Source organism: Populus alba, chromosome 4 (assembly GCF_005239225.2).
Source record: "Populus alba chromosome 4, ASM523922v2, whole genome shotgun sequence".
NCBI classification, from domain to species: Eukaryota; Viridiplantae; Streptophyta; class Magnoliopsida; order Malpighiales; family Salicaceae; genus Populus; species Populus alba.
In genome coordinates this window covers 19,266,239-19,338,327 of record NC_133287.1, presented here as the reverse complement: position 1 = coordinate 19,338,327, position 72,089 = coordinate 19,266,239, and the positions used below count along the sequence as shown (strand labels likewise).

Genomic DNA, 72,089 nt, shown 5'->3' with positions numbered 1-72,089 from the left:
CCTAACCGTTCTAACGTCCATACCAAAATTTCATTAATAATATTTAGGAATACGTTTTACGTATAAATTCGTAATCCCAAATGCTAAAAAACAAAAAGATTTTTTAGAATTTTTGAAATATTGGCCTAGTTCTCATGGCTTGAATAAAACTGGTTATTAAAGCCAAAATGCATGTTAATACATATATTGTTTTGAAAATTTTCTTTTGTTGTGTGAAAATATGATGTTATAATATTTATATATATATATTGGAGAGACTAGGCCGTATTTTAAAACAAAAACAATGTTTTTGGAAAATATATTATTTTTTTTGCTTTTGACGAAAATCAGGTATTTTAATACTGAGCTTGTATCCTTACGGTATAAAAATACAACCCAATATTAATCCGCTTTGATAAAAATATGCAGGAAAATCAACAATATGTTTAGAGAATTTTTAGAATTTTTTTAAAAAGCAAAAAACATTTTTTATTCTGAAAATCTTTGATATTTTGACGAAAACCGGGTATTTTTTAACACTGGTTTTGTATCTTTACGGTATAAAAATACAAACCAACATTGAACCACTTTGACAAAAATATGCAGCAAAATTAACAATATTTTTTAAGATTTTTCAAAATATTTTTTTTTATTATTATTATATTTTTTATATACATACATACATATATATACACACATATATATTATAACATATTATATAATATATAATATAAAAAACAATTCGGGCTGGGCCGGCCCAAATAAACGGGCCGGACTCAGCCCAACAAGGAAAGGTTGGGCCGAACTCGGCCCAACCGTAAATTCTTCTTCGGTCTGGGCCAGAAAACGGCCCAGACGTTCATGGGCTGGGCCAGCATCGGGCTGGCCCAGCCGTTAGCAGCCCGGGGGGGGAAGGGAGAATTATTTTTCTCCCCCCCCCGCCTCCTGCATGCAACATGCAGGAGGCAAGGCTGCCACGAAAGGAATGCAGGGAAGAAGTAACGGGTACCTGGCGTGGAGGCGGTCGTTGGTGGAACTGCGGTGGCGTGGCTCGCGCACGGCCACTCCGGGCGGTGCTGTGGCGGTTCGAATGGCGGCGGAGAGAAAAGATTTTCTTCCTCTTCCCCTCTTCTTTGTTTTCGGTTTTTCTTTTTTTTTTTTCCTTCCTTTCTCTTTGTTTTCTGTTTTCTTTTGTTTTTTCTGTTTATTCCTTTCTCTTTCCCTCTCTCTTGTTGGTTCTCTCTCTCTTCGGTCTCCTCTCTCTCTCTCCTCCCTTTTTTTTTGGGGTCTTTCCTTCTTTTTCTCCTTCTTTTATAGGCGGGCAAAGGAGCGGGGCTGCATGGGCAGCGTGGGGAGCAGAGCAAGGTGGGTTGAGCTGGGCAACGTGGGGGGCAGCGCCGGTCGGCTGGTCGGTGAGCGTGGTCGATCACGGCGTGGCCCTCCTGGCTTCGCGTCGTCCGAGGTGCATGGGCTTGGTATGTCAGCGCACGCGAGGAGAGAGGGGCACCGACTGATTAAACAAAGGTTTCGTCCATGCTGCTGCACGTTCGGGGAGGAAGAAGAAAGGGGAACAGTGCCGTTCAAAAACGGCACCGTTCGGTCTTTCTTTTTTTTTTTTTTTTTTTTTAATGTATGAAACGGCGTCGTTTCGGAGAAAACACGCCGTTTTCATTTAAAAATGGCGCCAGAACGCGCCCAATTTCGAATTTAGCCCTCAATCATCTTTGTTCATTTCAATTGAGTCCCTGCCAATTTCGGTCCTCGCCCCCCATAATTGGCCGCGTTTTTCACCTTGGTCCTTGGCCTCTGATTTATGCAATTAAGCCCTCAATTGATCAATAAACTTCCAATTTTCTTCAATTACGCCCCTGAATCAATTCAAAAACAGCCCCCTATATTTACCCGCTTTTTCCAAATTGGTCCCTGGTTTCGGATTTTCACAATTAAACCCCTAATTGGCCATTAAACTTCAATATTTATGCAATTAAGCCCCTGATTTGACCCAATAAATTCCTAAAAAATATATTTTGTCCCCAGAACTTAAATTTCTTCTAATTAAAGCCCAAATTGACTTAAAAATCGATTTTTCTTGCAATCAAATCCTCTATAAATTCAAATAAAAATCCAATTAAGTCCATAAACATCCAAATTTGGGCTTTTCTCCTCCAAAAATTCAAATTTTCCTTTTCAACAAGGCTCTCATCCTTCAAGAATATATTGTCAAAAATCCATCTTTGTATTTTTAACCTCCTTGACCGATTTTTCTGACCATTTGCTGAGCGCTTCTGCCTCCTGTTATTTTTCTAACCTCCTTCAGCTATTTAATTTATTTCAATTATGGGGACCCGAAAATGGGTTACAACAGATGCCCCCTCTTTATAATGCTTACGGAGCAAGGGTTTTGCGCAGTAAGTTTTATAAAGATAATCCAATTTGAACTATCGAAACTGATCTGGTCGAAGGTTGATCGATCTGAAACTCTTTCTTTACAGCAAACCTCTTCAGCCTAAAACATTGGGATCCCATCTGGCGATTCCCTGAAAATGAAAAAATATGAGGTCCCCTCCGGCGACCTCCTTTGACAACTATCAAAATACGAGATCCCTTCTGGCGATCTCCTTTAATCAACTTGGAACCCCATCTGGCGATTCCTATATGAAATATGAGATATGAGGTCCCATCTGGCGACCTCTAAATAGTGAAACACGAGATCCCTTCTGGCGATCTCAAACAACTTGGAATCCCATCTGGCGATTCCTTTTAACCAACATGAAATACGAGGTCCCATCTGGCGACCTCCAAATAGTGAAACACGAGATCCCTTCTGGCGATCTCCTTTAATCATCTTGGAATCCCATCTGGCGATTCCTTTTAACCAACATGAAATACAAGGTCCCATCTGGCGACCTTCAAATAGTGAAACACGAGATCCCTTCTAGCGATCTCCTTTAATCAACTTGGTATCCCATCTGGCGATTCCTTTTAACAAACATGAAATATAAGGTCCCATCTGGCAACCTCTATAATAGTGAAATACGAGATCCCTTCTGGTGATCTCAAACAACTTGGAATCCCATCTGGCGATTCCTTATTACCAACATGAACTATGAGGTCCCATCTGGCGACCTCCAAATAGCGAAACACGAGATCCCTTCTGGCGATCTCCTTTAATGAACTCGGAATCCCATCTGGCGATTCCTTTTAACAAACGTGAAATATGAGGTCCCATCTGGCAACCTCCACAATAGTGAAATACGAGATCCCTTCTGGCAATCTCAAACAGCTTGGAATCCCATCTGGCGATTCCTTATTACCAACATGAAATATGAGGTCCCATCTGGCGACCTCCAAATAGCGAAACACGAGATCCCTTCTGACGATCTCCTTTAATCAACTCGGAATCCCATCTGGCGATTCCTTTTAACAAACGCGAAATATGAGGTCCCATCTGGCGACCTCCACAATAGTGAAATACGAGATCCCTTCTGGCGATCTCAAACAGCTTGGAATCCCCTCTGGCGATTCCTTATTACCAAAGCTGATATATGTCGTTCTTCCTACGGGCAGGGTTTGGAAGCTATTATCTTCTCTTCTTGTTGTTCTAGAATCAACTCAATGATTCTTTCTTCGTCCGCAATCTTGTTGGAATGCACTAAGATCTCCTCCTGTAACGATAAAAAACAAACATGCAATGATTTATGATTAGATGCAATGCATGCATTCGTACCTGGTTTGAAACATAGGCCCCATCATCTTCTTCTAGTTCATGAAGCTCTTTCTTAACACGAGCTTGCTTTTGAAGCCGTATGCTGGATTCATCTCTAGTGTTGCCTCTTTTTATTGATCATATTCTTGGAGAAGAAGTCTTTGACTTTCTTCAAGTGGTTCTTTTCTCAAAATGTATGACTTGTCATTGCCTTTTTGTCATGCTTTTGTCAAATGCTTTATTTTCTCAAACCTACGGGCTCTCATCTTGCTTTGAAAAATATGTAAAACTTTTCATGAAATATCTTTTATTGCCCCCAGTGTGGAGTGTGATCCTAGTCCGGGTTTTTATAAAGGAGAAATTCATTCTGGCTCAAATGGGATCACCAACGATAAACTCTTTAGAAAGTGAAAGGAAAATGAATTTTTCTCATTTCAAAATGCACATTGTTAGAATTGATAAACTCTATTTTTATCTTGAAAGAAGTTTACAGGTGATTTATCAATTCATTACACTATCCAGAGGTATAGTTGTACTTCAGGGGTAGCTTTTCTTAAATTTCATCTTTGACCGATTTATGATACTTTCTTTGTAACCACTCATCTTTGTTTAAAAAGGTGCATAATCTCATCATTTATTTAAAGAAAAGGTGGGCTCAAAGACAAATACAAAATCTGGCTGACATCATGAGCCCTGATTGTCAACTAGAGAAAATAAAAGCAAATAAAAACAATGACAAAAGCATGCTAGGGCAAATAAAGTCGGTTAACTTCAGGAACTTCTTGGGTCACCCCATTCTGAAACTTCTCTACTCGCGTAAAAAGGTCTTGGTAGAGACTTCTTCTAGTGTGTGGACAATCAACCGTAGCAGCGCTTCATCTTCTCCCCCACGTGTGTTTCCTTGTCATCTCTTTCGATCTTACCTTCTTCATTATTGACAATTCTTGACCAAGGTTTTCCAGCCCTTTATCCACTACTACTTGCGTCATGACTAGGCGATGGTTTTGAATTGATGTTGGGTGGTTCTTCAAATGACACCCATCCTATCTTGATGAGCTCCAACAACCTTTTCTTGAAAGCATAGCACGTTTCAAGACCATGCCCGGGGATACCAGCATGGTACTCGCAAGCCAATTCAGGCTTGTACCAGATAGGGAATGGTGGTTGTAGTGGTAATGTGGGGATAAGAGCTATTTGTCCAATGCTTAGTAGCTTGGCATATATGTCCTTCAAAGGCATGGGTAACGGTGGTAGTTGTTCTAAAATGTATCTTGTGTTTGGTCTTTGATGGTTGTTGTGGTTGTTTGACTGGTTATTTTCTCGATTAGGGGAAAAAGGTTTGTTAAAGTTTATGTGGGCCACATGAGAGGTAGGTATTTGTGGGTTATATGAATCCGTTATCTTGCTATTAGACCCCCCTTCAAAGTTGTTAACGGGACCTTCCATTTTTCTTCCAATAAAACCCTTCGTCTGCAATGGCTCAACTATGCGTCCAGCTTTAATCCCTTGCTCTATTCTTTCCGCTATGCGTACAGCATCATAGAAATGCTGAGCTGAGCTACCCATTAAATGCTCATAGTAGGGTGCTTTGAATGTATTGGCGAACAAAGTCACCATCTCCGTTTCTATTAAAGGGGGTTGGACATGCATTGCCTCATCCCTCCACCTTTGCGCGTATGCCCTTACTGACTCTTGGCTTCTTTTCTCCATTGACATTACACTTGTTCGATCCGGAGCGATTTCCATGTTGAACTTGTACTGCATAAGGAAAGCTTCCACCAAGTCTCTCCAGCTCCTGATCCTGACATTATCTAACCTCATGTACCAGCTCAAAGCAGATCCCGTGAGGCTATCTTGAAAGAAATAGATAAGCAATTTATCATCACGGATTACCTCTGCCATTTTGTTGCAGTAAGATCGAAGATGAGTGTTTGGGCACTCTAAGCCGGTGTACTTAATGAAATCGGGTATCCTAAAATCCTTGGGCACCACAATGTTCGGTACCAGACATACTTCGGCTGCTCGCATAGGGTCAAACCAGTCATTACCCTCAACTGCCCTTAATCTTTCTTCCAAAGCAAATAGCTTGTCCTGGTCCATCAAACTGGGAAACCTATTATCCGGGGTTAAGTCAACAGTGATTGGAGGATGAGTTGGCTGGATAGGGGTGATAGGCACGAAATGTTGTTCATTGGCCGAGTTTGCCCCCGGGTTTTGAGATGCTTGAGAGACGTGAGCTGTTGGCGCTCCGTCAGGTGGTTGTGCTGATGTTCCCTCCCCATTCTTAGCTCTTAGAAGTTGCTCGAGTAGATCGGTCAGCCGAGAAACTTCTTTTTTCACGGATTCCAAATCGGTCTGGTAGTGTGACTCTAAGTGAGCTCTTTCTTCGTTTTCCATTCTTGATCTGGACCGGGTTTGGTGGACTCTGGATGTGGGACCTATGTTTCACGATCTGGCGTGCATAATAAAATGCGTGAATGAAAATGTGATGCACAACTGATGTGCGATGAGTATAACATTGCAAACAAAGATACAAGCTCTATTTAATAAGTGAGAGTGGGTAGTTTTTCTATCCGGTCTTCAAGGGTCTCATATCTGCCCAGTGACGTTCTTCGTAAAGACAGTATGGGGGCGTTGCAAGGAACAGTTAAGACACGTATGCCCACCATTACCAAGCAGGCACTCAGATATGAGTTGGGTGTTTCACGCATTTAAACCCTGACCAATAGTCTTAGGGTAAATCGCTAATTCCCCACTTAACTTAAAGCTTGTGTGTGCTTCTCAAAATAAAAGCAAGTAATGCATGAGACAATTTTATACAATGCATAAATCATACGCGTAAAATAAAAAACAAATATGCAAATAAACGGAAAGGCATATTAACAATAAACACACGAAAACAAAAACAAATCAGACAAAAACAAAGCTTAGTCTACAAGTTCCCCAGTGGAGTCGCCATTCTGTCGCACGTGTGCGGCATCGCGGCGAAAAAATTAGTAGTGTTTTTCCCATTTTCTTATCTACAATGTAAATCTATCTATATCTATGGGGATACAAGAAAATATTGTCTTTTGTGGGTGGAAAATGGAATGGGAGTCGCCACCTAGTATTTTGGTTACTAGGAACCCTAACTGGTCTCAAAGATCGGGTACGGGGACTGGTTGCGTAAAGGGAAGGTATTAGCACCCCAAATACGCCCTACCTAAGGTAAGCTGCATTGTTTTATTGTCTGATAAAATCTAAGGTATTTTCATGTTTTCCTAGTAGTTGGTCTGTCTATGGTTCAAGAAAAATCCTCCTCAGTAAGAAGGTCTTTATCTTATCGGGTAAAAATCCTAACCGTTCTAACGTCCATACCAAAATTTCATTAATAATATTTAGGAATATGTTTTACGTATAAATTCGTAATCCCAAATGCTAAAAAACAAAAAGATTTTTTAGAATTTTTGAAATATTGGCCTAGTTCTCATGGCTTGAATAAACTGGTTATTAAAGCCAAAATGCATGTTAATACATATATTGTTTTGAAAATTTTCTTTTGTTGTGTGAAAATATGATGTTATAATATTTATATATATATATTGGAGAGACTAGGCCGTATTTTAAAACAAAAACAATGTTTTTGGAAAATATTATTTTTTTTGCTTTTGACGAAAATCAGGTATTTTAATACTGAGCTTGTATCCTTACGGTAAAAAAATACAACCCAATATTAATCCGCTTTGATAAAAATATGCAGGAAAATCAACAATATGTTTAGAGAATTTTTAGAATTTTTTTGAAAGCAAAAAACATTTTTTATTCTGAAAATCTTTGATATTTTGACGAAAACCGGGTATTTTTAACACTGGTTTTGTATCTTTACGGTATAAAAATACAAACCAACATTGAACCACTTTGACAAAAATATGCAGCAAAATTAACAATATTTTTTAAGATTTTTCAAAATATTTTTTTTTTATTATTATTATATTTTTTATATACATACATACATATATATACACACATATATATTATAACATATTATATAATATATAATATAAAAAACAATTCGGGCTGGGCCGGCCCAAATAAACGGGCCGGACTCAGCCCAACAAGGAAAGGTTGGGCCGAACTCGGCCCAACCGTAAATTCTTCTTCGGTCTGGGCCAGAAACGGCCCAGACGTTCATGGGCTGGGCCAGCATCGGGCTGGCCCAGCGTTAGCAGCCCGGGGGGGGAAGGGAGAATTATTTTTCTCCCCCCCCCGCCTCCTGCATGCAACATGCAGGAGGCAAGGCTGCCACGAAAGGAATGCAGGGAAGAAGTAACGGGTACCTGGCGTGGAGGCGGTCGTTGGTGGAACTGCGGTGGCGTGGCTCGCGCACGGCGACTCCGGGCGGTGCTGTGGCGGTTCGAATGGCGGCGGAGAGAAAAGATTTTCTTCCTCTTCCCCTCTTCTTTGTTTTCGGTTTTTCTTTTTTTTTTTCCTTCCTTTCTCTTTGTTTTCTGTTTTCTTTTTGTTTTTCTGTTTATTCCTTTCTCTTTCCCTCTCTCTTGTTGGTTCTCTCTCTCTTCGGTCTCCTCTCTCTCTCCTCCCTTTTTTTTTGGGGTCTTTCCTTCTTTTTCTCCTTCTTTTATAGGCGGGCAAAGGAGCGGGGCTGCATGGGCAGCGTGGGGAGCAGAGCAAGGTGGGTTGAGCTGGGCAACGTGGGGGGCAGCGCCGGTCGGCTGGTCGGTGAGCGTGGTCGATCACGGCGTGGCCCTCCTGGCTTCGCGTCGTCCGAGGTGCATGGGCTTGGTATGTCAGCGCACGCGAGGAGAGAGGGGCACCGACTGATTAAACAAAGGTTTCGTCCATGCTGCTGCACGTTCGGGGAGGAAGAAGAAAGGGGAACAGTGCCGTTCAAAACGGCACCGTTCGGTCTTTCTTTTTTTTTTTTTTTTTTTTTTTAATGTATGAAACGGCGTCGTTTCGGAGAAAACACGCCGTTTCATTTAAAAATGGCGCCAGAACGCGCCCAATTTCGAATTTAGCCCTCAATCATCTTTGTTCATTTCAATTGAGTCCCTGCCAATTTCGGTCCTCGCCCCCCATAATTGGCCGCGTTTTTCACCTTGGTCCTTGGCCTCTGATTTATGCAATTAAGCCCTCAATTGATCAATAAACTTCCAATTTCTTCAATTACGCCCCTGAATCAATTCAAAACAGCCCCCTATATTTACCCGCTTTTTCCAAATTGGTCCTTGGTTTCGGATTTTCACAATTAAACCCCTAATTGGCCATTAAACTTCAATATTTATGCAATTAAGCCCCTGATTTGACCCAATAAATTCCTAAAAAATATATTTTGGCCCCAGAACTTAAATTTCTTCTAATTAAAGCCCAAATTGACTTAAAAATCGATTTTTCTTGCAATCAAATCCTCTATAAATTCAAATAAAAATCCAATTAAGTCCATAAACATCCAAATTTGGGCTTTTCTCCTCCAAAAATTCAAATTTTCCTTTTCAACAAGGCTCTCATCCTTCAAGAATATATTGTCAAAAATCCATCTTTGTATTTTTAACCTCCTTGACCGATTTTTCTGACCATTTGCTGAGCGCTTCTGCCTCCTGTTATTTTTCTAACCTCCTTCAGCTATTTAATTTATTTTAATTATGGGGACCCAAAAATGGGTTACAACACACACCATCCTGGATATTTGCATCATCAAATGCAGCCATCAAGTCCAAGTCACGACACCCATCTACATAGCATACTTTATAGATTGCAAGCCGGGATGATGGAACTCCACCTTGAGCAGCGCCTTGGCCCATGCTATACAGGCTTACTCCTTCAACCGTGAAGCCAGCTACTGTGGAGGCTGCATGATTGCCATGGCCTAGATAGGCATTTCTTTGTCAGTCCATTTGGCAATTTCATAATTATTTTTATTTTCTTAAGAAATAAAAAGGAAAAGGAGAAGAAGGTCACAAGGGAGATTTGACTAGGACATAAAACATTTTGGAATTGAAAAATTAAAAAAAAAATTGAGGATGGTCGACCTTGAATGGTGGATTATTTAATAATTCGTGATAATATAGGGACTAATTGATTAGTTTTGATAAGCTTGAGATACTACGTTATAATTATAGCAATAATGGAGGATTTGGAAGTAGCATCGGATAACCATTAACGTTGATTAAAACCCAGCACGAAAGAAACGTAAGATGGGCCTGCTCCTGGGCCTACGTCGTTGATTGATCCAGGACACTTAAATTATGGGCCGCACATGATGAGAATGGTAAGATAAATAAAGCCTTAAAGGTCAACTGGGATTTTTCCATGGATGCCTATTTCGTTATAATTGGGCTTGAAACCCATCACTTCTGTTTCCCAAGATGGGACAGGTTATATTACACGATAATTTTCTATTAATCCTGTTTATAATTTTTTACTAATATTCCCACTCCACAGTCCAGTCCTGTCTCTTAACTACAACACAAATAAAAAAGAATCTCATGCTTAGGAAAGATTGCTCGAGCACTTCAATTCGAAAAGAGAAAAAAAAAAAATACAATAATGGATTAAAAATTAAGGATAGGAGAATAATTAGAGTGAGGAGCAGCATGTTTCTTAATCTTTCTTGTTTTAAATGTTAATTACTTTCCACTGTCTCAAAAAATAATAATAAAAAAATAATCCTGCTCAAGTGGGAAAGTTACAAACACAGATTAAACATGGTTAGGCTAGTATTAGCCACGTTTTGTTGCCTTTAATTTGCCTAATTAATCACCATATATTTATTCCAACGTCGACGGCCGGGCGTGCATATTACAGCCTAGCAAGAGAAAACAACACAAAGTTTTCCACAGCAGGCAGGCATGCACCATTTTTAGGAATTAAGTCCAAAATTTCTCCTCTTTCTTCCCGACAAAAGACGTGTGAGCTAGGCTGGTTCTAAAGTTAAACTCGACTGAAAACACGAGTTCAAGAATATACAACTCTAGATCTATTTTTTGCACTCAGTTTTGTAATGGGAAAGCCATCCTGAGTCACAGCGATACATTCTACAGAGACATCAAATCTCGTATATGCTGAAAACACACATATAAGGTTTTTTGTTTCTTTTTTTTCTTTCAATGGTGTAGAAGAACATGTTCTACATGAATACATATTGTAAGAATGTAGTTGACAGAGCCATGATGTTCTAATTAGGTCGTGGTTTTCCTTTCAAACTGTTGTTAGAATCTGTCACTTCATCAGATTTTTCGAAGCTAGAAGTTGCCAGGCCACTGTAGATATACCACGTTTTACACGATAGATATCATATGGCAGGCAGACGACACGGAGAGCAGTGGAATAAATTGCAGGTCAGAGAAAATAGAAATCAAAGAAGCCGGTTTTCTTCCTGTTGCAATCACACTTTTTGAAAAGCGATCTATATATATATATATATAGTGATAAATTAAAGAAGAAGGATCGGCTTCTTTAATTTACGGCTGCAGCATTTGATCACAAGGGCTGCTGTCAAGATTCTATATATCTTATAAAACGGCTAGTGTAAAGTGAAACCTTGGAAAAAGCTTGGCTTTATGTTTGAAGTGTAAAAGGACAATTTTATTTATATCAGCTGTGGTTTGACATTCTTGCATTAAAATAAAATATAATGTTGTAATTAGAGTTGAACTAATAACTTGAATTTAGTGGTTGTTTTGACTGTCATCTCTTAATTGGTTAGATTATAATTTATATTATTTTTTAATATTTTTTTTTAAGAAAAAGTTTTTTGAACTTGAGACTCACACTAATTTATACTATTTTATAATTAATTTTTTTATTAAATAATTGAGAATGTGAGATTCAAACCCGTGACCGCTTGGTTATTAAGGATCTGATATCATGCTAAAAGAATTAATTAAACCCAAAAAACTTAAATTATTAAATGATGAGATCTTAAGATATAATTTATATTATTTTCTAATATACTTTTTAGAGTGAAAGTTCTTTAAATATTTTCTAAAAATTTAAGTTATTGAATTAAATTAATATTTTAATATTTTTTAAATAAAAATATTTTAAAAAAACACAAGCAAAAGCAGAAAATGAGGGGAACAATTTCATCAAATTGTGTTTGGTATTCTCCCGTCTTATGCCTGATTTCCACGTTTTACACATGGATGGAGCCGTGATATATTTTTTTCCAATTGATCCACCAGCTGTGTGCTAGAAATCATCTTTAACTTGTTTACAAATGAAAGAATCTAAGAACTTGCACGAAAGGGTAGCCTAGGCTTATCTTCCTTGTCGACCCTCGTGAGAGAAATGCTCACGATGCTAAGTTCAACTATTCCTTGCTTCTTTTCTGGACATTAATTTGGGTAGCATTTCTTTTCCTTTCCAAATAAAAAACAGAGCTAGCTACTTTGCACCAAACACCCCTGGCAGCCAAGGGGGTGGCAGGCCGGCCGGCGGTCACCGCTCCCCCAAAGATGAAAAATGTCTTTAAATTACTTTCATACGTGTTTCATAAAATTAAGTTGATTTTTTTCTTAACACTTTTTTTTTTGGAAGTCATCATTTTTTATTTGATTCAGTATTCATTAAAAATATAACAAAATCAATTTTTAAAAACAAAACCGAACTAAAATTGATTCAAACCGATTAATTTCAGTTCAATTGTTTTAGAATAAAAACCAGTTTGGCTTGGATTTTTTGGTTTGACTTTGTTTTATTTTTTTTGTTTGGGTTTAGTTTTTTAAATTTAAAGCTTATAAAACCAAAACTGAACCGAACCAATTATTTTTTTAATTTAATAAGTTTTTTCATGATTTTTTTTTTAATTTATCGGTTTGTTTTCTCATCTCTAGTCTTTTATATGAGTATTCTTGTCGCACCCATGGAAAATAAAAAATTCCAATGCTCCACAACTGTCACAACCTATCCCTCCTAGCATGGAACCTCCACTTTCTTGTTCCCAATGGCTCGATCATAGATTTTTTTTTTATTTTTTATTTTTTATAACGAAGAGCATATAGGTAATTTAGGCAATAACTTAATTATGACCTTCACTTAATAAAAATATTCTACAAATAAATAAGATATATTTATTAATTATATTTTATAAAAATTGTCCATCACTTAACAAATTAAAAAGCTCCAAAAATAAATAAAATATATTGTTAATGATGTGTTATGAAATGAAAATCACCCTCACTTAATAAAAGATTTCAAATACAAATAAAGATTATTCAAGGCTCCACTTGTCAAATATACATAAAAATAATAATAAAACTCCATTTATCATCTTAGGCAGGATGTTGGTACAGTATAATAGTTTTTGTATTATTACTTATAAAGATGAGTTTAGAATTCTGAAATAATTGAGACACCGATGTTGATTAATTTACTAAATTTGAATAAAATAATAAAAAATAAGGTGAAATTTAAATTTTAAGCAGTCCATATTATCATTCCGTAGACTCTTATTATACTATGATGTTAAAAAATAAAATTTTAGTTTATAAAACTAATAAAATAAAAAAGTAAAAAAAGGTTTCCAAGAATTGTTTTATCAATTAATTAAAACTTTTTAGCAAATATTTTAATATAATTGAGAAAAGTGATAAAAGCTGATTTGAAAATCAATTAACTTCATATATAAAAATTAAAAAATTTAAATTAATTTCTTGTTGAAGCAATAGCCAAAGCGGTGGATCCAAATTGAAAAACAACGGCACCAGTTGGCATAAAATTTAAAATAAATGGCTATGATTCTTTTAGATTGTTGAAGAGTTACCAGTCTTGTTTTCAAAAGTGGCAGTTGAATTAGGAGTGAGTAAAAAAATTAAAAAACTGATTAAATAAAAAAAATTTAAAATTTTTTTATTGAAAAAAACCAAATCATAAAAAAAAACAATTAAACTGATTAAAATTTAAAAAAAATTATCCGGTTTCAGTTGCATAAGTCTAAAACTGAAAAAAACCGAACTGAACTAAACCCAAACAAAAAAAAAAAAACCAAGACAGACCAGGAAAAAAATTAAGCCAAACAGAAAAAACCAAGCCAAACCGAAAAACCAAGTTAAACCGGTTTGAACCGGTTTTTATCTTAAAAATCAAATCTAATTGAAAATAATCACTCTTAAATTGAATTATTAAATGATTGCAATTAATTTAGGGTGTATTTGATCATTACTCTACTATAAATAATATTTTCTTACAGGACCAAAAGCATAATATGTTCTTCTCTTTTTTTTTTTTCTCTTCTTTGTTCATAATTTTTTCTTGAGTATTTTTTTAACAAAAACGCTAAAGTCGTTGATCTTGGTTTTATAGATTGAAAATATATTTATATTGACCCATAAATAAATTCAAAATGATGAGAGAAAGTAATTATTTAAAGTCAAGATTTATTTACACCAAAGTCTTTCATTCAACCTTGTATTTTCCTATATTAATTGGACCATCTTAACCTGGCCAGTCATCATGACAACTCAACATTGAGATCTTGCGTGAGGACACAGAGCCTCCCGCATGGATGGCCATGACTAGTTGTCGAGCGACATTCTTGATTCCAAGTTATTTCGGCTCCTGATGCATGAATGTATCTTTCGGTTCCTATGATTTACTTCGAACGCGATGTTGCCTATGACGACAGGATCACCGTTTACACGGCAATTGTTTGGAACGTGGTTCCATGCACCATGTGGAAGTGCTCGGGGTAATATTACAAGTATTTTTAATTTAAAAATAAAGTAAAATAATATTTTTTAATATTAATATATCAAAACAATTAAAAAAATAAAATTTTAAAAAATCAAAATTACTTTTTTTAAACACAAAAACAACCATACTCTAAATGTTCAATACAACATTACTAGCTATATATTATCTCCGATCTTATGCAGAAAAATCAGGACATGAACTCTTTTGATGAAACACGTGGATGATAGGAGTGAGAGGGAGATTTCTTAGCTTGGATAGCACGAATTGAAACGTGGTTAATATTGAGCTATAAAAAGTGGCCACTTGAAATTAGGCAGCTGCCGTTGTCTTGTACTGCTTTTCAACACAGATCGTGCAAGAAACTTAATTAGTGCCATTGCCAATAGTGGTTTTTTGTCCAATTCGATCGACTTTCTAAATAGGTTACTCATAAACTTACCATGATGGTTATTGGATATATCTTGTGTCTTGTGTTTGCATACTATCATTAGTTTTTGAAATTGTGGTGGTAGTTAAAGATAATGCTTTGTATAACTACAAGCTCCTTAGGATAATTATCCGAGAGGAATTGACATGGAAGCCTACCATCTCTCTCTCTCTCTATATATATATAACTTTGCTCGAGAACAATAAAAAAAAACATGAAACTCTTTCACTATAAATTTTTGTCATGATTCCAGAGCGGTGATTTTTCTTTTCCCTGCTTAATTCTTTCCCCTGTTTTTGTCATGGCTGACTTTGAGAGTCATGATGCAGCTGAAAGAACAAAGAAGATGCTTACCTTCTTACCTAATGTTACTGATGGTGGTATCAACACTACTCATAACTTGAGTTCTATGTTGCTGAATTTAATTGCCTTCTTTAGTCTGGGGCAATCATAATTGCTCTTGGAGGAAGATTAAATTGGGATTTATCAATGATACGATTGAATCTCCAGATGCGAGCTCATTGGAGTATGAAGCTTGGTTATTAAAAGATCAACTAGTTATGTCTTGAATCTTAAATTTGATGGAGCGCAATCATGCTGAAAATTTTAGCTACTCTGAGTCTTCTTTGAACCTTGGAATGTTGTCGTGATTTATGTATGGAAACCAAAACAACTTTGCTTGGATTTTTCAGATTCATCAAGACATTGCCAATATTAATCAAGATGGAAAACCTTTTGTCAGCTTACTGGGAAATTTAAAAAGACTATGGAGTGAATTGGAGATCTATCGACCTCATACAATAGATGCAATTACCGTATCTTTCAATTATTGGCTAGCCTTAATCCTGACTTTAAGGATTTAAGAAGCCACATTTTGATGAATACTGAACTCCCATCCTTCCAAAATACGTGTGCCACAATCCAACGTGAAGAAGTCCGTCAAAACATCATGTCTTGTACTATTGCTCCAGGTAATCCTAATGTTGGTGCTTACCTTACACACTATTGAATCTGATGTTCTTTATACATATAAATGATCTCATTATCACATGTAATATCAATGAATCTATTGCTTAGTTGAAAAAGAATCTCCAGCACCAATTTCCAATCAAGGATATGAGATATTTGAAGTACTTCTTTGGAATTGAAATGATAACTTCTAACAAAAGGTTGTTTCTAAACCAACAAAAATATATTGTAGATTTGCTTCAAGATTCTGGTTTGTTACACACTAAGCTTGCTACCACTCCATTAGATAACAAATTAAAGTTGGGATTCAGATGGAGAAGCTATTGATTCTCTTAGCTATTATTAGAAACTTGTTGGAAAACTTATCTATCTGACTATTACACGACTTGATATTGCATTTGTTGTTAGCCTTGTCAACAACACTTACAAGCTCCAACCATTTAACACTTAGGTATGGTGAAATGCATTCTGTAGTATTTGAAAGGATTTATTGATCGTGGCATAGTTATGAATAATAACGGGCATACGAATGTTATAGGATACTCTGATTGTGATTGGGCTGGTAATGCACTTGATTGTGGATCAACTACAACTTATTGTATGTTTGTTGGTGGTAACCTAATTTCATGGGGGGAAAAAAACAGTGAGTTGTAGCTCATTCTAGCGTAAAGGCTAAATATCGTGTTATGGCCTCAGCTGCATGTGAGCTTGTATGGCTCAAATGCCTCCTAATCGATCTCAATGTCCGTGTAGTATTCTCATGACTCTTTGCTGTGATAATTAAACAACCATGCACATTGTGTCTAATCCTGTTTTTCATGAACGCACGAAACATATTAAAGTTGATTGTCACTATATTTGTTAACAAGTCCAGTCAAAGCTTATTGCAACTTAATATGTGCGTACAAATGATCATATAAGAAGCATAACAAATGTGTTCATCAAAGTTCTGCAATCAACCCAATTTCACTGACTATTGAGTAAGCTTGGATCTATTAATTAATCCTTTGGATCTAGCTTGTGAGGGAGTATTGGAAAATATCTCGTGTCTGTGTGTTTGTAGACTATCATCAGTTCCTAAAAATTGTGGTGGTAGTTTAAAGATAATGTTGTGTATAATCACAAGCCAAAGCTGATATGTATTTCCTCTTGCTAATAAGATAACTATCTAAGAGGAATTGAAGCAGAAGCTTGCCAACTAATTCTTTATATATATATATATATATATATTGTGTGTGTGTGTGTGTGTGTGTGTGTGTGTGTGTGTGTGTGTGTGTGTAACTCCGTTTGAGAGCAATAAAAAAAACATGAAACTCTTTCACTTATAATTTCTTCAATGGTTTTTTTAAATTTACCAATTACATAAATGTAAGAACAAACCAATTTATTATAACCTTGATTGTATACTGATATGATCAAATGATTATTGTCTTTTTTAAAATGTAGAAGTGTCAAAGTAATAAATGATGTGATAAGATCAAAATCAATATATAGAGAGGTTAATTATATAAAACATACAAAACCACAAATAAGAAAAGAAATAGACTTGAAGAGAACTTTGAGATGTGATATTAATGTAAAGATTAAACAAAGATAAAAGAATTGTAAAGGTTAGAGGATCCATTCATGGTATTTTAAATAAGTATAGTTTAAATGCTTTTTATTACTCAACTAGAAACCACACGCATAAGAGATTCCAATCAGATGATTTATTATTGATGGCTCATTTTAATTTTTTAATATAATTATATTAATTATCTTATTTGAGTAGGGTCAATACTTATAAATATTGTCAAGTATTCATGGTGCTAACTTATGTCAATAATAAATTGAGTTCCTTTCATAGCATATGTGTTGTTATCTATATAGTAAGCTATGAAAGAATCAAGTATTTGTTGTGTCAAGAGTTGTACACTATGAATCTAGACTTATCACTTAATAAACAAAGTATTGAGATTGATTAAGATAACAAATATAAAATATGTTAATAGCAAATTGTCTTGAATATAAACATTAAAGTTCATATTGAACTTGTACTATACTTATCCTTATACCATTAGTATAAACTTTTAACATTGAAAAAAATAAACTTAACTAAACATGTTGAAGAAGAAAAACATAAATAAACAAGATAACATAGCTATGATATAAATAATTAAGTATAGTAAATGAGATGATTAAGATAAACAAGAGATTAAGGAAAATATAACATGAAATAAAACTTAAGCATTATAAAAATACAAATAAAGAAAGTAAGAGAAATATCTTGATTTGAAAATCAAGATGCCTAAATGTATAACAAATACCTCTTTTTATAGGCTAAAATGTAGAATTATTGCTTTAGTGGCTTGACAAAACATCATCAATAAAATCAAAATTTAAATAGATAATCTTCATGAAAGTTATGGGTATTTGTCTCAAATTTCCAACAAAAAAATAACAGACTCATTTGGATTGTTAGAACTCAAGATATGAGTTGAGCACTAAACAATGTCTAAGCTTGGACAAATTCAGACTTATCTTTTATTGCTAAGATTTAAACTTTAAAACAACAATATTGAATTTTGGACTCTTTATGAATGTTTTAGGCATATATCTTAGCTTTCCATTAAGTTAAACCACACTTAAATCCAAGATTTACAGCTCTAGTTATGATCTAAATATCCAATGGTATTATAGTTTGAATCGAATCAACCCAACTAGAGTTTTTTCTCTAAGCTTGGCTCTTTATTTGTCTCCTTAACCTCAATAGTTAAATACATTGATTAATCCTATGAGTTGTGAAATATATTCATTTTACAAAACTTACATTTAAAATAAGCACTTACCATAAATTAAATATATTTTTTATTATTAGATCTATTATTATAAAACATGCTTAAGTTAGAGAATTTAATAATATTTTAAGACAGTATTATGGTATAAAACTTTAATAAAAATGGACTTTTAAATGCTTATGATATACATACCTCTAAAATATCTTTTTAACAATAAAAACTGAAACCAACATATTGCTATATATACTTTGTATGTAATTTCAATTCTAACATGATTAATTATTTTTTAAATACATGATCAGTTAGCAGGATATTGCTCTTTTTCTTTTTCTTTTTTCATGTTAACTTATATGATTGATTAATTCTTCTTATTATTTTTTTAAAAAATAATATTTTCTATAACAGTAAATTCTGCCATCTCTTCTTTTTTGTTCTCCTTTCTAGAAGGAACAAGTTTCGCGCTCAAATAGAGTTAGTTCGGTTAACACTAAATACAAGTCACGTGCTCTTTTACTTTTGATGGTCGTGGTTGAAAATTAAATGCATTTTTAATTAATGTTAAATAAATAATATAGAACAGTTATTTTATTTTCAATTCAAAACAAGAAAATTGTTCTATGCCCGATGTTTCCCCCTAGCTCTATCTTCATAAGTTATTTGTTAATTCACCCTTTATAACCATTAAAAGCACCATACTTCAACAGAAAAGCACGAATGAATTTATCCTCTGAATATGAAATCTGATTTAAGGATAAGGTATTCCCTGAACCAGAGGCGGTCTAAGGGCATCACCGACGGGTCAAAAGGGCGGTTCAGAGAATAAAGGGAGATGAGATAACGCCAAGCAACTTCATGGGTTGCCATGGTTTCGCCTGAATATTTGAGTGAAGTGCTGAAGTTGACAGCACTTATTGGTGGCTACAGTTCTTTATAGTTTTCAGCGTAGGGCCCAGTACGAGTGAAAACAAGGCTTACGTTTATGGTGTCCATCAACTTTTATATATATATATATATATATATATATATATATATATATATATATATATATATATATGTCAGTCTCTTGGGACGTTATATACCGTAGGTTTGTTGAATTGTTATGTTGCTGGCGTATTTATAAAACGTGGAAAACAGGTGGAAAAACAAAGGTATATGTATTTGTCAGTGTCACATCATCTACAGAAACAGGAAAATGAGCTGCAGTTTTTGTGCGCTTTACTGCATAGCCTACGTCTATATCAAAATGTTCATATGGCTGCTGCTAATGCATGGCAGAGTGTCTATTATCCTAGGCCACCGTTGTCTGATTCCTTCTGGCCAAGCAATATATTCCATCTGTAAGCATAAAACAGAACATGATAATTATCCTTTCTTCCATTGCTATAACATGTCGAGGCTGTGACAATAATTTCAGAATTGGTCTGGTATTTCTGGGCATATAATAAATGAAATAGATCAAATCATTAATCAATGGTACGACATGATAAAAGATAAGTTCCATCGAAATGCTTTAATAATGCTAGCTATCCTATGGTATTTTATGAGATATTTGGATAGCGAGGAACAAACTTATCTTTAAGGATAAGATGCTGAATTGAAATGCACAATTTCAAGGAACAGTCTTATACTTTGGTTAAAGATTTGGAATAATAACTTTAGATATAAAGAGAATGATTTAATTAGAGACCCTGATAATCATGGACTAATGTTTTAATTTCTAATTTACCAAAGAATAAATTGATTCCATCAATAATATCTCAATTATTATACATATAAAAAAAATTGATGGTCTGTCTCATTTCTAGTAAACTAATCTAGGACTTAATTGATAAACCCGTTTCAAGTCAAGTGAGTAAAAATTAACTTTTAATTAATCTAGTTTGATTTTATTAATGATTCAAGATTTCATCAATAAATTTTTTCTATATATATTCTAAAAAAATCTAGATTGAGAAAAATATATTTTTTTAAAATAGATTTTCTAAACTCTCAAGCCACCAAACATTGCACCAAGTCGAATGTACTAACTATGAGTTACCCTCTTATTTCCATATAAGAGCAACATCAAGGCTATGCTTATTTTCTGGAAAATAGTTTTCAGGAAATCATTTTTTAAAATTTCCTGTGTTTGTTTGTCATTAGAAAAGTTGGTCAACGGAAAACACTTTCCGGTTAATTTCAGTGAAAGAAAAATTTGACTTGGTTTTCATGAAAGTGTTTTCCCTTTAGCTATGTTTGTTTTCTGGAAAGTGGTTTCCGGAAAATCACTTTCCAAACTTTCTTGTGTTTGTTTGTTTGTCAGTAGGAAAATTGGTCAATGGAAAACACTTTCCAGTAAAAAGAAAATTTAGCTTGCTTTTTCAGGAAAGTGTTTTCCTGAAAAATTTGGGGGGGAAACACTTTTCGAAAGTTGTGAAAAATTTAGAAATGTCATTATTTGCTGATTATATCAAATTTGATCCTCAAACTTTTGATTGCTATATATATTTTGTTTTGAATAGTTATTTTTCAATTTCATCTCTTAAAATTTATTTTTATATTAACTTTAGTCCTTATTTTTTATAATTGCTATTTGCTTTTTCCTTATCATATTTTTATTGAAATTTTTTATCTATCAAATTTGATCCTCATTCTTTTGATTGTTACTTATTTTATTTGAAACAATTTATGAAATGTTGATTATTATTATTTTAATTTCTTCATCTTTTATTTTTTTTTAATTTTTTAGATTTGATCTCTATTATTTTGATTATTATTTATTTTATTTGAGATAATTTATGAAATTATATTTTTTTTTCAATTTCATTCTCATTCAACTTTTTTAATTTGTAAGATTTGTTTCTTATTATTTAATAAATTTGAGAAAAATAAAATATTAATAAGTTATTTTCCAGCTCATTTTCCATAACACAACCAAACACTGGAAAATGTTTTCCAACTCATTTTTCATTACACTACCAAACATTGAAAAAATACTTTATCGAAATTCATTTTTTCTAGAATTTATTTTTCTAAAAAAATTACTTTCCAACAAACAAATAGAGCGTAAATATATTCGTTTTGGGATCGAATTTTCAAGAATGGTTTTGATAGCAAAATCGCGGCTCAAAATGTAAGATTTTGAAAGGATTTGCTAAGTACGTCTAAACCAACTTTGTTCATGTCTGGTGCAAGCTTACAATTATATATATAATGCGGTGTTCCCACGTCAAATTGATCGGCTACCCATCCTAAAATCACGGTGCCATCTATAGGTAATTAATTAAGTCACTAATGATAAGAAAATGGAAAAAGTGTTTGCTAACTACGAAAAGGGAAAAAAATTAATATTTATCTTCTTATGGGTAATAGCGTTAGGCGGTAAAATTACTAAGCAATTTGGGATTGTAGCCCGTCCACACCCATCTATAGCTGAATTTCCATTAATCTTACATAATATTTATTTGTATGTCTTTCCTAAAATATTGGTGGCCCAGCAAAAGAAATTAGCTAAAACATGATCATCACAGACAACTTAAGCACACTTTTTTTTCAAAAAAAAAAAAAAAAACTCAAAATAATTAAAGGAAAAAAGAAGTTTCGACCCCTTTCTGCTTGCTTGCTTGCAGGTGGTATTAAAGGAAAGGTCATAGACGTGGCTCTGATGGAAAATTGAAACCAAATAAAGGGTTTTTCTTTTTCCATTTTCTTATAAAAAATTGATTTGAAACTCGGTACAGATTAATTATAAGATAAACATGAAGTGAACAAAGCAGGTTTTGGCTTTTCCATCCACGGTCCACGACTCTTGAACATGTCCCAGGCATGCCGACCCTTGCTGGCCATGAAAAAGAATTAAAAAAAAATAAAAAAATATCCCTGCAAAAGGAATGCTCGTTGGGACACATTCATAGAGGTAGTAAGAACAAGCTGGAGTCAAATAAGACACAAAAAAAAATAGAAAAGAAACTAATTAAAGATTGCGATAAATTACAATCTGAGTTGATATCTGGGCCACCGCATGCATGCCTGGCAATGGCAAGAAGCAAGATTTTCAATGTTTTGAGCATAGCTGTGATCTTTTTTAAGGCTCTAACATTTGTGTTCAATGCACCGGGCAATGGCATTATTAAAACTTGTTCTGTGTGAAAGCTGCGAGAGAAATGTGTGCTTGATTGAAGCAATGATAGGCTCACAGGACGACTTTGGCTCTCAATGGTCGGTCAAATTGGCAAGAACGTTGCTCAGTTGGAAATGGAATGGCTCCTCATTCAATAAATGATCAAATTTATTAATTTTAAGCGGTGTTAGCGGCAGTTTAATCGTCTAAAAACTCCAGCATGGCTATGTGATTGGGTGAAAAAGAATTTTTTTAAAAAAAAATATGTTAAAATAATATTATTTTAATTTTTAAAATTAATTTTTAATATTAGTTCATCAAAACGATCAACATATATATAAAAAAAATTAAAATTTATTTTTAAAAAAAACCATAGTTAAATTAAGATGTAAGACATTTCCTTGATGTTTTAGTGATGATTTATCAAATTGTATTCATTATTGGTGATGGATTATAAGTAATAGCTAGTAAGGGCTGACAGTTATAATAGCTAATAATGTTGCTATGTCAAACTTGATTCAAAAGCAGACTAAAAAAAATGTTTTAATTATTAGGTCATTGGTCAACTTAAATAAATTATTTTAATTAAAACACATTGTTTTGTTAATTTTAAAATAAATCATAGAAGTTAACTTGATGAGGTTTGAACCCATTTTAATCGGTCAACCCAATCACTAAAAATCCAATAAGATTATTTATGTTTTTTTTTTTAATTTTATCATTTAATATTGCGCTGCTTAAGAATTAAGCTTTGTAATTTATTTTGGTTTGCTTTCTATGAGGTTACCCCTTTCTATAACTCAGATCATAAGTTTGGTAGGTTAACCCTAATTAACTCGGGTTGTTTTTTGTGATTTTTTTAATAGATATTTTTTTTAATTTTATTTTTCAACACTTAGTTAATTGAGAGTTGAAATTTATAATACATCTTTAGGTAGTGCTTCTGAATGTAGTAGTGGTTGTTTTTTAAAGCATTTTTTTTTCTAGAAAATAAGTCGAAATAATATACTTTTTATTTTTTAAAAAATTATTTTTGATATTAATATATTAAAAAATAAAATTTTTTTTTTAGTAAATTAAAATTTAAGCATTATTTGAAAAGCATTGAGTTCCGGATAGGCTCTTTTAAAAAAAATACTAAAAACCGCATCCTCTTAAAATATACTAAAAAAAGCTAAAGGCACAACACAAATAGTTGTCGCCAGAGATGGGGAATAAAAATTAGAAAGTTCACGTGGTTGAATGTCTTCTCCACGAGAGGATATGACGAGCACGCAATGCTATTTAGCGCACGCTTTGTTCATGTGAATTGATATTATGCTAGACTGCTAGTAGGAGTACAACTTCCGCATTTCGTTCCTTTTTCAATCGTCTACAGCTAGGCCACAATTGGATATAGGATTAATTAGCAAATAGCTACCCCACCATATATATATATATATATATATATATATATCATTACCACCTCTTCATTTCATCAACCCTTCAGCATAGTTCTTATCTTCTCTTACTTTCTATGTATGTTCTTTTGCCTCCCCCCCACCCTCTCTCTGTCTCAGAACACTCTCTCTTCGTTTTTCTTCTATGGATTTTGTAGCTGCTTTTAGTTTTCTTTTCTTCGGTTTTACCATATTGTTCTCTATGTTTTCTTCCTTGATCTATGTTTGGAGGTTGAAACCATGGTGTAACTGTGATGTTTGCAAGGCCTATCTTTCTGCAAGCTGGACCAAAGACTTTACTAATCTTTGTGATTGGTATACTCACCTTCTTCGCAATTCAAAAACTGGTACTATTCATTTGCATGTTCTCGGCAACATCATCACTGCTAATCCTGAGAATGTTGAGCACATGATCAAGACAAAGTTTGATAACTACCCGAAAGGGAAACCTTTCTCTGATCTCTTGGGCGATCTTTTGGGTAGAGGTATTTTTAATGTTGATGGTGATTCTTGGAAGTTTCAGAGGAAAATGGCAAGCTTTGAATTAGGGAGTGTTTCGATAAGAATGTATGCTTTTGATCTCATAATCACTGAGATTCGTAAGAGGCTGATTCCCCTCTTGTCATCAGCTGCTGCTAAACAAGAAGTTTTGGATTTGCAAGATGTGTTTAGAAGATTTTCTTTCGATAACATTTGCAAATTCTCATTTGGGTTGGACCCCGGATGCCTCGAGTTATCCTTGCCTGTTTGTGAATTTGCTTCAGCTTTTGATGCCGCATCAAAGTTATCTGCTGAGCGAGCCATAGCGGCATCGCCAATGGTCTGGAAGATCAAGAGGCTACTGAACATAGGCTCCGAGAGGGAACTCAAAGAAGCAATCAAGAAGGTGGATGAGTTAGCTGAGAGAATGATAAATCAAAAGCGAAAAGAAGGTTTCTCTAATATCAGTGATTTGCTATCAAGATTCATGACATCCATCAGTGATGACAGGTACCTTCGAGACATTGTTATAAGCTTTCTCTTGGCCGGGCGAGACACAGTTGCTTCAGGCCTAACCAGTTTCTTCTGGATATTATCACAACATCCAGAAGTAGTGTCAGCAATTCGAGAGGAGATAGAAAAAGTCACGGGGTCGAATCAAGAACTTCCCAACTTTCAAGAAATGCTTCAAATGCATTACCTAAATGCTGCAATTTATGAAAGTTTGAGATTGTACCCGCCAGTACAATTTGATTCTAAGTTTGCTCAAGAGGATGATATACTTCCTGATGGTACATTTGTGCCTAAAGGGACCAGGGCAACATACCATCAATATGCAATGGGTCGAATGGATCAGATTTGGGGACCAGATTGTCTCGCTTTCAAACCTGAAAGATGGTTAAAGAAAGGGGTTTTTGTGCCCGCAAACCCTTTTGAGTATACTGTTTTCCATGCTGGGCATAGAATTTGTATAGGCAAGGAACTTGCCCTTGTGGAGATGAAAACTGTTGCTCTTGCAATAATTCGAGGGTTTAATACTGTGGTTGAGGATCCGAATCAAGTACCAAGGTTCATCCCGGGTTTTACAGCCACCGTTCGAGGTGGCTTGCCGGTTTTGATTCAAGAAAGGGAAGCCTGAAAACACACCAGCAGCCCACGCGCTTGTAGCTAGGTCAACCCCTTCCAAGTCACTGGCAGATCGATGATTTTAAAGGGTCATGTGCTCTTTTTGGTGGCTATTGCTCATTGCAAATGGCCTTAGATTGCTGTACATATTACCTTAATTAGATGTTCTCGTCTTCCCCTTTCTTTCTCTCTGCAAGCATATATGGAAAGTCATGCCTCCTCTCCTTTTAACGTGTCCACGTTACTTTTCCTCTCTGATATTGTTTAATTGTTTGCTTGAAGCTAACATTTGTTTTCTTACAATATAACAATTTGAAGTCAAGATCTCTTAACAAAAAACAAAGTATAAAGTTCCTCTAATAAATCAATGGAAATGAAAGGGGGATAGACTTCATTATTTTGCCACAAACCATGGGTAAGGTGTTAGTTGATTGCCGCCCCATGATTTACAATTTAACGTCAAATTCTTGTGCCCGAAGCATATTGTTTATGTGCTTACTTTGGCTTTGCCGGCCTAACATGTTCTAAGCACTGGAGTGGTTGAGGAGTATCACATCCATAAGCTGGTCAGTTGATGCTCTGACATGCATGCTATCTCAGGTCTATTTTATAGAATGCTTGATGGATAATCAAATCACCAAAGCTTACAAGTATGGTATCTTCACGTACGTAGCCTTATATAATACAGAAATTGTATATATTCTGCTTCGATCTCCGTTCTTTTGGAAAAGGGTAAATAAATCACATCTCCAGCTCAAATATACACATATATTAATTTTACAGGAGGGCTCTGCAACAAATATTCTTATTATATTGGTTTTACCGGTTGATTATTTACATATGGATATTGTATATATTCAATCGCACCTCCTAATTAATAAAAGCTAGACCAAAACATCTAGGCTTTCCTTTCATAGCTAGCCAACGGCTAGCACCATTTGCATGTCTCTTATTCTCAGACGTGAATTATTTGCCTAAATTTCTTCAACACAACACTCACTACAGCAAGTTCTAGCAAGCCCGTGATACAGGGGTAAATTAATGAACCAGCCTCTTCGACATGGCCATGGTTTTGTAATATAATTTAGAGCTTGATTATCTGTGAATTTAAGACACGCGAGGAAAAATTACGGATGCTTATATATATATATCAAGCCTAGAATTTGAATTCGTGTCATATTCCATTTTGTATGGCAACAAAACTTTCTTAGTATGTATTACGTAAGTGCTTATGTAATTGAAAGCACTATATTGATTACAAAATAGAATTTCTACTTCCTAATCAAAGAGAGTACATATGAAATCGATTTTTGCTTGACCTCCCAGAACAATTTTAATCATTTTGTTATAGAAATATTCTCTTATTTATTTATGATACGATTTCCACAAAATAAATTCAGGGAAGATATGGTCATGAATGCTTGGTAGATATCAAGTAGCTAGCACGACTATTAGCTTGTCAAATGCTCAAGGAAATGGATGCTAAATTAAGGAGTGCTTTGCAGATCAATAAAAGAGAACTTGATATTGAAGGTTATCCCCTTGTGAAGGTTTCCTTTATGAAGTCATTCAATTTGTCTACGTATATAATTCCATGTAGAAATAACTTGAGATTTAAGGTTACCTTTCGAGAGGAAAGGAGCTTGTCAGTCCATTCATCAAATAATTAATGAGAATATGCCACCCCATTATTAATGGGAAAATGGCCAATTAACAAATAAATTAGGAGATATAACAGTACTCACCGTTGCATTAAGCAAAAAATAATTTCAAAGACAAAAGATATCAAAGTTTTTTCTAACAAAAACACTTGGAACTTAGGAAGCTAGATGTGCATATAGATTTGTTACTAATTGCCGGTGTCAAAGAACCATCTCAACTCAATAACTTAAACTGTTAGATGAGGTCTCAAGACATGATTTATATTATTCTCTAACACACCTCCTCAAGTGAAAGCTCTTTCAATTTAAAACTTGCACGAGCCTATATTACATTGTGCTTGATTTTTATCAAATAAATAGGAGATGATGAGATTCAAACTCGTGATCATTTAGTCATCAAAGCTCTAATACCTGTCAAAGAACCATCTCAACTCAATAGTTTAAACTGTTAAATAAAATTTCAAGATATAATTTATATTATTCTCTAACAGCCAGCTATTGCTTCTAAAAGAGGAACTCAAAGGATCACAAAGGGCATGCCTAGTCACCATTGTCGTGTTTTGATGCCAAGGCATCTTTGATGCTAAGTGTCTGTCATGGCCATTGCTATCAAAAGTTTGGACCACCGTATTCCAAGCAGTGTTGCTATTTTATTTGCCCTAATGAGGCAGTTGCGGTCACCTACTCCATATTTTTTAGCATTCCCAATCCTTAAGTGGTCCTAGCTCATTACTAAAAGAAGAAGGATATTGGGAAAAGGAAATAAAGGGATCCGAGACAGTCTCCTCGCAGAATATGAACTGGGTTTAAACAAAGAAAGTGACTTCTTCTCTTCAAGATAAACGTGATCATGGACATAAAATCCGTAGCCAAGAAGACAAAAAATGTCTTATTTGCTCAAGTTATCCAGCATAGGTTTTCAATAAAAGATGACAACATCTGCTACCGGTGATAAGATTGTATTAAGAGAATTTAAATGTTGTTGGTCGATAATATCATATCATATTGTATCATGCAACACATCTACTTCCTCATCCCTTAAAGTAATTAAAAATTATGACTATTTAGATTTAAATTATTCTTTTCTATTCATACAAGAAGAAGAATATCAATCTTCTCATATTTGAATGGAATTTCAGAAATAGTTTTATGTTATAGTTTTTTACCCTTTTTACCTCACTAGCCACATAGCTCCAAGAGAGTGTGTAATATATGTTTGAGGTGCCCATCATGGGAGATTCAATCTAGAGTTAATTGAACATCAAGAAGTGAAATATTTGATAGTTAAACTCTTTTCTGAACAGAGTTAAAATCATCCATAGTAAAAAAAAACTTGACTGCTGGTATTTTTTTTCCCTTATTTACATTACCCTCACATGTAAAGTAATGCGTAATCCATGAGCTAATTAAGTAATCAATAACTCGACATTTCCTTGTAGGACCACTCTAGTTTTTAGCTGCTCACCTTTTCTACTCGATAAGAGGAAAATGTCAACTGTTTTGGCTTGTGCTTTTCCAAGACGACTCACCATTTCCACAAGTATAAGCCTTTTTTCTTTTCATATTTGCTTATGATCATCGTTTCTCTCACAAGTATAAGCATGCTTGCAGGACGGTACGTTTAGCACGTTGTTACGAGGGGGGAAATGGAATCAAAGTTACTTTTACCTGTTATGAATACTTTTCTAAGTCTAATATTGAATTTTTTTTTTCTACTTTTATGAAGATCTTTATTAAAAAAATTACATTCGCTACCCTATATATATAGGCAATGTGCCAATATCTCTTAGCTTTTGACTATGAAAGGTGCCAAAAAAATTCGGACACAAGACGTCAGATTATACGAATATCCGGTCATGCCATTGCTTTGAACTTGCACAAGCTCTAGTCAACAACAATACAGTATATCCTGTCACTCCCACGTTGCGATGAAGTTAGAAAATATAAAAATTAGATAAAAATAATAATCTGTATAGCTTTGACTATTCTTTAGAAATTTTTTAATAAGAAGCTAATTATACTAAATAAAAAACTCATTACCTTAAAATATCATATTTAAAATAAAGTTAATTATACCATATTTATTATTGAAGATATGATGAGAAAACACACAAGAAAACACATAATCATGAACTAATGCGGCATTATTAATCCTCTAATGTTCTAAGACTCTGAAACTAATTCGAACTGCCCATTTGAGTGATTTTTCCAATTGAAAAAGAAAATGTCCTTCTGAGGCCATGAAAGGTCTCTACTTCTTATTTGCTTTAGCAACAAGAAGCAATATGACTTTTCAAACTCCATTCTATATTTGTATTTCGACAAGTTATTCACGTTGAGAAATACATGGCCAGAAATTTCGAGTGTGGCTTTCATCTTCAAGGAAAGGAACTGAATGCTGAGTGGATAAATTAGCTGATGGGCCACTTCAAATTCTCTTTCAAACTCCGTTCTTGATGTATATGAGTATGTCGCCGTAGCCACGTGGCCCCTGCTCTGAGAGCTTGGGGTCTTCACGAGTCAGGGCACGTATGACTCAGTGCCTTTTGCCGCGCACTAACGGGAACAGTGTGTTGATATCGACAATAATTGGGTTTAATGGAGTTTTTCTAAATCATCCATGGTTTCAACCAAGTATGAATGGGTTTAATGAAATATTTGGATCAAGATAGTCTTGATTTAAATATATAATTAATAGATTTGGCTTACATGATATAAATTCAAACCATTTATTTAAAACAAAGGTTTAAGTTTCTCATTTATGATTGTTTCCATTAAGAAAGAGTAGTGCTTATTTTCTCCATGGTAACATGTTTTAATTTCGAAGGGACGATAAACATGCTGCGGCCACAAAATAATTAGCAATAACAGCAAAAAAAACCAGCAAAAATTTAGAACATGGATGTTTATAAGTGTAATAATAATTATTAAAATATTAAAACGATTCAAAAACACTAAAAAAATAATTTGAAAAAAATTATTTTTTAAATTATAACAAAAAAACAAGTTGAAATTCAATCTTAAAAACCCTGTACAAGTCTTCTAGATTATGATAATGAACTCAAAAACACACTGTGGCGGTGAATTTGGAGCAATATTAAATACCTGATCCATACCTTTCTTTCCAAATGGGTGTGCAGAAAGTTGATCAGCAAAATTCTACAATGTGACAGTGAGGTGGGAAATTCTCATCACATCAGGCAACGAGACGGAAGACTTGTTGCGGTGGAAAAAGAGTATATAAATCAAGAAACGGACGTGCAAACTTAATGATCAAGATAGCAATTATTAGAATACAAAAGAGTGAAAGACCCATCCTGTCGCCATTGAGAGACACCATTTCTGAGCTTTGCTTCGGAACATTCAAGCTTAAAATTCAAACCCACACTCAAGCATTCGTTTGGTTAGCAATTCATGCTGTTCTATGCATTATTTGTGTCGATGATTCACTTCTTGTGATGTCATGTTGATGCACGACCAACCCACTATCTTATTGTTTAGGTGATTCTTGTAATGCATGACGTCTCAATAGTTTAGTTTTGTTGATGTTGAGCTACTAGTTGCAATATCAATACATTTATTCAAAATAATCAAAATAAACTTATTAATATGTTTTGCATCGACTATGATAGCAATGGCATGCGGGAATTTATGGATTTCTCATTCATAAATTTACAAATAAATTATTCAATATAATATAATATAACCGGGTTTTATTTTTTACAGGTTGAGTGGCATTAAACATGATAATCTAATAAAAAATCAATGAATACCAACCTAAATAGATAAGTATTTTTAGATAGTTATCTTACCGATAAGTAATAGATATGATATAAATATTATTAAACCCGACTTGAAATCTAAACTGATACACATAGAAGTAAAATATTTGCAAATCTAATATATTATATACATATTTATAATCTTATCATGTTATATATATATATATATATATATATATATATTGTATTTGTTTCTTGTTATAAAAATAAATCATAAGTGGATAATAAATATTCATAAAAATATCTAAACATTTTACTCAATAAATAATAAATTAAATAAGAAAATGAAAAAACCCCATCCGTGGAAACCACTTCCATCCCTAAAAGCATCACCCCCTTGATTATCTCATTTAAGGGTCCGTTTGTTTGCAGGAAAATGGTTTCCTTTTGGAAAGTGAATTCCGGGGAAAAGTGAATTCCTGGAAAGTGAATTATGAGAAAGTATTTTTCGATATTTGTAGTGTTATGGAAAATGAACTGGAAAATACTTTCCAGTGTTTGGTTGTGTTATGGAAAATGAACTAGGAAAATAATTTATTAATGAATTAAATTTTTTTTTTCAAGTTTATCTAATATATATAAAATATTTAATATAAATATTTAATCACTTACAATTGTCATAACCCAATTTTTGACCTTTTTAATTTTTATTATTAAAAAAAAAGATGATGAAAAATAAAAATAAAAATAAAATAAATGAAGGATGAATTAAAATTTGGGTTAAGGGCAACATGATTGGAAATTTAAAGATTTAATTAAGCTCTTGACTAGTTTAATTAATTAAATCAAGGGTTTAATTGAAGAATTGATTTAAATAAAATTTAAATTACTTGTAAGATAAAATGAAGTCTTTGATATCGGTTTTGTCAAGTGCCCATTAGAGTGGGCTATTGTTTAGGACATTTGGTTTTCCTTGGGCCCAAGCCCATTTAGCACAAAAAAAAGTACTGAGATTATTATATAAAACCTAGCCCATATTTCTAAGCCTTCAAAGCACAAAACGTTTTATTTCTTTAAAACACTAAAACCAACTACAAATCAATACTAAAGCCTAGCCCATATCCTTAGTGTACATGGTTTTTCCTTTTTCAACGTCTAGGGTTTTTGAATACTGTCCTTGCCTTTCCTCTGAGAATTCCATCCATGGCAATGGCTTCCCCAGCCAACAAAAAGAAACCCAAAAGCAACCAAACCCCAGAATCCCAATTCAGCTACAACCTCAACTTCTATTCAAAATCCAAAGACTTACATTCTGCTATATCCCTCTATGACACTGCAATATCCCAAAACACTCGTCTCAATCAGCACAACTTCAACACTCTCCTTTACCTCTGTTCAATCTCACTCAATGACCCATCAACGAAAGACTTGTCCTTGCAATATGGGTTTCGAGTTTTTGATCATATGGTGTCTAATGGGATCAAACCCAATGAGGCCTCGATCACAGCTGTTGCTAGACTAGCTGCTGCTAAAGGGGATGGTGATTATGCTTTTGATTTGGTTAAAAATATTGGGGTTTATAATGAATTGCCAAGGCTGAGGACTTATGATCCTGCATTGTTTTGTTATTGTGAGAACTTGGAGGGTGATAAGGCTTATGAAGTGGAGGAGCATATGGGGAGAATGGGTGTGGGTTTAGAAGAGGGGGAGATTGCGGCATTGTTGAAAGTTAGCGTGGAGACTAGAAGAGAGGACAGGGTTTATGGGTATTTGCAGAAATTGAGGAAGATGGTGAGGTGCGTGAGAGAAGAGACTGCAAAGGTTATTGAACATTGGTTTGGGATTTTTGAGGGTAATGGGGTGGAATTGGATGTGGGACTAGTGAGGGAGGCGGTTTCAAGAAATGGGGGAGGGTGGCACGGGCTTGGATGGATTGGGAAGGAGAAGTGGGTGGTGAGGAGAGGAAGTGTGAATGCTGGTGGAAAATGTTGTTGTTGTGGGGAGCAGTTGGTTTCTGTTGATATTGATGATGATGAAACGGAGAGGTTTGCTGAGTCTGTTGCTGGGCTGGCTATGGAAAGGGAGGTTAAGGCTAATTTTAGCGAGTTTCAGGTGAGTGGTGGATGTGTTTATTTTTCTACTTGTTTCTGAGTGGTGTTTGTTCATTTAGTAATGGATTGTGCATTAGTTTTAATTTTCACTCTACGCGTATTTTGTTGGTTTTGTTGTGGTCCATGCTAAATTTGAAGTTTTATAAAGATCCAGGACTTTGAATAAAAAAAGAGAGAGGGAGTGAGCGAGTGGTTGAATTGGTGTCATCACTGTGAGTGAGTTGGTGTTTTTTCATCATGTGATTGTGACATTATCAATGTTTTAAACGGTACATTCTCTGCATATACATTTGATTGACGATAGTTGCTAAGCATTTTCTTCACATGTGCATATAGTTATTCCTTATTATGTTGGCATAGTAACTGAGCCATTGTTTTGAAATGCCATTGCCCTTTAACATGCTTTGCCTTACTAACTGGCAGCGTTAAATGGATGGAAGGATCAAATTCAGTTTAAATATTGTGATTTTTGTATATTTAGATAGGCGATCTCTTCTAGCTCAACTTGGTTAAAAAACATGCAAATGCTATTGTGTTTTCATAGAAAATCTCAATTTCATGATGAATTGGGAGGGATACAGAATTTAAGTAGCAGTTCTTTTTAAGAAACAAATTGCTGCTCTTATCATTCAAATCTCTTTATTCATATTCTCTCTCCTAACATTCTGTATATTATACGATAGAATTGGCTAGAAAAACATGCCAACTATGAAGCAATAATGGATGGAGCAAATATTGGACTTTATCAGCAGAATTTTGCAGAAGGCGGATTTAGCATTTCTCAGGTTGTAGATGTACATTTGAACTGATGCTACTTTACCTATGTCTTCCATTAGGTATGCTTCTTTAGTAATTGCTATTTTGTATAACCCATTTGCTATATTTTCTCACAAATTGAAATAGAGCAGCTTGATGCTGTTATGAAAGACCTGTACAATCAGAGCAGGAAAAAACGGCCACTTATTATTTTGCACAATAAGCGTCTCCGAACACTGCTGCAGAATCCTTCCACTAGAGAGCTGATTCAAGAGTGGATGGAAAAAGATGTTCTTTACACCACGCCTCATGGTTCCAATGATGATTGGTATAAGCTTCTAGAACTGATGCTTGGATGCATGTGCGGTTATTTCTATAGTTGAAGGATTATTTGTTGTAAAAATCTCCTTTTGGCCTAATTGTTTTGGACTTTAGATTATTATTAATTCACTAAGAGCATGAAAGTTTTCAAGCATGGTTTTTCCAAAATGTTGACTTGATTGGGTGTGTCAATTCCTTTGTCCTGCAAAGCTTTTTTTTTTTTTTTTTGCATATGTATTGTGTTAATAAGTTCTTCTGTATTTCAGGTATTGGCTATATGCTGCTGTCAAACTTAGATGCTGGCTAGTAACAAATGATGAAATGCGAGATCACATTTTCGAACTACTAGGAAGCGACTTCTTTGTCAAGTGGAAAGAAAGACATCAAGTATGTCCTATGTCATAATTAAGCATAACTCTAAAATACGTGGTCATTTCACTGTTTATCATCTCAGTAATCTCACTGTGGATTATAATAGTATATTCTTTCAAAATTTTTACTTTGGTCCTTGAATTTTTCTTCTGCACATTTGAGTCTTTTTTAGCTCAAATTAGAACCTAATTGTATGTTTTTTGGGGGATAAGGGTTGAATTCAAAGATAAAGAACTAAAATGAAAAAATAAGATAATAGGTGGCAGGTCTGCAATTGGTTTTAAAAGTTCATTTTTGCCCCTCATCTTTTTAAGCTATTAATTAACCGATCCCTATAATTTTTAAAAAATACACTTTGATACCAAACTTCATTTTCTTTTTTTTTTGGGTGGAGGAGAGAGAGGGGTTTGTCAGATTTCCGGCTTAGAAGAGAAAGTTGGTGTTGGGGAAGATTTAGGCTCCACCAAAACAATCAATTTTTGTGTCAAATGGTTCCCATATGATGAGGGAGTTCCCTTATCCCAACAACTAAGCTTTGAAAGATTTTTGATTTAGGGTTGAATTCAGGTTTGGGATTGTTTTTTTTTTTTTTGGAGGCTATGGATTGGTTTAATAAGATTATTAGAGTGTTTCCTGGGTGTTTTGGATAAAAAATTGGTTGAAAATGAGTTTTTGGATAAAAAAATCAAATAATCCTATTTTTCTAGCTATACTAGTGGCTAAATGGTGGGATTTCCAGATGACACATCATCTTTTTTTTTTCAAAGAAATTAGGTTGTTAGTCCCATTAAACTTAAAAAAATTAAAGGCCTGCGTGCACCTTTTCTTGTGGGCCTGGCATATGAACCCAACAACACCTGGCATCTTTTTTTTTTTTAATATATATATTAATGGCTTTTTTATGTGTATTTTTCAAATAATTTGTAAATTTTAATTAATACCCTTTTCTCTATGATTTATTTTATTTTATTTTATTTTTTATCCTTTCTTGAATAATAATTATTATTTTAATTATATGGGGTGTGTTTAGTTTTTTCAGAGATTATTATGATTCATTTGTAATTTTTTTTTTGTATATTTTATATAGATTAAATATTTTTAATATATACAACCTTGCATAGTGTTTTTTTTTTCCTTTTTTTTTTTTACTTTTATTTTGTTCAATAAATTTTATATGTGTCAATTTGTATTACAAATTGATTTTCATAAACAAATTTATTAAACACAACTAGGTAAATGATTTGTGTTGTGATATTAAATATCTTTATTTATATTAGTATCTTAATTTTTCCAATTATGTTTTTATTTATCATTGATTACTTTGTTTTTTTCATTTATTTACAGAATCATTAGTGGTTTATTTAATTGGATACATGCATAAGTTTTTCAATTTATATTTATGATTTTTATGTAAAAAACCGCGTTGAAAAATTCAACATCAAGTTTATTTGAATATGTATTGCTATTTTCAATTTGATTATTATTCTGAAGATTTCTCTTATTTTTCCAATTATGTTTTTATTTATCGTTGATTACTTTTTTGTTTTTCATTTATCGACACAATAGTTAGTGGTTTATTTAATTAGATGCATGAATAAGTTTTTTGATTTACATTTGAGATTTTTTTATGTGAAAAACCATGTTGAAAAATTTAACATGTTCAAGTTTATTTGATCATGTATTGGTGTTTTCAATTTGATTATTATTCTTTTGATTTCTCTTGTTTTTTCAATTATGTTTTTACTTAGCATTGATTATTATTTTTTCATTTAATTACACAATGGTTAGTGATTTATTTAATTGGATGGATACATAAGTTTTTTGATTTACATTTACTATTTTTTAATGTAAAAATCCACATTGAAAAATTCAACATGTTCAAGTTTATTTGATCATGTATTGGTATTTTCAATTTAATCATTATTTTTATGATTTGTATTTTATATCTATGTTTATTGTTGTTGTTTTTTTTAATTTTTCCAATATGATTCAAATAAAATCAACTTACTTAATTGCTCGAGACTAAAATGCATTTGCAATGCTGTAATATTTTATTGAAAAAATAATACAGATCCATAGCAGCGCCGTCACCAATATCTAATCCTCTCTATCTGGTGTCATTCTAATTTCGTGGATTTTGTTATTAATAACCGTTTCTTCTAAGAAACTATGGTGAAGCAATCATTTCTAAAGAAAATGCAGGGCATCTGCTTGTCCATTATAAGTTTCTCTCTTTTTACCCAAATATATTATTACCCAAATATATTATTGTAGTGGCACATTTAATTGGAGACATCTTCTTAGACTTAAATATCCCTTTTGTATCTCGCACATAGTTTTCCCTAGTTATTATTTTCTAAATCTGACTTGAACTGTTATTTTAATACTAAGAAGTGTAACATTCATCAATGTAAATGTCTTTTTGGAGTCATTTTGGTTATTTAGTGTTTTGTGAATTAAAATGGAGTTGTTTTCTTCCATATTTATGCACAAGTGTTGAGACTCGTGTGAATGTATTTTGTCGAAAATGAGACTGTGACTGACTTGATGCACCATAGGAATACCAGGTGCAACTATTTTTGATAAATCGTTATATTTCTCTTCACAAGTGTGTAAATATTGAGGCCTATACGAGGTTAACTTGTGCTGTCATATGCTCGTGAAGAAAGCAATGCCAACTGTTCCGGGTATAATGACCATCTAGGTTCATCTTACCTTTATTGATGGATTATATGCTTAGATATATTCCTATCCATGGATGAAAAACTAGAGGTTTTGGTTTCTTTTCAACTCCTAACTTTAGATGAAGTATCTTTCCAGCACCATTTGGGTCTATGGAGTGCTTCACCCTTCTTAAAATAAGGGTATGCCATGGTTGCTTTGGTTTATTCCACGTTCCATTGTCCCTAGTTGCTTCCAAGTTATTTCCTTGTTTTGGGTTGTTTTTTTGCATCAGGACAGCAATTTAGTAGTGTTTGGTGAGTTATCATTGACGATTCTAACTTTTTTTTGATTCCTGCGTGCAGGTTCGATATACTTTTGTCAAAGGGAACTTGGAACTTCAAATGCCGCCTCTGTTTTCGATAGTTATCCAGGTATTGTTTCTAACACGGCCAATACTGGTGCAGAACGGCTGTCTTCAAGCTGCTTAGTTATAGGTCTATTTTGTCCTCCTCTTATTTCCTCCCCTTTCTTTTTATAATTACACTTTTAGTGTTGCTGAGATGCCAGTCTTTTGGTTTCAGGAATCAGAAAACGGGTCGTGGCATGTCCCTGTAGCAGGTGATGGCAATGATTCTCCGCAAAGCTGGCTGTGCGTTTCTAGGGCAAGATCTTGTGATGCTCTTGAAGAAGCTTCGTCCATGGAAGAGTCGAAAGACAGTAATGATAGTCGCTGCAATAGTAAATTACCGACCTTTGGCAGACCAGAAAGTCTTGCAAGTTGCAAACATAAACTCCATAGCCGAGATTCTTTTCAAGAATCTGATGATAAAATCACAGCTATGACTGGAAAAAGGAAAGAGAGGTCCCCATCTCCTTCCTAGAGCATATTCCTTGTGACCAGCGCCATTATAAGTTTTTTTTTTTTTCTCAATTTAGTACATGATTTTATTTTATTTTATCATTTTAATCCAATACTTCCATTTGGGTTTTTTTTTTTCTCTTTTTTTTTCCAGTCAATAATTTCCTTTTTCTTTGGGGGAGGGGGGGGGGATAGGAAGATAACATCCTACATGATAATAATGTTTTCACTTATTTAAAATTATGAATCAAATTAGGAATAATTTCTTATGCTTTATACGTCTTACAAGAAACCATAATAAAGCATTGTTTTAACCATCATTATAGTATTTATTCTTCATCTCTTTGAGGATGATAAATATGTTAGTGCATATATCTTGTAGCTAATTGGTTAGTTATATGTGTTTTTGATTTTATTTATGTAAAATATATTTATTATTAATAAAAGTTTTTTTTATCATTAATATTCATTTATATTTGATTAATGAATCTAATGTTTAATTAATAAATCTATAGTAAAAATAAAGTTTACGAGACAAAAATGTTTTCGAAAGAAAATTATAAAGTTTTTGTAATTATGATATTTCTATTATATCAAAGGATTGTTCTTAAATGTTTTTTTTTTGTCAATGTTCTATTAAAATTAAACATTAATTAGAGTTGTTGAGATTGATTTATATTATGTTTTTTCATTTATGATAGGAAACAATTGTTCTTATAAGCTGAGATATATATGAGAGATACTTAGAACTAATATGCAGGAACTTGAAGATGACATGATATTGAATTGATCAGCAAGATAATTTCATATGAAAAGATTATGTCTTTGGAAAGACTCGTATAACAGTTATATAAATGATACTTATACTTGAAATTACTAAGTTATCTTATATAGAAAATGTTATGTTTTAATCATAATATATGTTGTTCTAATCAAGAATAACAAACAACCAGATATTAAATATAACATGAACTATATTTTTGGATCAACTTCCTTGTGTTTCATTCATTTACTCATGGAGCAAACACCATTATTTTCTTAAGGTCTTGAAATAATTTTAATTTACAATAATTTTCATGCTCTACTCTCTTGTAGTCTCCATCTTTAATATAATCAGTTGTCTTCACTCATTTGATTCTCCACGTAATAGGAACATTCATTTTCTTCAATTATTGGAGAACACATATAACAAAAATGGAATTAGGTTTAAAGAATTATTGTTGATTGTAATATGAAAGTGTTATTTTCCTGTAGATAGTAAAAAAAAAAAAAAAAACCCTCTGTCAAGAACACACAAGTTTTTTATTTTTATGAAGAAGAGAAATTTATAAATTTTCTCATGAGCAGTATGAGTGATTATTTTCGGTTTAATTTTTATATAAAAAAAATAACCAAACTGAAATCAGTTTAAACCAGTTTGGGTTGTTTTTTTTCGGTTTGACTTGGTTTTTTTTCTGGTTCGGTTTTTTCAGTTTCAAGCTTATAAAACCAAAACCAAATTGGTCGGGTTTTTTTTTTAAAATTTTAATTGGTTTAATTAGTTTTTTTTTTAGTTATTTTTTTTAGTTTTTTTTTAATTTAATTAATTTTTTGATTTTTTTACTCATCTTAATGAGCAGTCATGAGATTTAAATATAGAAAGTAGAAAGAGCACAACTCTAAAACCACCAATCCAAATCGATATTAATTTAAGCTGGGTGACTCCACATATTTCAACACAAATTAATAATAAAATAAAATAAGTTTTTCTTTTATTTAACTCACTATTTGAATGGCCAGTCATAAATCCATTACATGGGCAATCAAAATTAACATAAGATGATGAAAATTAGAAATATTTAGGTATGAATTCTCAAAATAAAATAAAATAAAATAAAAATATGATATAATCATTCAAATAATTATTTCATCACATATTTAACAAGACCAGGAATATGAGCATTCATCATATAGTCTTCCCAATCAATGCTAACAGGATCAAAGTCAAAAACATCTGCTTCAAGACAAGTCTCTCTTGATGCTATTCGCAGCTTCTCCGCATTCATGTCATCAAATCTACATAAAATAACAATATTTTGGCCCCATATCAAAACAATATTAATTGACCAATCAAATATAATAATAAAAATAAATTATACATACATGCCCTCGAAGAACACATAAGGTTTATAAAGGTCTACCAAACGCATCACTAGCTTTAATTTCCGATCAAGAACAGTATATTCGTCTTGATATCTTTTAAACAGCAGTGTGTTGAACAATTGCAATGCCTGTGATTTAAGAAAAAAAAAATAATAGTTAAAATAGAATTAAAAAAACGATAAGAAAGTAGAAAAACATAAGAAGACTTTCAGATAAAATCAAGCTAACACCTTCAATGGCAGTAGATAACGAATGGTCATGTATGTGTAGAACTTAGACATGCTGCTAAGAACAGTTCCCCTGCCAATTTTCACAGCCTCTCCTTCCTTGTTAATCCATGGGTTTTCACTGAAATAACGAAAACTAAAATCATGAAGATTTGAGAAATTCACTGGATTTCTCAACGAAGAACCTAAATGATAAACGCTCTCTGGATGTTGTCTGGCACGGGCTACCATGGCCACAGTAATTGCATTGACAACCATGTCAGCTGGTATCTGCAATATATTCAGAAAATGTTAGTTTTTTTAATCTTCTATCATGCTACCTGAAGGCCCCAATTGATTTTTTGAATATTTACATGCATGTATATGTGTTCTCAGGTTGGACCAATAAGGCCTCTGGTTCACTATTTCACTGGTCCAACAACTGGTTTCATCGATCGGTTCGATTGTGGTGCCTCGTCAACATAAATACAAGTTCTTATGTTCAGCTAGCCAAATCAAGTTTTTTTCTTTTTCTTTTTCAATACAATATATATTGGTTCTGATAACACTTGTAGTCTGTGTTTTTCTTTATAATTTGGTTATTTACATATCTGGTCTATGCTTGAATCATAGGAGAAGAGAGATCTTATTACCACGTCAAGAGTTGCTTGCGGGCCGGAAATAAAGCACGAAACTTTGCCTTTACCGTAGCCCACAATTATGCTATCAATAGTTCTGTGAAACGATGGAGATTAATTTGAAATATGAGATTTAAGAAATAAAACAAAAAAAGACGTATAAACGCAAGTTAATGAGTGTTTTCTGTGTGTATTAACTTAGTAAACAATAGATAAATTTACCTTACACCTTCAATCCAACCAGGAAATGGTTCTTTGTAAGTACTCGCTACCATGGTGGGTCGAATAATGAGTACGGGCAAATCATCTTTGAAATTCACCACGAGCATTTCTCCCATTGCCTTTGTAAATACGTAAGTGTTTGGCCATCCAAAACGCCTTGCCCTACAATATATATCACAAAAGAAAGACTCACAGGCACACAAAAATATTGCAATTTAATTCAATCTCAATCTCAATTTCATTTGTAATTTGGTTTTTGTTTGGTTACTGAGTATTTAGATATCATAACCTATTATTATTAAATTCAGCAATTTCTAGCAAGTTAATTCGATAAACTAACAATCTAGAACTTGTTTCAAGTTATTTTTTAAAAAAATTATTTTAATTCGAAAAGAAAAGAAAAGAAACAAATACCGCTCAATGCCGAGATCCTTCATTGCTGAAGTGATTTCTTTCTCTGGAACATCTTCTGATACGAGTTGATTTAATTTCTCTTGCACCATTTTCTTTTCAAAGTTGATATCTACTTTATCGTCACCCCTTTTGGCCATACCCATATGGTATGGTTGCTCCATTATCAGTCCAGCATCTTCGCCGCACACATAAGCTGAAAGGCTCAACATTTTGTTGATGGTATGAGTTAGTTAATGCGCATTAAAGTACAGTAAACAGATCAACATAATATTAATGTTCATCGACCCCCCCCCCTAAAAAAAAAAAAAAAAAAAAAACATTGCAAGGGCTGGTTTTTGTTAATACTTGGAAATCAAATAAAAGAAACTCTGCCTAATTAAATTGTACTCATCAGGGATGCTTCGTGCGTGTGTTTGGCTAGATGGTTTTGCTTGCAATATGAGGATTTAATCAGTATTAAAGAGAGAGTATCGTGGGGGACTATGATATTGGTTCGGAATTGGCTTAGAATGAAGGATATATCAAGGTGGAACTACTTGAAGCTTCGAAATTTTCATACTTATCGGGAGAACTGCGCTGTGTAACGTCAAAGCATTTTGCTCCTCTAAAAAAAAAAACTGTGTACTCACCGGTGGATACATGGACAAGCATCTTGACGTTAACACATTTCTTTGCAAAGTTTAAGACATGCAAAGCTCCCAGTGTATTAATGCCAAGTGCAACATCGTATCTTTTGTGTATCGCATGAATAGGTTCGAGCACACATGTAAAAACAAAGAAAGAATTAGTTTGTATTGACATTATTTAACGAAGGAGGAGATACAGTGTTCCTATATTTTGTTTATTTACCTCTCATCAAAGTTGGTAGTGGCAGCAAAATTAAGCACAACATCAATTTCTCTCCACATTTCATCCTTCAAAGAACAGTCCTTCACTCCCAACTCTTCATAAGAGATGTCACCAGGGACAGCAGCTACCTTTTCTGATATAAAGGAATGTAGACTTGCACCATGTTTCTCCCTTATGACTTTAAACAATTCCTTCCCTATGACCTATCCATTCCCGCAAGTAAAATCAGACCCGAAAAATCATTAAAAATTCAATCATAATTCTCGATCGTATTTTTCTTTTCTTTTCTTTTGGGACAGTACTGATATTTGATTGTCAGTTTAGGCATCGTGTTTAGTACCTCATCATGGAGACGTTCTCTAGCAGACTTGGCATCTACAGCTCTTAAAAGGAGATAAAACTTCTTCACATTTGGTTGAACCCTCAATATTTTCTCCACAAAAACTGCAACCATTAAGCGAAACTGTTAACTATTTAGCAGAAAATCTCTATAAAAAGAAAAGGAAAAGAGAAGATTCACACTCTTTGCTAGATACCCAGTGGCACCAGTGACCAAAATGGTCTTGTTCTCAAGAAACTGCAACACACTCCCCAATTCCATTAGACAAGATTTGATGTTAAGAAACAATCACAGAAGATTATTATTTCATGCACTAGTTTGTTTGTTAAAAGATAAAGGATAAAGATCGAGCGATAAAGATGACTCTCTTCATGCGGTGAGCATTTATAATAATTGCCGTGCCCAGACGGTAGACAACTACAGTATTGACCACCATTGAGATCTTGCTAGGACAGCTTACCGACCAAATTTAATTGGCACACAGAACAAGGAACGATGAGGTAATATGTTTAAGATTCTATATAACGTGTATGTCTCGTATTTGCCAAACTGTGAGCCAACTCTATGAATAATAAAATAACTTGAATGTTGTTTTGATAAATCATCCAAATCTTTTGCTTGCATATAATCCAATAAATTATAATTGGAAAGCTCCAAGACTTGATAAATTTTAAGTTTGAATACTTATTCATAGTCTTAAACTTTTGTAAAGATGTGGTTATATCCTTAATTTCATATATATGTTCGACTGTGAAAATCAAAGTCTTATCTTGTATAAATGCCCAATTTAATGTTAAATTAAAGTGTGAGATTATTTAGTAAACTCTAACTTAGTCTCTCTCTTTTTTTTTTTTTTTAAAAAAAAAAACATTATTCAGTCTCTTAATTAAAGTTAATTATTAATTATATTTTAAATTTCTAAATTCCCTTTCAATTTTGTCTATTAAAATTAAAACATCTAGGGGCAACATTGGATTTTTAAAGCTAAAGGGATTAATTAGTTATCTATTAAAAAACTCAAGAAACAAATAATAATCTACACAAAATTATTTGTTTATATTGGTTGGTATAATGATATTCAATGGAGCCTCATCCTTTCCCCGAGCCAAGAGATTGGTGAGCAAATCGGAGCTTACTACTGACCGGTTTGTGGGAAACTGGTAACCAATATTTATTGGATTATATATGTGATGGCTTGACGTACAGTACGTGGCATTAATTGATTCATTTGTTTCTTTAATGGAATTAGCATTTATTTTTCCTGCCCATGATGTGCAAACTTGATTTTTAGGTCAAGTGATGATAATTTTATATTTATATGTTATTTATTATTTATTTTTAGATATTTATAAAGTTCATATATTAATCGGGTATGCAATTAATATTTATTAATTAATAAAAAATAAAATATATACTCATGTAATATCTTATTCATTATCCATTGAATCCAAAAAAATAGTACTCCATCATTAAAATTGGATCCATAAAAAAATAAAATATATGATCTTCCTCTTCTTCTTGTTTAATGGATCGAATTGAACGAAAGAATGGGTTAATTTAAACCAATTTCAAGTAGTTTTTTCATCAAATTATGTTATAATACATGACATTCGTTTCCTTCTCGTTTAATGGATCGGATCAAATGGAAGAAAGGATTGGTTAATTTCAACCAATGTAATTAAAGCATTTTAAAAGTGATGCAGATCATAATATTTTATGTATGTAACCTGACAATATTCAAGTTTTTCCCTTGAGATGAATAACTACATAAAATCGTCAATTAGGTTACTTATCCACATGGGGTGTCTGATTAGGCAAATAGACAGCATAGTTTGGAAAAAGAAACATGAAATCCAATGACCTACAAGAAAAGAAAGAAATTATTTTACTAGTGTTGTGTTGAAAATGCACAAGCGAGGGACCCAAAAGGAGCTCTTAGCCTCTAATTTACCGGTGATTTGGGTAGAGAGACGTGTGTGAGCCATGGAAATTAGAATAAATGAAAGTGTCCTTCTAACTACAAGCCTTACTTTACAACAATTTTATCAAACAATCGATCCATAACTTCGATAGGTCATAAGAAAGGAATTAATTTGTCGGGCATAAAAGATTTTGGAGGTATGGTCACACCAAAGATTTCATGAGTGAAACTGTCAATTAAAGAATCTTGGATTTTTTGTTTGTTTGGGATTGATTTTTGTTGTGATTTTATATTATAAGTCAAAAGTGTAATGAAAGTTGATCAGTATCGATTTTAAGTTGTGTTTTTATTGAATTAAATATTGTTTGTTAAGATCCTAGCCATCCATTTTTTTTTTTTTGAAAAATTTAAATTAAAAGAAAAAAACAAACCATATCCAAGGGGCAAAAACTTACATGGCGAAGAGGTTTGATCGAGTACTTGTTAATAATGACATTCTCCTCTTTGGGGTAATGGTAGATTAACATCCTTTTTAGTTGGATAATTGGATTGGAGATATTCCTTTAAAAGTAGCCTTCCCCGGGTTACTTCTTTTGTCTTCTTCTCAATTTTTTGTGTTTCTTGATATAGAAGCCACTACATGTGTCAAGAGGAGGCCACAATATATATCACACTTTTTCTTTGCAGATGACATTATCATCTTCTGCTAATCTCAAAATTCACACCAGGGTTGTGGCCTAGTGGTTGAAGAGACTTGTTCCCTTCCTCCACACCAAGGTTCAAGCCTCACTTGTGTCCGTCTGTCACCCCTTCGGTGCCTTACATGCTCACTGGACTTGCAAGATGTTCAGTGAGCCTGAGGATTAGTTGTGGTGCGCGCAAACTGGCCTGGACACCCCGGGTTACCAAAAAAAAAAAATTCACAAGTTAGACTTATGAATACTATGTTATCTGACTTTTGTAGTGCCTATGGTCTTAAAATTAGCTATGATAAATCACGATTTATGTTCTCCAAGAATGTTTCAAGAAGGAAAAGGGCAATGTTTACTCAATTTTATTCCATTAGAATCGCAAGTGGGCTTGGTAAGTACTTGGGGTTTCCCTTTATATAGGGCCAGGTGAAAAGAGCTGATTTCAATTTTATTTTTGATAAGATTAGCAGGAGGTTAGTGGACTGGAAGAATAGACTCTCGAACAAAGCAGGGAAGCTAACCCCAGCAAAATCCGTTATGTCTACTATTTTCATCTATGCTATGCAGAACTATTGGCTTCCTCAAGCAACTTGCATGATTATTGATAGGTTGTGCGTAACTTTTATGGGACAATAGGGAGTCAGGTAATGGGTTACGCCTGGTCAACTGGGAGATAGTTATATGCCCTAGGAAGTATGGGGTTTGGGTGTGAAGGAGGCTTGACTCCTAGTGTGTCTTTGTTGGGGAAATTGATTTGGAATATTTTGAACATCCCTCATAAACCTTGTAATGATATTGACTCATAAATATTTACGGATGCAGGATTTATTTCATTAGTATTGACATTCTTGGGGTTCATATACTTGGACGTCAATCTACAAAGCCCTCGGGTAATTGAAGAATGGATTCATGCTTAGGATTGGCAAAAGGTGTTGATAACATGTATAAAAAAACTGAATATTAATGATAACTAGAAGAACAAAAAACAGAGAACTTGTAGCAAAGAACAAAGAGCAGAATATTTCGTATAGGTTACTGTCATCCCTTTGTTTTTATTTATAAATGAATTCAATCACAACAAAATTAAGAAACAAAACTAGCATAAACTCCTTCATCTAAGGAGATATGTAACCATCTATACTTATCCTAAGATAAATTTCAGATAAAAAAAAAATAAACTAAACAACATTAAGATAAGGATGTTACTAACATCTAGATTTTAATAAAAGATAACCTACAGCTGATACACTAATTCCAGCTTTGGTGCCATAACTTCAACACTCCTCCTTGGTTTCAAAGCTGCACATTCCTATCCCTTCCCTTAGATCTTCAAATCTATCTTTAGCTAAAGAATTGGTCAATAGGTTTACTAATTGTTCTTTTGAAGTTGTAGTATATCATCTTTAGTTCCCTTTTGCTAGAATGCCTGATAGCATGGAACTCGATCTTTATATGCTTGGTCAAGTCATGAAAAAAAAAATTTATTTGAAATAGCTATTGCTGATGTATTGTCACAGAACAATTATGTGGGACTTCGTTGATCAAATTCTAGATCAGCTAGCTTTTTTCTTAGCCATATCAATTGCTTTGTTGCCACATATGTTGCTATGCATTCTACCTCTGCAGTGGAATGTGCAACCACTAATTGCTTCTTTGAGTTCCAACAGAAAATGCTTCCTCCTATAGCAAAGTAATAACCTGAGGTGCTCATCATTTCTTCATCATTTCCAGCCCAATCATTGTCAGAAAAACCTATTAGTTTAACAAAAATTGATTTCACAAAATACATGCCAAACTCTAAGGTCCGTTTTAGATATCTTAGAACTCTCTTTGTTGCAATAAAATAGATTTGACTTGGACTTTGTATGAACCTAGAGAGGTAATTGACAACAAAAATAATGTCTGGACGTGTAGCAGTTAAATATAACAAGCTACCAACTAAACTTCTGAAGGCTTTTCCATTAATTTTGGGAGCTTCATCCTCCTTCATTAGCTTTTGTCCAAGTACCATTGATGTACTATTGATTGGTTTGCAATTTTTCATTGTAAATTTGTTTAGTAGCTTCATTGTAAACCTTTTTTGACATAGAAAATAACATTGCTCCGACTGAGTTACTTCCATGCCTAAGAAATATAACAGCAAGCCAAGTTCATTCATCTCAAACCTATCCTTCATGTTGGTTTTAAAATCCTCTACTAGCTACTTCTTGTCTTCTACAATAAATAAATCATCTACATACACTAATACGATCAGAGTATGTTTGTCAACATTTTTCACATACAAAGTTAATTCATTCATGCTTCTTTCAAAGCCTAAGCTTAAAAGGTATCCATCCAATCTGCTATACCAGGCTTTAGGAACTTGTTTAATTCCATACAAAGCCTTCATTAGCAGATTATACTTTGTTTGATGTGATCTTCTTTTCAAAGCCATTAGGTTGTTCAATGTATATTTCTTCATTTAGAACACCATTCAGAAATGCAAACTTAACATCCAACTGAAAAATCTGCCAACCATTTTGTGATGTTAAAGCAAACAAAAGTTTTATTGTATCAAGCCTAGATGTTGGAGCAAATGTGTAAGTGAAGTCAATACATGGCTCTTGTGAATAACCCTTCGCTACATGTCTTTCTTTGTGTTTGTTGATACTCCCATCTGCATTCAACTTGGTTTTAAAAATTCATTTCACACTAATTACCTTCTTGTGAACGGATCTATCAACCAGCATCCATGTTTCATTCTTTTCTACCATCGTGAGCTTCTCCTTCATTGCAGCTATCCATACTTGAGAGTTGATAGCTTCTTTAAAGTCTTTTGGTTCTACTTCAACAACATGGAATTTGCTGTAAATGTTAGTTAAGGACTTTGTCTTCCTTACTGCTTTGTCATCGACAACATCATCATCCCCTGCAGCATCCAGCTCAATTTGATGCTCTTGTTTTATCCCTTCAATTGATGCAGCTTCCCAGTTCCATGTACCATTTTCTGCAACTTCTACATCTCTAGCAATAATAACTTTATTAGATTTCATATCATAAATTTTATAGGCCTTAAACTTTGTGCTATAGCCTATAAGAATTCCAATATCAGCCTTTTGATCAAGTTTTCTCTTCTTAACTTCAGGTTGTAAAACATAGCAAGGACTACAAAAAACTTTTAAATGATCAACATTGGGTTAAAAGCCATATCAAATTTCATAAGGAGTCTTGTCTCCCAATACTCTTGTCGTAACCCATTTTTGGGTCCCCATGAAAAATAAAATAAATAGCCAAAAGAGGTTAGAAAAATAACAGGAGGCAGAAAACGCTCGGAAAATAGTTCAGAAAAATTGGTCAAGGAATTTAAAAATACAAGGATTTGAATTTTTGACAGTATATTCTTGAAGGATGGAAGCCCTATTGAGAAGGAAAATTTTGAATTTTGAGGAGAAAAAGCCCAAATTTGGATTTTTATGGACTTAATTGAATTTTTATGGACTTAATTGGTTTTTTATTTGAATTTTATAGAAGATTTGATTGCAAGAAAAATTGATTTTTAAGTCAATTTGGGCTTTAATTTGGAGAAATTTTAAGTTCTGGGGCCAAAATATATTTTTTTGGGAATTTATTGGGTCAAATCAGGGGCTCAATTGCATAAATATTGAAGTTTAAGGCCAATTAGGGACTTAATTGTGAAAATCCGAAAACCAGGGACCAATTTGGAGAAGGCGCAAAGATAGAGGGGGCTGTTTGGAATTGTTTCAGGGGCTTAATTGGAAGAAATTAGAAGTTTATTGATCAATTAGGGGGCTCAATTGCATAAATCAGAGTCCAAGGACCAAAGTGAAAAAGGCGGCCAACAAGAAGGGCGGGGACCGAATTTGGAGGACTGATTTGAAGTTTGGCCATTTAAATGAAACGGCGCGTTTTATTCAAAACGACGCCGTTTCATACACAAAAAAAAAAAAAAAAAAAAAAAAAAGGGGGGAAAGCAGAACGGTGTCGTTTTGAACGACACTGTTCATCATCTTCCTCCCCCCGGTTTTAGCAGCAACAGAGATGAAAAATTCGAAAATTCTCCCGCGTCTCTCTCCTCGCCCCCACCACCACCGAAAGAGCCGACCAGCCGTTGCGTGATTGAAGGCGCACTAACCATGGTCTCCCACCCGTTCTGCCCCTATAAAATATAGAAGAAAAACCGAAGAAAAAAAAAAAGAGAAAAAAAACCCGAGAGAGGACCGGAAGAGAGAGGAGAGAGAGAGGACCCCGAGAGGAATAGAGAGAAAGAGACCCGAGAAGGGAGGAGAAGAGAGAGCAGGCACGAGAGAAAGAGAAGGGAATACTGGAATTAAACTGAAAATAAAAGAAAAAGAGAGAACCGAAAACAGGGAGAAAGGAGGAGAGAGAGAGAGCGAACCGAACGCTTGGAAACAGCTGCAGCGCCGCCGCCCACGAGCCACGCCACCGCAGCACCACCACGACCGCCTCCTCCACGCCAGGTACATTTTCTTCTTCCCCCTTTGTTTTCGAAGCAGGCGTTGCCTCCTGCATGCAAAGTTTTGCATGCAGGAGGCGGGGGGAAGAAAATTAATTCCCCCCCCGCTGGGCCGAGGGTGTTGGGCCAGCCCGATGCTGGCCCAACCTTGCAAGTCTGGGCCGGTCCGGGCCCCAGACTGTAGGAGATCTTGGGCCGAGATCGGCCCAATTGCGTTCTGGGCCGAGGTCGGCCCGTGTGTTTTTTTTTGGGCTGAGCCTGGCCCATTTATTTGGGTCAGCCCAGCCCCATAATATAATATATTATATATTATATTTTATATATTATGATATGTTATAATATATGTATATATATAAATAATATAATAATTAAAAAAAACAATTTTGAAAACATCTTAAAAAAATATTGTTGATTTTTCTGCATAGTTTTGTCAAAATGGTTTAATGTTGGTTTGTATTTTTTATACCGTAAAGATACAAAACCAGTGTTAAAAATAGCCGGTTTTTGTCAAAATATATCAAAGATTTTCAGAATAAAAAATGTTTTTGCTTTCAAAAAAATTCTAAAAAGTCCCTAAAAATGTTGTTGATTTTTCTGCATATTTTTATCAAAGTAGATTAATATTGGGTTGTATTTTTATACCGTAAAGATACAAGCTCGGTATTAAAATATCTGATTTTCGTCAAAAGCATAAAAAATAATATTTTCCAAAAAAAAAATTGTTTTTGTTTTAAAATACGGCCTAGTCTCTCCAATATATATATATATAAATATTATAATATCATATTTTCACACAACAAAGGAAATTTTCAAAACAATATATGTATTAGCATGCATTTTGGCTTTAATAACCAGTTTATTTAAGCCATGAGAACTAGGCCAATATTTCAAAAATTCTAAAAAAATCTTTCTGTTTTCTTTTAGTATTTGGGATTACGAATTTATACGTAAAACGTATTCCTAAATATTATTAATAAAATTTGGTATAGACGTTAGAACGGTTAGGATTTTACCCGATAAGATAAAAGACCTCCTTACCGAGGAGGATTTTTCTTGAACCATAGACAGACCAACGACTAGAAGTACAATAACACCTTAGTTTTTATCAGACAATAAAACAATGCAGCTTACCTTAGGTAGGGCGTATTTGGGGTGCTAATACCTTCCCTTTACGCAACCAGTCCCCGTACTCAATCTCTGAGACCAGTTAGGGTTCCTAGTGACCAAAATACTAGGTGGCGACTCCAAAGAACCAAATCAAATAAACAAAAAAAAAAATTTGCCAGTCGAACCCGCATAGATTTGAATTTTTTTTTGGGGTGCGACAGAATGGCGACTCCACTGGGGACCTTGTAGACTAAGCTTTGTTTTTGTCTGATTTGTTTGTGTTTTCGTGTGTTTATTGTTAATATGTCTTTCCATTTATTTGCATATTTGTTTTTTATTTTACGCATATTATTCATGCATTGTATATATTTGTTTCATGCATCACTTGCCTTAATTTTGAAAAGCACACACAAACTTTAAGTTAAGTGGGGAATTAGCGATTTACCCTAAGACTATTGGTCAGGGTTTAAATGCGTGAAACACCCAACTCATATCTGAGTGCCTGCTTGGTAATGGTGGGCATACGTGTCTTAACTGTTCCTTGCAACGCCCCCATACTTCTTTACGAAGAACGTCACTGGGCAGATATGAGAACCTTCAAGACTAGATAGAAAAAACTACCCACTCTCACTTAATAAATAGAGCTTGTCCTTAGGTTATGTATCTTATTTGCATCAAGATCAATAAGGATAAACTCATCGCGCATCACTTATGCATCACATCTTCATCACATATTTTTGTTTATCATACACATTCCAGATCGTGAAACATAGGTCACACATCCAGAGTCCACCAAACCCGGTCCAGATCAAGAATGGAAAACGAAGAAAGAGCTCACTTAGAGTCGCACTACCAGACCGAGTTGGAATCTGTGAAAAATGAAGTTTCTCGACTGACCAATCTGCTTGAGCAACTTTTAAGAGCGAAGAACGGGGAGGGAACATCTACCCAACCACCTATAGGAGCGCCGTCAGTTCATGTCCCGGGGGTATCTCAGAACTTGGGGGCAGATTCAGCGACGGGGCAGCACTTTGCACCTACCATTCCCATTCAGCCCCCTCAAGCTCACATCACTGTGGAAGGGCCTCCCGATAATAGGTCCACCGGATTTATGAACGATGACAAGATATCAGCCTTGGAAGAAAGGTTAAGAGCAGTCGAGGGAAATGACTGGTTTGACCCCATGCGAGCATCTGAAATATGCTTGGTACCAAACATCACGATACCAAAAAAATTTAGGATACCGGAGTTTATAAAGTACACTGGGTTGGAATGCCCAAACACTCACCTTCGATCTTATTGCAATAAGATGGCTGAGGTGATTCATGACGATAAGTTACTGATCTACTTTTTCCAAGACAGTCTATCGGGGTCGGCGCTAAGTTGGTACATGAGGTTGGATAATGCCAAGATCAAGAAATGGAAGGATTTAGTTGAGGCTTTCCTTAAGCAATACAAGTTCAATTTGGAAATTGCTCCAGATCGAACGAGCCTTATGTCAATGGAAAAGAGAAGCCAAGAATCAGTAAGGGCTTATGCGCAAAGATGGAGGGACGAGGCCATGTATGTGCAACCCCCTTTAATAGAAACGGAGATGGTGAATTTGTTCGCCAATACATTCAAGGCACCCTACTATGAGCATTTAATGAGAAGCTCATCTCAACATTTCTATGATGCTGTACACATAGCGGAAAGAATAGAGCAAGGGATTAAAGCTGGACGCATAATTGAGCCATTGGAGACAAATGGTTTTTTCGGAAGAAAAATGAAAGGTCCCGTTAACAACTTCGAAGGTGGGTCCAATGACAAGATATCAGATTCATATAACCCACAAATACCTACCTCTCATGTGGCCCACATAAACTTTAACAAACCTTTTTCCCCTAATCAAGCAAATGGCCAGTCAAACACCCAAAACAACCACCAACGACCAAACACAAGATACATTTCAGAACAACTACCGCCATTACCCATGCCTCTGAAGGATATATATGCCAAACTACTAAGCATTGGACAAATAGCTCCTATCCCTACATTACCACTACAACCACCATTCCCCATCTGGTATAAGCCCGAGTTGACTTGCGAGTACCATGCTGGTATTCCCGGGCATTGTCTTGAAACGTGCTATGGTTTCAAGAACAAGTTGTTGAAGCTCATCAAGATAGGATGGGTGTCATTTGAAGATGCACCCAATATCAGTTTAAATCCATTGCCTGGTCATGACAAAAGTGATAGGGGATAAAGGTTGGAAAACCTTGGTCAAGAGTCGTCAATAATGAAGAAGGCGAGATCGAAGGAGAAGACAAGGAAATGCAAGTGGGGAAGGAAGATGAAGCATTGCCTCGGTTGACTTTCCACACACTAGAAGAAGTTTCAGAACGGGTTGACCCAAGAACTTCTCGTAGTTTTCAAAATGTAAAACAACTTTATTTGCCTTAGCATGTTTTTGTCATTTGCTTTTGTCTTTGCTTTTATTTTCTCTAGTGAGCATTCAGAGCTCATATTGTCAGCCAGATTTTTATGTTTGTCTTTGAGCTTACTTTTTCTTTAAATAAATGATGAGTTTATGCATTTTTTTAACAAATTTGAGTGGTTACAAATAAAGTATCAATAAAATGGTTTAATATGAAAATTTAAGAAAAGCTAACCCTAAAAGTACAACCCTATCTCTGATAGCATGGATAAATGTTTAAGTGGTCACTTTGTAATTGTCTTTTAAAGAATAGAGTTTATCAACCATAACAATGGCATTTTGAAATAAAAAAAAAATCATTATCTATTCACTCACTAAAAAAGTTTATCACCGGCTGAATGAATTGCTTCTCTATATAAAAACCCAGACTAATATCGCACCCCTGTACTAGGGGGCAAGACGGGATGTTTTATGAAAATTTTTACGATTTGAAAACCAAGCTAAAGCATTTGACAAAAAGCATGACAAAGAGGCAAATACAAGTCATACATTTTGAGAAAAGGACTACTTGAAGAAAGTCAAAGACTTTTTCTCCAAGAATATGATAGGCAACACGAGAGATGAATCCAGCATACGACTTCAAAAGCAAGTTCATGTTAAGAGGGAGTCCCATGAACTAGAAGAAGAGGATGGGGCCTATGTTTCAAAACCAGGTACGAATGCATGCATTGCATCTAATCATAAATCATTGCATATATGTTTTTTTTGGATCGTTACAGGAGGAGATCTTAGCGCATTCCAACAAGATTATGGACGAAGAAAAGAATCATTGAGTTGATTCTAGAACAACAAGAAGAGAAGATAATGGTTTTCAAACCCTGCCAGCAGGAAGAACGACATCGATAGCATTCGGTAAAAAGGAATAGCCAGATGTGATTCCAAGTTGTTGAGATCGCCGGAAGGGATCTCGTATTTCAATGGAGGTCGCCAGAAAGGACCTCATATTTCAGTTTTGAATAAAAGGAATCACCAGATGGGATCCCAAGTTGTTCGAGATCGCCAGAAGGGGTCTCGTTTTCGATATTCATCAATGGAGGTCGCCAGAAGGTACCTCAAATTTCAGCTTTTGTATAAAAGGAATCGCCAGATGGGATTCCAAGTTGTTTGGCTAAAGGAGATCGCCAGAAGGGATCTCATATTTCGATGAAGGTCGCCAGAAGGGACCTAATATTTCAGCTTTGAATAAAAGGAATCGCCAGATGGGATTCCAAGTTATTTGAGATCGCCAGAAGGGATCTCGTACCTCGACATTCATCAAGGAAGGTCGCTAGAAGGGACCTCATATTGAAACCATTTCTTAAAAAAGCATGGAGTTTACTAAGAATCATTTTTCCTGGGTAGGTCACCCATACAATGAGACCATCATTTTTCTCGGGTAGGTCACCCATACAATGAGACCATCATATTCCCCCTGGGTAGGTCACCCATACAATGAGACCATCATTTTTCTCGGGTAGGTCACCCATACAATGAGACCATCACTTTTCTTGGGTTCGTCACCCATACAATGAGACCATCACTTTTCTTGGGTTCGTCACCCATACAATGAGACCATCATTTTTCTTGGGTAGGTCACCCATACAATGAGACCATCATTTTTCTTGGGTAGGTCACCCATACAATGAGACCATCGTTTTTCTTGGGTAGGTCACCCATACAATGAGACCATCACTTTTCTTGGGTTCGTCACCCATACAATGAGACCATCATTTTTCTTGGGTAGGTCACCCATACAATGAGACCATCACTTTTCTTGGGTTCGTCACCCATACAATGAGACCATCATTTTTCTCGGGTAGGTCACCCATACAATGAGACCATCTTTTTTCTTGGGTAGGTCACCCATACAATGAGACCATCATTTTTCTTGGGTAGGTCACCCATACAATGAGACCATCATTTTTCTTGGGTAGGTCACCCATACAATGAGACCATCATTTTTCTTGGTAGGTCACCCATATAATGAGACCATCATTTTTCTTGGGTAGGTCACCCATACAATGAGACCATCGTTTTTCTTGGGTAGGTCACCCATCACAATGAGACCATATTTTTTTTTTTTTCTGGGTAGGTCACCCATCACAATGAGACCATATTTTTTTCTGGGTAGGTCACCCATAAGAATGAGACCCTTCTCCATTTTTTTTATCTGGGTAGGTCACCCATAAGAATGAGGCCATTCCTTCCCCTGGGTAGGTCACCCAAAGAATAAGACCACTCTTTCTTTTTCCGGGTAGGTCACCCATCACAATGAGACCATATTTTTTCTGGGTAGGTCACCCATAAGAATGAGACCATTCTCCATCTTTTTTTACCTGGGTAGGTCACCCATAATAATGAGGTCATTCTTCCCCTGGGTAGGTCACCCAAAGAATAAGACCACTCTTTCCCTTTCCACTCGGGCAGGTCACCCATCATAATGAGACCATACACACATTTTTTGTATTGATTATGGGTAAAGGAATCGCCAGATGGGGTTCCAGGTTAAAGGAGATCACCAGATGAGATCTCGGATGGATTTTCATATTGATCAAACTAAAGTAAGAATTCAGAGGATCGCTGGATAAGGATCTCGAGATGACTAAGTTTCGATCATGGTTTTTGGGGCTAAGGAGGATTGTTATAAAGGACAAAGTTTCAGATCAATCAAGCTTCGACCAGATCAGTTTCGGGAGTTCCGTTTTGGGTTTATCTTTTATAACACTTACTGCGCAAAACCTATGCTCCGTAAGTATTATAAAGAGGGGGCATCTGTCGTAACCCATTTTTGGGTCCCATGAAAAATAAAAATAAATAGCCAAAAGAGGTTAGAAAAATAACAGGAGGCAGAAACGCTCGGAAAATAGTCAGAAAATTGGTCAAGGAATTTAAAAATACAAGGATTGAATTTTTGACAGTATATTCTTGAAGAATGGAAGCCCTATTGAGAAGGAAAATTTGAATTTTGAGGAGAAAAGCCCAAATTTGGATTTTTATGGACTTTAATTGAATTTTTATGGACTTAATTGGTTTTTTATTTGAATTTATAGAAGATTTGATTGCAAGAAAAATTGATTTTTAAGTCAATTTGGGCTTTAATTTGGAGAAATTTAAGTTCTGGGGCCAAAATATATTTTTTTTGGGAATTTATTGGGTCAAATCAGGGGCTCAATTGCATAAATATTGAAGTTTAAGGGCCAATTAGGGACTTAATTGTGAAAATCCGAAACCAGGGACCAATTTGGAGAAGGCGCAAAGATAGAGGGGCTGTTTGGAATTGTTTCAGGGGCTTAATTGAAGAAATTAGAAGTTTATTGATCAATTAGGGGCTCAATTGCATAAATCAGAGTCCAAGGACCAAAGTGAAAAAGGCGGCCAACAAGAAGGGCGGGGACCGAATTTGGAGGACTGATTTGAAGTTTGGCCATTTAAATGAAACGACGCGTTTTATTCAAAACGACGTCGTTTCATACACAAAAAAAAAAAAAAAAAAAAAAAAAGGGGGAAAGCAGAACGGTGTCGTTTTGAACGACACTGTTCATCATCTTCCTCCCCCCGGTTTAGCAGCAACAGAGATGAAAAATTCGAAAATTCTCCCGCGTCTCTCTCCTCGCCCCCACCACCACCGAAAGAGCCGACCAGCCGTTGCGTGATTGAAGGCGCACTAACCATGGTCTCCCACCCGTTCTGCCCCTATAAATATAGAAGAAAACCGAAGAAAAAAAAAAAAAAAAAAAACCCAAGAGAGGACCGGAAGAGAGAGGAGAGAGAGAGGACCCCGAGAGGAATAGAGAGAAAGAGACCCGAGAAGGGAGGAGAAGAGAGAGCAGGCACGAGAGAAAGAGAAGGGAATACTGGAATTAAACTGAAAATAAAAGAAAAAGAGAGAACCGAAACAGGGAGAAAGGAGGAGAGAGAGAGAGCGAACCGAACGCTTGGAAACAGCTGCAGCGCCGCCGCCCACGAGCCACGCCACCGCAGCACCACCACGACCGCCTCCTCCACGCCAGGTACATTTTCTTCTTCCCCCTTTGTTTTCGAAGCAGGCGTTGCCTCCTGCATGCAAAGTTTTGCATGCAGGAGGCGGGGGGGAAGAAAATTAATTCCCCCCCCGCTGGGCCGAGGGTGTTGGGCCAGCCCGATGCTGGCCCAACCTTGCAAGTCTGGGCCGGTCCGGGCCCAGACTGTAGGAGATCTTGGGCCGAGATCGGCCCAATTGCGTTCTGGGCCGAGGTCGGCCCGTGTGTTTTTTTTTGGGCTGAGCCTGGCCCATTTATTTGGGTCAGCCCAGCCCCATAATATAATATATTATATATTATATTTTATATATTATGATATGTTATAATATATGTATATATATAAATAATATAATAATTAAAAAAAACAATTTTGAAAACATCTTAAAAAAATATTGTTGATTTTTCTGCATAGTTTTGTCAAAATGGTTTAATGTTGGTTTGTATTTTTATACCGTAAAGATACAAAACCAGTGTTAAAAATAGCCGGTTTTTGTCAAAATATCAAAGATTTTCAGAATAAAAAATGTTTTTGCTTTCAAAAAAATTCTAAAAAGTCCCTAAAAATGTTGTTGATTTTTCTGCATATTTTTATCAAAGTAGATTAATATTGGGTTGTATTTTTATACCGTAAAGATACAAGCTCGGTATTAAAATATCTGATTTTCGTCAAAAGCATAAAAAATAATATTTTCCAAAAAAAATTGTTTTTGTTTTAAAATACGGCCTAGTCTCTCCAATATATATATATAAATATTATAATATCATATTTTCACACAACAAAAAGGAAATTTTCAAAACAATATATGTATTAGCATGCATTTTGGCTTTAATAACCAGTTTACTTAAGCCATGAGAACTAGGCCAATATTTCAAAAATTCTAAAAAAATCTTTCTGTTTTCTTTTAGTATTTGGGATTACGAATTTATACGTAAAACGTATTCCTAAATATTATTAATAAAATTTGGTATAGACGTTAGAACGGTTAGGATTTTACCCGATAAGATAAAAGACCTCCTTACCGAGGAGGATTTTTCTTGAACCATAGACAGACCAACGACTAGAAGTACAATAACACCTTAGTTTTTATCAGACAATAAAACAATGCAGCTTACCTTAGGTAGGGCGTATTTGGGGTGCTAATACCTTCCCTTTACGCAACCAGTCCCCGTACTCAATCTCTGAGACCAGTTAGGGTTCCTAGTGACCAAAATACTAGGTGGCGACTCCAAAGAACCAAATCAAATAAACAAAAAAAAAAATTTGCCAGTCGAACCCGCATAGATTTGAATTTTTTTTTGGGGTGCGACAACTCTTGTGGTCATACGATTTAGAAGGTAGGATGCTAGGTTTACTGCTTCTATTCAGAATTTTAATGGCATTTTCTTCTCATATAGCAAACATCTTGCTATTTCCATCAATGTTTGGTTTCTCCTCTCACTGACTCCATTATGTTATGGAGTGTAAGGCACTGGTAGCTGATGTTTAATCCCTTCTTTTGCCAAATATCCCTTAAATTGTTTAGAGGTAAACTCACCCCCATTGTCAGATCTTAGCATCTTCAGATTGTTTCCTGTTTCTAGTTCATTTGTTATCTTAAATCTTACAAACTCAGCAAACATATTAGCCTTAGATTTAAGAAAATAAACCCAGCAAAATCTACTATAGTCATCAACAAATAATAAAAAGTACTTTGAACCATTCGGACCACACACATTTGTGTGTACTAGTTGGAGCTTTGATGGTGCTCTAAATGCATTATCTGGAAAAACAATTATAGACTACTTTTCTAATTGATAGGCTTCACAAATATCATGTTGTTCTTGTATTTGTGGTAAGCCATAAGCCATCTGCAGATCAGCTATCCTTTTTAAGGTAGCATAATTGAAATGCCCTAATCTTTTATGCCATAGAACAAAATCAGTATAGACATAAGTGTTAACACTCAAACAAGCTTCTTTACAATCAATATTAAAATTTTTATTCATCATCTTAGTAGAGAGCATAAGTATTCCCATTTTGTCTCTAATATTGCACATTATATCATTAAAAGATAATGAGTAGTCAGATTCAAGTAATTGTCCCACACTCACTAGATTATGATTAATTTTAGGTACATAAAGCACATTTTTTAGAGTTTTTGTACCTGATATTGTTTCAACTTCAATCGCCCATTTGCCTTCAACTTCCACATACTCTCCATTGACAATTCTGACTTTGGACATGTAGCTTTTATCCAAATCCTTGAATAAACTCAAATCTACAGTCATATGATTAGTGCAACCACTATCAATAAGCTAGGACAAATTGTTTACCTTTGCTGTGTTGCACATATGTTCTAATGTAGCTATGAATAAATGATCTTCCTTGGCTTCTGAATTTTCTTCAATATAAGCTTGTTTCACTGCACCTGGTTTGTTTTTGTAGAACTTTTGGATGTGACTAAATTGTTTGCAACTTCTACATTGTGCATTCATAAGCCAACACCAAGCTTCTAAATAGTTTGTTTTCTAGAATTTACAAGGAGGGAAATGTTCTCTCTTTTCTTTCTCTCGAGTGATGATGTTTTTGTTGTTTTGATGCTAGTTATTTGATTGTCAACTTCTTCCTCTTTCTCTTTTTCCTTCTTGATTGTTCATGTAAAAATTCTTAGCTCAGCTCTCCTTGGAAACTACAATAAGAGCTCCTTCACTTGTTTCTTCTTGTTTGTAAGCTTGTATCTTCTTTACCGTTTGTAATGCATTAACCAATTCTTAAAGACTTATTTCTGAAAAATCTTTTAAATCTTCCAGGGAGCAAATCTTATGCTTAAATTTCTCTGGTAGACTTACCAGAACCTTTTCCACTATTCTTGAATCTAGAAAATCTTCCCTCAAAAGTCTCACTTGATTCACAAGTTTTGAAATTTGAGAAGAGAAGTCTTTGATAGTCTCGATTTCCTTCATCTTCAATCCTTCATATTGTCTTCTAAGATTCAAGACTTGCATCTTCCTTAACTTCTCATCTCCATAAAATTTTGTTTTTAGTTTATCCCATGTTTCTTTGGCAGATTTACAAGCCATAATTCTAGTGAACATTTCTTCACTCACAACATTATGAAGACAGGTAAGAGCTTTGAATCGCTTTGCCTTTTCTTCATTAAAAAACTTCATCTATGCGATTGTAGGATTGTTTTCTAGTGGAGTTGGTTGCTTATCACTCTCCACTATCTCCCACAAGTCAAAAGCTTTAAGATAAGTTTCCATTTTCACAGCCCACACACCATAATTCTGCCATGTGAACACTAGTATTTTTGCTGGAAAATTTGTAGAATCCATTTCTTAATAAATCTCACTTAATCTCTCATGTTTCACTCACAATCCCTTTAAAGAAAATTGCTTTGAATTAACCTCACTAATCTCTCATGTTTCACTCACAGTCCTTTTAAAGATAAAAAAAAGCTTTGATACCAACTGTTGATAACAGGTATAAAAACGAACTAAATGTTGATGATAATTAGAAGAACAAAGAACAAAGAACTTGTAGCAAAGAACAAAGAGCAGAATATTTCACGTAGGTTATTGCCATCCCTTAGTTTTTATTTATAAATGAACTCAATCACAACAAAATTAAAAAACATAACTAACATAAGCTCCTTCATCTGAGGAGATATGTAACCAGTTATACTTATCCTAAGATAAGTTTCAAATAAAATAAAATAAAAACAGACTAAACAACATCAAGATAATGATGTCACTAACAGCTAGACATTAATGAAAGATAATCTACAGCTAATACCACTAATTCCAGCTTTGGTGCCATAACTTCAACAAAGGGGAGTTGTCTTTTTGGTATGATAATTGGTTGGAGGAAGGAGTGTTAGCTTCATTGATTCCAACAGTGAATATCATGGATACTGAGGTACATGTGAAAGATTGGCAGGGAGACTCATGGAACTTTGGAAGTCTTGCAACAAGTATTCCTGATGATTTGAAGTTTCGGATTATAGCCAACCCAATTCCTAGCAATACGTACAACATAAGAGGATTGTCTTGTTTGGAAAAGTTCTGTTTCGGGTGAATTGCTTGAGGGATTGTTCGATGGCTAAATTGATATGGGATAGATCGGGCCGGGTTTGGAAATGCTTGAGGCTTTAATTGCACTAATATTAAAGGGTGGATTATTTCCTTTTGCTTCTATGCAGATAGAGCTCATTTATTCCTAGCTGCGCTAGCTGTGGTGGATATGGTGACAACGAAACATGGTAGTTCTTGGTGGGGATTACACAGGTGATGAATGGTTGATGAGGAGAATATACAGGTTGGCAGATGATTGTGAGATGACAAGGGGAAAGTCTCTTATGAAAGCTGCTAATTTGAATCTCGTTTCATGGCAAAGACCGGCGCAAGGGTTTTACTGGATTTGCAGGAATTGGATGTAGCCTTCTTCCGGGATTGTGAGCTTTGAAACATGAGCTACAACTAGCGTGGAGTTGGGGTTATAGACAGATTCCTTATAATTCTGACTCCAAATATGTTATCAGGTTGCTGTCTGCAGGCCATGCGCTAAGTATCACAAGTATAGAGTCATTCTTGTTTTTCATAACAGGGAGCTGCTGTCAAGGAACTGGGTGGTCCGAATTTCCCATACATATAGGGAAGCTAATGCATGCTTGTGCTGATTTTATGGCAAAGTGTGTTGCAAGAGGAGCAACGGGTTTACAAGTCTGGTTTGAGTCAGCTTCTTTTCTTTCCACTGTACCAACAACAACAACAACAATAACAATAACAATAACAATAACAATAATAATAAATAGATCATAATATTTATTCATTCTTGTACACCAGCTACCTTGAACAAATTTCTGCTACCAATATATCCTTCACTCTTTGTGATGATTCAATAAATTAGGTGGCATTGTATTGAATAATACACTTGAAGAAAGTTCTTAAACCACGTGAGCCAGCAGCTAAACATAATACTGCCTTGATAATATTTGTAATAATAATAATAATAATAATAATAATAATATTGCTTCAAAACACAGTGATATTTGAAATTCCAAGAACAAATTAATTCTTGGAAGAAATAACCTAGCTAGCTGCCGGTAATCATCATCGGAACACATACTTTACCACCCCTGGAATGTGGATATTAGTGAAGTAGTCTTCCCAGTCAATTGCCTTGGGATCAAAGTAGAACATATCGGTCTCTATGTTGTTCTCTACTGCTGCAATTCGCAACTTCTCTGTGTTCATGTCATCAAAGCTGCATTCGAAATGTGAAGATCGTATGTCATAAGAGTTATATGGATGAAAAGGTTGTTTTTGTAGATTAAAAACAAGATTAGATTGTCTACGTACACTCCCCTGAAGAACAAGTATGGCCTGTAAAGTTCCACTAATTTCATCACGAATTTGATCTTTCTATTGAGATCAGTGTACATTTTCTCAAAATAACGGCAAAATGCGATATTTGCTAATTCTAATCCCTGTACAAAAAAAAACATATATATATAATTAACATAATAAATCAAGAGATTAATTGGTAGGAAGGTAGGTATTGTTTTTGAGATCTTGAACAAACCTTTAGCAATAGCAAGTAACGAATTGCCATGTATCCGTGGAAGTTAGCCATGCTGCTTAAGACTTTAACCCTACCAACCTTGACAGGCTTTCCATCCTTGCCAATCCAAGGTTTCTTGGTGAAGTAATGAAAGCCAAAATCTTGAAGATTAGTGTATCTCACGGGATTTCTCACAGAGGACCCCACTTGATAAATTGCATCGTCGAACGGTCGATTAGCATGAGCTGCCATGGCTACAATCATGGCATTCACCACCATGTCAGCTGGTATCTGCATAGAATCATGTCTCATCAGTTCCTTTTCTTTTCTTTTCCTTCTTACCAAATGACTATTTATTCAATCATATCAAGAAATCAACGACGAACCAACAATTAAAGACTGAAAATTGGCTTAACTCACCACATCAACTATTCCTGTAATATCCCCGAGAAAGCATGTTAGCCTTCCTTTCCCATAACCAACAGCTAGGCTATCAATAGTTCTACAAAATAAACAAATTTAACAAATTACCGTTTTGCTTTTAGGAAGATTAATTTTATCCATAAACAAGAATGTTAAATGCAGCAGCATAATACTAGACATGTACCTGATACCTTCAACCCAACCAGGGAAAGGTTCTTTCAAAGTACTGGTGACAATGGTGGGGCGTATGATGACTACAGATAAATTTTCCTTCAGGTCTCCGACAAGCATCTCTCCCATTGCCTTTGTAAATACGTAAGTGTTTGGCCATCCATACACCTTTGCCCTAAGTGCCATTAATTAATCTGTCAAATTTTGATCTAATTCATTGCACATGCAAATTATGGGGGGACAAGCTAATTCCTCACATTTATGTCAAGAAATATATGGACGTACGTAGTATGTCAATTTCACTCCTATCTCTATCCGTGGTACTGCCATGACTCTCGTTTGTTCGTTTGTCTTTTATATATATATATATATATATCTTTTAAATTGGGGTGGGTATAAGTTGCACCTGTTTCTAGTGCTTGGGTATATTTCATTTTCTTCTTTATTTTTTTTTAAATGGAGTAATTTAAATAAATATAACCAGGTGCAACTTATACCCACCCCAATTCAATTGGAAAATGAAGCTGGGGGATATATCAGCTTTCACTATTCCCCATATGAATTAATATATGGTTATGGATCCTTGTCATGCCTCGTGAAATTATCATTGTTAAGAAAAGAAATCCTCCGGTTAGATTTACGAGTTTATACTTTCAATGAGCCTCCCCAGCTGGAACTGTTGCGTTGTTCCCATTTGATTTTTTTAAAAAAAAAAAAATTGAAAAAAACCAGTGGCCTACACTTCGGTTCTAGCTAGGTCTCTAGAAGCATGTCAATTTGTTTAGAGTTGAAGGTGAAGTTCGAGAGACCGAGTTTGGTCAGATTCCTTAAATGTTACGAAGATCCAGCTTACTCATGCCATGCACGAAACACAGATCATTTTAAGTATACTAGAATGTTTTGAACAAAAATAACGTTAATGTTCTTGTCATTTCAGTAGGGTCCTTCCTTTGGGATCCCCTGAACACTTGATGATGTACCAGGTATATTTGTTGCTGTACATAAATATTTTATAAACTAATTATTTTTATGTCGAAAACGTTTGTTTGAAAGTGTAGTTGTGATTATTTTTTAAAATATTTTTCGTATTGAAATGTATCAAAATGATATATTTTTTTATTTTTTTTAAAAAAATAATTTTTGAAATTAACATATCAAAAAAATCCAAAACATACAAAAAAAATAATTTTTTATAAAAAAAAATTGAATATATTGGAAACGCAGGTTGGCCTGCTTTTCCAAACACATAATAAAACTTAAATTTTTTAGTTGAATTGATTTTTTAACCTGAGTTAACAATTCAAATAGATTTGTTTTTGTGGTGTTTTTTTCAAGGTGAAATTAATTTTTGTTAATTTAATAATATAAGGGTTACTTTCATTCTAATGGCAAATCTGGAAATTGAAATGCCAGAAATCAAAATACTATATGGAGGAGTATGCTTATGAACATAATACCATAGAGTGATTATAACTAAGGGTTTGAAAAATATTTCATGACTAACCTTTCGATGCCCATCTCTTTCATGGCCCCTTTAATTTCTTCAGTGGTGGCTCCTTCAGCTTGGAGCTCATTCAATTTCTGATCAACTAGTTTCTTCTCTTCATCGATGTCTAATCCCGAGACACCGTTAAGTGTGTCTCCCCTGCCGTATGAAGTCTCAAGTATCAGCCCTGCCCTCTCCCCGGAAACATAAGCTGAAAAAAATACCACGTCCCGTTAGGTTGACAGCATGCAAATGGTTATAATCCTCTAACTTCTTAGCAACCATTAAAATTGAAAATTATACTAGCATAAATTATATATTAGCTATCATATAGTATGGCCAAATTATTAGAGGAAATGAAGGGCATCGAAATGATCAAATATAAATACTAACCAGTTGATACATGGACAAGAACCTTTAGTTTAACACATTTCTTGGCAAAACATAAGACGTGCTTAGCTCCCATTGTGTTGATGCCAAGTGCAACATCATATCTATGTTAGATATCCAAAAAAACAGAAAATCAACCACTTTGTTTTCCAGTCTTTGTTATTTTGGAGGACAGTACTGAAAATAAAATAAAATCAGCCAATGGTTCTTGTCTACCTTTCATCAAAATTGGTTGTTGCAGCTAAGTTAACAACAACATCCAATTGACTCCAAATTTCCTCCCTCAAATTCGAGTCTTTCACTCCCAAGTCATCATCGTAAGAGATGTCACCAGGGACCAGTACAATCTTTTTGGAGATGAGGGAATTTAGATCAGCACCCCATTTTTCTTTTAGGATTGTAAACAAGTCCTTTCCTAAAATCTAAGAAACAAAACAAGTTAGGAGCAATTTCACGACAACGTACACAAAAATAGCTATCAGCAAATTAACTTGTCGCTAGTTCCAAGGTTCTTGATGAATGAACGACATCAGATGTTCACTTTCTCATACTGTTCACTTCTTCAAGTAATTACAAATAACTTGAAGAAGATATAGGTGCCCAGCATAATTAATGGTGTTGGCCTGCCTAAATGAGTCCATCTATATGGGTCCGTATCATCACCATCCATTTCTTTGTTATCTGAGGGATGGAAGACAAGGAAAGAGGACATAAAACTTGTAAGGTATATATGGTACTAGTATTTCCGTATAGTCTACTGATTAAGTCTCCTTTCCTCTCATTTTTACTATTGCATTTGCCTTTTATTCCCTCGGCAAATATTGTATACCTCATTTTGCAAGCGTTGCGAAGCAGATTTGGCGTCAGCAGCTCTTAAAAGAAGGTAAATCTTCTTCACATTTGGTTGCACTCTTAATATCTTCTCCAAAAGAACTGCATTTATTGGAAGAAAAGTTAAAACCATCCATGATTCCATTACTCAAAAAGAAAGAGAGAGTGAGAGAGAGGAGGAGGAGGAAGATATCTACTCTTTGCTAGAAACCCAGTTGCACCCGTGATCAAAATGGTCTTGTCCTCAAGAAACTGAACAACACTTCCAAACTCCATTGCAAGAGAGAGACAGAGAGAGAGATGGAAGTTTGTGTGCGTGTGTGTGAGTGTGAGTGTGAGTGTGTGTTGAAATGAAGATAAACACAAATGAGTTTGCAAAATTCCAGCACCTATATGAAGGGGGGAGGGGGGTGTGGACATTTTGAGGTAGAGTGCACGAAAGTAGCTGCCGTCTTTTTCTTTGGTAGATTGCTTAATTAATTTACATGAGGTTAATTGTACCAAAATGCAGCGAGCATTCACACAATTATGACCCACTTTCGCCTTTCACATCTTTGGTTTATTGTGTGAGGTGTGGTCGCCTTCAAAACCCTTCCATGACAAAATTAAACTGAAAAAAAATAATGGTCAAATTTGTAACAGCAACCACTATATTATTTTACCATAATTTTGGAAACTGTTGCTAGCCATCCTTTGAAGGCCTCTATATTATTAATGCTGATAGCAGTTGATCTTGCCTCAGAGATATGGGATGCTTTTTCTTATTATGGAATGGGGATTTATGAAAAAAAAAATGTCATGTTTATTCTTTTTTGATATAGTTTGATTTGACTGGAATACTGTAATATTACGTTTTTCAATGAGAAAAAAAATAGATTATGATGATTTATATTGTTCACTTTTTTAATGGATAAGAGTTTCTGTTATGTTGGGTCAAATTTATTTATGTTTATCAAATGATCTATTTATATGGATTAACTTGACAAGTATAAAAAGTGATTATCCTTGAATACCTCGTTTTATAGATATGTTAAAATAAAATATTGATACAATTTTAAATGACAAATCAGGATCTTCAATAATTTATAGTATTCTCAAAGATCATGAAAGAAAATTATTTTGTATTTTATTTTACTACACACATATATTATGGAATCTAATAGATTTGAAAGTTTTGATCATTCAAAAAGCTATCCTTTTAAATATTGAATGTTGTTATGATTCAATAAATCAATGGGGGAGTTAGATTCGTTACAAATCTTAGTACTTTAATTAAAGAAAAAAAAATCTTCCATGCACTTTAAACATGTGTATAGAAAAAAATAATCATGTTGAGGATCATTTGGCTAAACTACAAGAAGTTCTTTAAAATAATGACTTTGTTGCTTGATTATAGTTTTTTTATTCTGCTTGATTATTATTATTATTATGGATTTAGATTTGCGAGGAAGTTTTCTTACTCTTATGAGATTTTTTTTGTACTCTTCTCTATATTAAATCATGTTTTTAATAGCTATAACAGCTAATTATTAAATCTCTTGTCTTTCATTAAAAAAAAAAAAAAAAACCCATGTCTTTTCTTGTATCTCTTGTAACTAGTTAAACTTCCCTTCTTCAATAATGTTGGGGTCCGACTTTACATGACCTACCTATACATGTAGAGAAGCAATGGAAACGTACCTAGGGCAAATAACACATGTTTAAAGTTTGCTTTTATAAATGTTTTCCTTGTACACTACAAGGATAATGTTTCACTCTCAATTTATATAGTTAGAACTTGAAACTTCCAAGTAAAAATGGCAAACCTTATTATTGAAAAATAATATTGTTTCATAAACAAACTACATTCATTATAATAATTATAGTTTTGAACTGTTGAAATTAATGCCACATAATGATAGTACTGATCATATTCAGAAATTGATATTATTCTTTATGTGTTTTAAAGGTATTTTAAAAAAATTATTATATTATTATTTTATATATTTTTAAATTATTTTGATATGCTAATGTTAAAAATAAATTTTAAAAGATAAAAAAATTATTTGATGCATTTTCAAGAATAAAATATTTTAAAAAGCAATCATTATTACAATACCAAACACTCTAATACTATATGATTGCTATCTTTTTTTACTTTTCTCCCTGACATATTATTTTCTTTTCCAAGTATTTAGATGTGGGATAGGTTTTTTATATATTTTCTAAAATTATGTTTTATTTGAAAAAATATTAATGTAATTATTATTTTTTGAATGTTTTTTAATATATTTGATATAATGTTGTAAAAAAAATTAATTTTTTTTAATATATTTTTAAATAAAAATACTTTTAAAATGCACATTGCTATGTAATATCAAAATACAAGCCGGCTCTTAGTATGATATCACTTCTAAAATCTATTTTAATTTCAGAATTAAGTCATCAATAGAGGAAGAAGTACCAAACTGTACACTCAAAAGGCACAATTTCGTTGCATAAAAACATTTCTCAATGCCTTTTTTCCTTTTCTTTTCTTACATCACAAGAGCAAAACTCACTCACAACAATGAACACCCAGTTGGCCAAACAATCTTCTTCTTATTCGATTGGAGCACTCCCATTTATTTGTGATCCATACACAAAAAAAGATATTTTTCATCGTTAATTTCTAAGGCAAAGTAGGTTGTTTACACCCTCTTGTGTCCTTCATATTTATTGGCAGAGCAGGAATGAATTTTTACACAATCTTACATCACATGACCATCAACTTATGTTGTTGGAGCAACAAGGAAAATGGAAAGCAACACTGTGTTGGTATTGGCTAAAAGGTGAAGATATTTGGTTAGCACGGCAAGTTTGGGCCCATTATTGTTGTTGTCATCAACATATGCCATAGATGTCCATTCACCAAGACCAGTGGCTTTGTTAATGTAACTCTTCCTTGTTAGTACTAGGATTAGGTGAACAATCCCTTTACGTTTTCGGTGGGATGGTAGACAGCAAGCCTATAGGACATTCAAAAATACTCTCGCGTGTATGTCTACCAAGATCTTAGATGCGTGAGAGGAGGTCCATTTTACTTGTAAATCTGAAATTTGTGGCAGGTTCATGTCTGCAAGAACAGGATTCAGCTTCTTCATGTATAAGATATCATTAACTAATGGAAAAAGCAGACTCAACTGTCCAGTTTAACTTATGGATGACTTTATTGCATGAACTCTTGTCATTGCATTGTTAGGCTGGCGTGTCTGATTTATTTTTTCCAATCTGTAAGTTAGCAAGTCCTTGGGTAGGAAGCTAGGTCATCTAAAATCACCAGCCGCCTAACCTGGTTACTTTATGGATAAAATGAGTTCAAATTTCTAGAGAGATCATGAGAAAATAATTTAATCTTAATATATAAAAACAGAATTCGAAAACACCATCACTCTGAAAACTATAAAATGCACAAACACAGCCATTTTCATGTTTCGGCTACAAGAGTTTAATTCGATATAATTAAGTCGGCGCCCTTCGAAGCTCAAAATACAAGAGGGATTAAGTTAATGGTGTTTTCCTGCAGAAAACATGGACTCCCGTCACACGACCAATTTAAGATCCAGCCCGTAAAGAAAGGAAATTTTGGATGAGTTGCTTGAATGACGCATCCCTCAGGTACGTACTTGACTACACCTCCACTGCCAATGTTGACTCAATGCAGGAGCTAAAACAGTGGCAGGGGCCATGAATGCGAACCCCAGGTCATGTTCCAAACGCACTACTAATGTCAACTCACTGATCTCATTATGGAAATTAAACGTGGAAGACAAAAGTACCAAAGGGAGGGAAGCAAAAAGTACCAGAGGGGACAAGTACTACCAGTGGGATCCAGACCTAGCTAGCCAAATAAGAAAAACTGAGCTGAAAATACAAACAAAAATAAAGAAAGCAGATTATACAAGCTGAAAACAAGAGAACCTATCTTTGCAATCCGAGAGACGGGAGTTTCTAAATGAAGATCTAATCAACATTATGCCTGTACTTGTACATGGAATAAGAAAATTGACTTCAGAAAGCTACAAGTACCACCCCACCCCAAACAAAAAACAAAAAACAAAGTTAGCTAACTGAATATGTGATTTTTTTTATACAGACTCGGGTGCAGCATAAAAGAAGAGCTAAGAGATGCACCAGCCAAATCAATAAAACGCGGGAGCCTTTTCTTCTCTAATACCATGGAAGTTTGTCTTCTTTTGACCAATATGTGGATGCCAAAATGAATTATGAGCTATATATGTACCTATATCCACTTATGCAACACCATGTGTCAGTCTGCTAGTGTTTTTAACATTAATCCTATTGGTTAGAAGCAGATTTCAAGAACCAGCATCTCTGTCAAGAGAATCCGGAATAACTTGATCTGTTACCATCGGGCATGTATCTACTTGATCATTTGCCAGCAGAGTGCAGTCAGCTTCATCAGTTATAATGGGGGTATGGTCCTCGTGATCTTTTTCTGGCTGGGCAGAGTTTGTATGATCTATTGCTTGCTCTGTTACAGGTGGATCACAATCCATTTGACTCGTTGCTTGTTGAGATGTAGTTGGTAGCATGGGAGTTTTTTGGTCCAGCTTAGTTTCTGCACTCTCATATTCAGATAAGAGGTCCATGAACTCATTTAGCAAACGTTGGACTTTTCTATTTGATGCCATTGCCGGAAGAATATCTTCTCTTAAGAGTTTATGCTTTCTCATTCCCTGCAGAGATCAGACTAGCACTTACAAAAACAATACCAAGAAAAACAAAATAAGTAATAAAAGGAAATAAACTATGGAAAAATGCCCCCAAAGGATTTTTGTGATGCAGGCTTTTAGAGAAAAAAAAATTCCCTAAATTCGGACTGAAGCATTAAGTATCCATACATATATAAAAGCAGAAGAGGAGTTGTGATTTTAAAAGCAACTGAATCTGAATGTACAATGCACACGCATGTAATCCTACATAAGGCATACCAGTAAGAGACATACTGTAAAAAACCCATCACAGAAAACAATATGCAGAGAAAAATATGGGATCGGGCACTGAAAATGCAATACAGAAAGCCTTACAAGCACACAAGGATCCCAAGACACAGTTTTTGCATCTGAAGACGTGGATTCAGCCATCCCAGTAGGAGGTCCTAGAAAACTCTCACAGACTTCTCGTAAACGAGACTCATCTGCTTCTCTGCAACCAAAGTTACACTCATGTGAATTGAATGTATAGATACAACCATGAGAAAGGCCCCATATGTAGCAACTGTCATTCATAAACATCAGGGAAAAATAAACAAATAATAAGTCTACTACAAAAAGAACACCTTGCAAGGAAGCGAATGTAAGATAGAAGGCACTGGCGATATTCATTAGGGGACTTTAAAGCCAAAGAGGATTCCAACTGAGCCTCCAAATGAGCACGTGTCTGCACTCCATCATCCGTCACTCTGAAAACAGAACCACCACATGTGAAGCAATAGAAGCTAGATGCATAAATCATAAAATATGAACTCCAGAGGTAACATTAAACAATTGAAATGTAGTGCTGATTAGTTGGAGATTTGGCAACTAATCAAGGAAATTAAATGAAATCCTCAGAAATTCAAGAAATTAGG

The 72,089-nt window shown here is 34.5% G+C and overlaps 5 protein-coding genes across 9 annotated transcripts in view; 2 read left to right on the top strand and 3 right to left on the bottom strand.

The window, feature by feature from the left end:
* The first annotated feature begins 24,109 nt into the window (after nucleotides 1-24,109).
* Nucleotides 24,110-25,921, top strand: LOC118060360 (cytochrome P450 94C1). The gene has a single exon (XM_035073573.2). The coding sequence runs from the start codon at nucleotides 24,231-24,233 to the stop codon at nucleotides 25,701-25,703; it is 1,473 nt and encodes a 490-aa protein (XP_034929464.1). The 5' UTR covers nucleotides 24,110-24,230; the 3' UTR covers nucleotides 25,704-25,921.
* A 6,253-nt stretch (nucleotides 25,922-32,174) lies between these two features.
* LOC118060123 (proteinaceous RNase P 2) lies at nucleotides 32,175-38,287 on the top strand. The gene is made up of 6 exons (XM_035073275.2): nucleotides 32,175-33,185; nucleotides 33,868-33,969; nucleotides 34,093-34,268; nucleotides 34,528-34,648; nucleotides 37,660-37,728; nucleotides 37,879-38,287. The coding sequence occupies exons 1-6, from the start codon at nucleotides 32,277-32,279 to the stop codon at nucleotides 38,176-38,178; spliced, it is 1,677 nt and encodes a 558-aa protein (XP_034929166.1). The 5' UTR covers nucleotides 32,175-32,276; the 3' UTR covers nucleotides 38,179-38,287.
* Nucleotides 38,288-39,910: 1,623 nt separating this feature from the next.
* On the bottom strand, nucleotides 39,911-43,445 carry LOC118059798 (alcohol-forming fatty acyl-CoA reductase-like). Of its 2 annotated transcripts, none has more exons than XM_035072771.2 (10): nucleotides 43,150-43,445; nucleotides 42,968-43,071; nucleotides 42,628-42,830; nucleotides 42,408-42,508; nucleotides 41,779-41,971; nucleotides 41,365-41,526; nucleotides 41,158-41,239; nucleotides 40,529-40,795; nucleotides 40,299-40,426; nucleotides 39,911-40,211 (listed from the first exon to the last, which is right to left on the bottom strand). In XM_035072771.2, the coding sequence occupies exons 1-10, from the start codon at nucleotides 43,226-43,228 to the stop codon at nucleotides 40,058-40,060; spliced, it is 1,473 nt and encodes a 490-aa protein (XP_034928662.1). In that variant the 5' UTR covers nucleotides 43,229-43,445; the 3' UTR covers nucleotides 39,911-40,057. The 2 variants fall into 2 exon arrangements, with proteins under 2 accessions (XP_034928662.1, XP_073265040.1); XM_073408939.1 differs by having other exon boundaries at nucleotides 40,081-40,211; nucleotides 40,337-40,426.
* An 18,964-nt stretch (nucleotides 43,446-62,409) lies between these two features.
* Nucleotides 62,410-66,828, bottom strand: LOC118059633 (fatty acyl-CoA reductase 3-like). The gene is made up of 10 exons (XM_035072544.2): nucleotides 66,676-66,828; nucleotides 66,477-66,580; nucleotides 65,864-66,069; nucleotides 65,651-65,751; nucleotides 65,276-65,468; nucleotides 63,785-63,946; nucleotides 63,598-63,679; nucleotides 63,199-63,468; nucleotides 62,976-63,103; nucleotides 62,410-62,880 (listed from the first exon to the last, which is right to left on the bottom strand). The coding sequence occupies exons 1-10, from the start codon at nucleotides 66,752-66,754 to the stop codon at nucleotides 62,727-62,729; spliced, it is 1,479 nt and encodes a 492-aa protein (XP_034928435.1). The 5' UTR covers nucleotides 66,755-66,828; the 3' UTR covers nucleotides 62,410-62,726.
* A 3,539-nt stretch (nucleotides 66,829-70,367) lies between these two features.
* The window catches only part of LOC118059609 (protein HIRA), a 9,072-nt gene continuing 7,350 nt past the window's right edge, over nucleotides 70,368-72,089 (bottom strand). For all 4 annotated transcript variants that reach the window (XM_035072522.2, XM_073408930.1, XM_035072530.2 and 1 more), the window contains 3 exons: nucleotides 71,799-71,921; nucleotides 71,548-71,665; nucleotides 70,368-71,196 (listed from right to left, as the gene is read on the bottom strand). In XM_035072522.2, the coding sequence (XP_034928413.1) occupies nucleotides 70,816-71,196; nucleotides 71,548-71,665; nucleotides 71,799-71,921 (622 nt within the window). In that variant the 3' untranslated portion in view covers nucleotides 70,368-70,815. The remainder of the gene's footprint in view (nucleotides 71,197-71,547; nucleotides 71,666-71,798; nucleotides 71,922-72,089) is intronic.

Coding starts and splice junctions, on each gene's coding strand:
- LOC118060360 (XM_035073573.2), top strand. CDS start 24,231: ATGGATTTTGTAGCTGCTTTTAGTTTTCTTTTCTTCGGTTTTACCATA.
- LOC118060123 (XM_035073275.2), top strand. CDS start 32,277: ATGGCAATGGCTTCCCCAGCCAACAAAAAGAAACCCAAAAGCAACCAA. Junction 33,970..34,092: donor GCGGATTTAGCATTTCTCAG/GTTGTAGATGTA, acceptor GAAATAGAGCAG/CTTGATGCTGTTATGAAAGA. Junction 34,649..37,659: donor AGTGGAAAGAAAGACATCAA/GTATGTCCTATG, acceptor TCCTGCGTGCAG/GTTCGATATACTTTTGTCAA.
- LOC118059798 (XM_035072771.2), bottom strand. CDS start 43,228: ATGGAATTGGGGAGTGTGTTGCAGTTTCTTGAGAACAAGACCATTTTG. Junction 41,527..41,778: donor AAGGATCTCGGCATTGAGCG/GTATTTGTTTCT, acceptor TATATATTGTAG/GGCAAGGCGTTTTGGATGGC. Junction 40,212..40,298: donor TATGTGTTCTTCGAGGGCAT/GTATGTATAATT, acceptor TATTTTATGTAG/ATTTGATGACATGAATGCGG.
- LOC118059633 (XM_035072544.2), bottom strand. CDS start 66,754: ATGGAGTTTGGAAGTGTTGTTCAGTTTCTTGAGGACAAGACCATTTTG. Junction 63,947..65,275: donor AAAGAGATGGGCATCGAAAG/GTTAGTCATGAA, acceptor AATGGCACTTAG/GGCAAAGGTGTATGGATGGC. Junction 63,469..63,597: donor TTACAGGAATAGTTGATGTG/GTGAGTTAAGCC, acceptor GATTCTATGCAG/ATACCAGCTGACATGGTGGT.